The sequence below is a fragment of the Lepidochelys kempii genome, chromosome 1, assembly GCF_965140285.1.
Source record: "Lepidochelys kempii isolate rLepKem1 chromosome 1, rLepKem1.hap1, whole genome shotgun sequence".
NCBI lineage: Eukaryota > Metazoa > Chordata > Testudines > Cheloniidae > Lepidochelys > Lepidochelys kempii.
Window position 1 is genome coordinate 218,332,174 of NC_136380.1, and position 61,038 is coordinate 218,393,211.

Sequence of the window (61,038 nt, forward strand, 5' to 3'; positions counted from 1 at the left end):
GGGTGTGATGCTTTGAAAGGTCTTTGAAGAAGGACAGGGCAGGGTACCTGTGAAGTGTTCTTATTGCCAAACCCCAACCAACCACTTTTCTTCTTCATTAAGAGAAAACTGCCATGGAGAAGACTTGAAAGGCCCAGGGAACTTCTGAACTCAGCTCTGTGGGAAATGCACAGCTCAGTGGAACCTGCAAACGAGCTGTGATTAGCGGTTTGGCAGGTTGTTTGGGGAGGGGACACTAGTGGACTGGGAATGGTGGCCAGCAGCTAAAGGTGAGTCAGTCACCTTATGGTCTCTACCCAGCTTCTCTCCACAGCTGGAGACCCTCCCTGATCCTGGTATGACTCATTTAGCTGCTGTTTTGGAAACCCTCTCCAAATGGCAGCAGGCACGTCCCAAGGCTTGAACTCTCCCCAGCTCTCCCCCTTGTTCTACCCTCCCTGGTCTCTGTGCACTTCCTAAATAACCCATGTCTCTATTTCTGAAAACCTCGACTGGCCGTTCAAACACAAGATCCCCACATATGCTCTCCATGCTACTACCTCGCTGACTGCTTTATCCCACTAATCTGGCTTTTGCCCATGCTAGCTGAGCACCACGAATATGCTCCCCACACTTTTCACTTTCCTGTTATTGGACACCCACCGTGCTCCTCACTTCTCCTGCCTCCAGACCATCTGGCAAGGGGGGCATGTCAGAGAGGGGCACCTGGCTGCTAGTGCAGAGAATGGGGGAGAGGATTAAGGAAGATCAGGCATGCAGTTCAGGCAGAAACTGAAAAGCAGAGTGAGGGAGCTAAGAGGAGGGAGAGGGGAAGTCATGCTGAGGCACTTCTGGAGTGATAAGATAAGGGGGGTCTCTTGAGGAAAGAGTGGGGTGGTCTGAGACCAGTCTCAGACAAGCCCTGGAGCTCTACAGTTGCAGACAAGTGTATCCTGAGGGTTAACAAGCCCTGGAGGATCAAATCCCCCCAACACCTTCACATATTTAAGAGTGAGAGAAGAATGTGGTGTGCTAGGCTCCCTCCCCTGTTTCAGTTGCCAACTCTGGTATCTGGGAGTCCCCCAGACCAAATGTGCTAGGAATGATGTCTCCTGCTCACATAGCAGGGCTCTGATCTGATATCAAAGGAGCAAATCTCGATGCCCCAAGGTCAAATCATCAGAGCATTTTTCCCAGCCTCTCTCTCCTTCGAATGTCATGTTCAATTGGCAACAACAACAGCACAAAAGCCCATGTGATTCTGGGGTGCTGTATACACAGAGGAATCACAATTCCAGAGCTGTGTAATTCACAGATGCTACTAAAGTAGGAGGGTATTGTAAATACCAGGCAGCACAAAGAAATAATACAGAAAGGGATGCAGAAAGACAAGGGATGGGGCTGAAAATAACACCAGATTCAGCTGGGGAAAACAACAGCTAATACATCTGGGGGGAAGTAATCCCAAACACAGCTGCTCAATGGGAGGGAGACCTCTAGAAAGCAGTGATGGTGAAAGAGACCTAGAGCGTGGGCAGCAAAATAGATGTGTGTTTGCAAATGATAATTATAAATCTAATTAAAGAAACAGCAATAATACTAACCAATTTATTAGTCTCTAAGGTGCCACAAGTACTCCTTTTCTTTTTGCGAATACAGACTAACACGGCTGCTACTCTGAAACCAGCAATAATACTTTACACTTGTGTAGCTGTCATCAATAGATCTCAAAGCACATTACCAAAATAAACATAATTATCCCCATTTTACAGATTGAAGGCAATTGAGGCATAAAGAGGCTAAATGACTTGCCCAAGGTTATACAGTAAGTGCTGCAGCTACAGTTAGGAAAAAGTGTCAGGCTCCATAGGCAGAAGGAGGCCATCTCAGAGCGAAGGGGTGAGATTGTGCACAGCTGCGGTGAGGTCACACAAAGAGAACGGTGTTCAATTTTCTGGGCATTGCTTGAATAAAGGAGCTCAGAAAGGATCAACAAACACGATTAGAGGGCAGTTCTTCTCTGCCAAGGGACTGTAAAGACAGAATAATAGGATCCCGTGGTTATGGTCTTCCAGTGGCATTTGTATCTAGTGCTACCTTTACAGTTAAAGGGGGATTTTTCTTACCACCAGCCCTGCACAGCCAGCTTAGGCTCTGAGGGTTTGCCCACACTACAAAATCATGCGAGAACCCAGGAAGAGAGAATCAAGTTAGCTGATGCTGTGCTAACCACCAGTTTGTAATCAGCTCAGATCAAGGTAAATTGGGTTCAGCATCACTTTAGCTAATTTAGTTCTTCATAACCTTGTTCAAATGCAGTACAGTTTTGTAACATAGACAAGCCTGAGGCTGTGTCTATGCTAGGAGTGCTTCACCAATGTAGGAATACCAGTACACTACAGCCACAAAGTGCTCCTAGGCTGGAAGTAGCTATAGCTTAGTACTGGTATTGCAAAATCACCCCCACCTGTGAAACAAGCTATACCAGTAAAAGCACACATTTGCTGGTACACTAGTGGCTTTTGCTAGCACAGTTGGCTTGATCGGGGATCACACCCCTGACCAACAGGGCTGTACTGGCAAAGCGTAGACCTGGCCTGAAAGTCAAACTAGCCTCTTGCCTTCTCACATGTCATCACCAGTAATAAGGATTCTGCAGGGCAATCAATGGCTTCTGTGATACTTGTGAAACTCCAGTGTCCCCAATGGAAGTGAAGGGGTGTCACAGATTGGAACCTAGTAAACAATTCTGTTAATGGCCCACAGCTTCCTCTCTCTGAGCTGTGTTGGCTCTGTAGAGCAAAGAGGCAACAGAAAGCTGTCCAAAAACACACTTGTCACTAAAGCCAGTAGCTCTCGCGCTGAATCCACACAGGGAGCAGAGCTGCTAAATTTAGGGCCAGGTGTAGATAGTCACTTTTCAGTGTAGCACTGCACTTTGAGGGGATGGATTCAAGATCCATGAGAGAAAAAAAAAAAAAGAGCTAAATATCTGTAGCTGGGCCAAACCAAGACAGAGAAGGATGTGGGATATGATATTCACCTACAAAATACTCAATGGGAGGGAGAAACCTAGGAAGCCAGGATGCTGAAAGGCAAGAGTTGTGAGCAAATTAGATGTGTTTCGAGTGGCATATGGCTGCTTAATGCCAGTGCAGGTTTGGGTGGCATGCACACAGGCCAGTGCAGAGGAAGGGCTAAGCCTCCCTCCATCTAGCTCTGGTGTGAGTGCCTCTGGAATGTGATGTTCAGCTCCAAGCACCCCACTACTAAACAAACTGGAGAGAGTTCAGAGAAAAGCAACAAAACTGAACCATAGCCCAAAAGGGGATTATTTATGAGGAGAGATTAATTATGCTGACTTTGGCTAAGAGCCTGCTAACATGGACCATGCTAGGAGTACGCAAGGTTCTCAAGGTGGAGGAACAACAAGCTGAGGATTTCAAAAAGTATAACTTTATTTGAACAAAAATGAAGAAATATATGTTGTTTGTTGAAGAATAAGCATATCTGTGTGTGGATCTGCACTAGGGGTATATCAGCTGGGATCTCCACAGCAAACACAGCCCTGGAATTCTCCTCACCTGTAAACACAGGTCAGTCCCTGGGGGTCTTTATGGAGAACACCTCCCCTGGCAGTCACATCACTATTCACCACCCACTGCATCTTTTCAAAATAGGGAACAGCCTGGAGTTTTGCACAAGGGCCACACCCATGTAATGCACCCCTCTGACCTCCAGGTGCCACCCCAGCACACTGCTTCATACCCAGATTAAACAATCTTTAATGTCAGCTCATTTCCCCATTTAACATAGTAAATACAATGGCAGGGCCACCGCACCCACCATCTCTAGCGAGGCCAGGGCACTCTAAGCATGAGGGAATTACAGCGAGAGGATCCTCTCTGTTGTAGTCACCCAGCAGCACATGGCTTGGCATGGGCTACAAGGGGACACAATCTTGCCCTCCACGACCTCCCCTAGGACAGAGAAATCCTTGGACACAATTTGGGGGGAAAGGGGAGGAGAGAAGTGGGATTCACGCCATTCCCTAGTAACCCATGCAGTGTCAATGTCACGCCACTGTGTGCATTCTGAAACCCCTTAGCTGTTTGCACACAGCCTCCCCCTGGCATTTTCATCCCAGCCACTTCCTAGGCCTGAAGAGAAACTGAGGATGGGGAAAGGGAGTGGGAATAAAGGAGATCAGAAAAGGATGGAAGTGGGGGATCGAGAAGGCAGGGACTGGGCAAGAGAAGTGGGTTGGAGCTCAGGGATGGGGAGAGGAAATAGTGGTTGGTGGTGGGGCAACATGGAGAAGGGAAAGGGGAACCCCAAGGGCATGGGGTGAATGTAGGAGTTAGGCACTCCAGAGAAGTTGGGAGGGGTGTTCGGCAGGGTAGGGGGATTTCAGGATGAGAGGCTGGGGGAGGGAATTTGTGGAGCAGGTAGGAGTGAGAGAAGGGGAAGAAATGGGGGGAGGTCCAGGGGTGGAATGGGCAGGGACCGCACCACACTAGAGTGGTAGATGGGGAGCTGGGATGTGAATTCCCTCTTGCCCTCCATCCTGTTCCCAATGCTGTGAGGGAGCTGGGGGCCTGTAAGGAGCCACTGCTCTAGAATCATGGCTCCTTGTACTATGTGTATGTAAAGCCGCCCCAGGGAGGTGGCAGAGGGAGGTGTAAAGGAGTTATTGGGGGATGGTAAAAATGTGGAAACCTGCAGCGGGCAGTAGGAAGGGCTGTGACTGGGGGGATAGGACAGGAGTGAGGCTGCAGAGGCCATGTCTGCCAGGCTCTTCAAAATGGGCCCTCTTGGTCCATCTGTCCCACCCGCTAAAAGCAGCTGGTGAGGATGGTGTCAGCCTGGTGGAACTCGGCGTCCACCTCTTCAAAGGTGCAGCCCCTGGTCTCCGGCACTCGGAAGTAGGTGTAGAGAACGGCCATCAGCAGGAAGCCTCTGAAGAGCAGGAAGACATAGGGGCCTACCAGGTGCTAGGAAGGGAAGGGAGGAGAGCAGGTTAGCAAGGTACCACACATCCCCAGGCCCCTGGGACATGAAAGAACGGAACGGAGTAAGAGGGTGCTGTAGTCTACTTAACTCTCCATTGCTTTATTCTCTATGCCTTCTCCCTCTCTCGCTTTTTTCTCTCAGTGTCAGTACCTTTATTAGCACCGGGAGGGCAAGAGTTACAAGTGCTGCAAAAGTAGGCACAGTACATCAGGGGCCCTATAATCTTTGCAGGACCACTTTGCTGGCTCCTATGGAGAGTAGGGACAGGCATTCCAGGGTGGACCTGGCTCTATAAGCCTGGGGAGTGCACACCCAGCCCCAGCCCCAGCATACAACTCCAGGGGGAGGAAACTGTATGTAACCCATTCACTGTGGCTCTCTATTTCCCTCTAGTGGTGACTGGGCCTCAGGCTGAAGTGGATGAGCTGCCTATATAGCCTTCGCTCTTTTAGATCAAGCAGTAGAAGCTCAAGTATTATGATCTAGAGATCCAGGTTCAGTCCCTGCCGCTAGGGAGACCAGATGTCCCGATTTTATAGGGACAGTCCCGATTTGGGGGGCTTTTTCTTATATAGGCTCCTATTACCCCCCACCCCGTCCCAATTTTTTACACTTGCTACCTGGTCACCCTACCTGCTGCTGACACCCTACCCTGGGGCACTACATTACACACACATTAAAGCAGGTCACAAGTGCTTTAGAAATAAAGAGCAATGGGGCCTTCAGGCCAGTGACCCCTCTGACACAGAAGCCTATCAGGGTATGGCGTGTATGGCTGTTGGGTATGGCTGTGCTCAGTACTTGCTTCACTCACCAAGCAGGATCCACAGCCAGGGCTCAGTGGCTGCTGGGATCCACACCCCAGTTGCAAGGAGAAGGTGGCTGGCAGGACAGGGGCATGGCCTGTGCTATACCAGCCCATTCAGTAGTATCTCAGTTGGACTCGCCCCTTTCTCGTATAGTGGCCAGGCCCCTGAGCATCCCATGTCAGGTGACCATACCTCCCAGGGCACAGTGCTCCTGTGTCTGTGTCCCAGACTGGGATCAGTGCTTGGCCTGCAACAAGCCTGCCAGCAGGGGGACTGTGGCACTGTCTGGTTCCTCAGATCCATTCCTGCCTCCTTGCCCAGGCCTGGAGCTCAGCTGTGAGCCACATTCACAGGGCATGATTGGGTACAACATGCCCTACTTTGTTGCCAAGCACATTTGGGGCAGATCTTTCTCCCTGTGCACATTTATGGTTCCAAGGGAATGATGAGCCCCCCACCCCATACCTGTTTCTAGGGCCGGTTTCACAGTGGTAATGGTTGTATACAATAACAAACCTCTGGCCACTTAGAACTTGGTGGTTGTCACTGTTCTACTCCAGGACAGATCTCAAACACTCCTGTTCCAAAAGCCCAGTGTCTGAGCACATGGACTAAAGGAGAATCTCCATTAGCCAAGAGCAATATAGGGCCTGCTTGTCAATCGCCCTGAACCTTGTGCAGTCATTTATATCAGTGCAAAGTGGGTATAAAACGCTACCATTCTGTTCCCATTTCACATCCACATTGCACTGGGGTAAAGGACAACACAAGGGGCAAGGCAGTGGTAAGTCAGACCCAAAGCTTCTCCTTCCGTAAATTTTGATAGTTTTATTGGTATGAGCATGCATCTAAGCGCTGCCAAAGACAGTTAATACATCAGGTATCCTGTGTACGTGGCATCCTTTTCTGTGCTAATGTGATTTTATAGCATCCAGCTCTGATTCAGTGGCAGCTGGCCATATTGTGATCCTTTTCCTGCCCTCACATACTTTTTTTACAGTGCTTTCCTGCCTTCCTTCGGAGTGAAAAGTCCTGTCCTGCTTCTCATAGCTCAAGGAAGCAGCTTTCTGGCACTTGACATTTAAAGATGCAGGAAATGTCTCAGTTTCTCCCATCACAGTGACTGCAGCCAGTCTTCCTCAGGTTTCCCCTGGGTCTTACATCTCCCAGTCTCTAGCTCTAATTTGTAATGATTGGTTTTGGCTGCATTCTGAATTCCAATTAGCTAACATGAGGAAAAATCCTAGTGAAGACAAGGCAGATTGTAGTTTTCATGTGAGTCTGCAGGTTGAGTTAAAGACTACAGGGGAGCCTAAGGTTTACCTTGACTTGCTAATTAGTGTGCACACATTATAGACTGTCTTGTCTTCACTGGTAGAGCTGGTTGGGAGATGGAATTTCTGTCACGGGGGAAATTATAACATTTTGAAATTGGTTTTTGTTCCAAATTGGAAGAAGAAAGTTGAAATTTTAAAATTTGTTGCAGAATGGAAATTCTCAAAACTTTCAATTCAGAAACATCAAAAAGTTTCATTTTGATAATGTTGAATCATTTTGTTTCAACAACATCTAAGCATTATAATATTAACATTAATAATACACTGTAATATAAAAGTTGAAATGAAATTATAAATACTTTGTTGAAAGGAAATGTTTCGACATTATTAAAAAGAACATTTCAGCATTATCTAAATCAAACAAAAATTTCAAAATTACTTGTTTTGGCAGTTTCCCCTCCAAAATATTGCTGAAATCGAGAATTTCTGAGAATTGTTGTTTGCAGTGTTGTTGTAACTATGTTGGTCCCCTGGAGAAGAGCTCTGTGTAACTCAGAAGCTTCTCTTTCACCAGAAGAAGTTGGTTCAATAAAAAATATGACCTCACCCACCTTGTCTCTGTATTTTCCAACAAAACATTTTGATTTAGATGAAACCGAATTTTCCAGTGGAAATCTGTTCCAACCCCATTCCAACCCCTTCCCCAAAGTCCCCGCCCCAACTCTACCCCCTCCCTGCCCCTATTCTACTCCTTCCCCAAATCCCACCCCTGCCCCGCCTCTTCCTCGACTCCTCCCCTGAGCGCGCCGTGTTCCCACTCCTCGCCCTCCCTCCCCGAGCTTGTTACGCCACAAAACAGCGGTTTTGTGGGGCCAAGCACTGGGAGGTGGGCAGAGGAGCGTGGATGCAGTGCACTCAGGGGAGGGGGAGGAGGCAGAGGTAAGATGAGGTGAGGTAGGGGGTGGGGAGGTGAGCTTGGGTGCCAGTGGGTGCAGAGTACCCACTAATTTTTCCCTGTGGGTGCTCCAGCCCCAGAGCACCCGCAAAGTCAGCACCTATGCTGCATATACCAAGTTTGAGGACACTGCTTGAGTGCTTTGTGGTGAAAACATAGTTTGCTGTCTCTGGAGTTCTCACTGGAAACCGGCAAAGGTCACCCATCCTCATGGGCACCAGGTTTGTATAATTGTTGATGGTGTCCAGAATGGGTCCAAGTCCCACCCCACCAACACCTGCCTTGTAAGCCGATATATATTTTTAAAAATAATGTAAAAATGGACTGGAAAGAGTAAGCATTTAACAGTTTCCCTATATTGCCAGTGTGGAGGATGTGGCGGGACGAGGGCTCTGGCTGGGGGTGAGGGCTCTGGGGTGTGGCTGGAGATGAGGGGTTTGGGGTGTGGGAGGGGGCTCAGGGCTAAAGCAGCAGGGTTGGGGTGTGTGGGGATGAGGGCTCTGGCTGGAGGCTGCCTCAGCCACCCTGAAACCTGCATGGGGCATATCAAAAGCGTCTTTGAATCAAAAGACACTGCAGCTTTTCCCCGGAGCAGGTTGGGTCAGTGCAGTGCAGCTGCGGCTGCCCTGGGGCTCCTCCAGGCAGGTGGGGGACGGGGCTGCGGCCGGCTTGGGGCACCTCTGGCCGAGTGGGAGGGGGGGGGACGCTCGGAGCTTCTCTGGGCAGGGGAGCTTGTGGCCCCTGCCGAGGGAGTGGGGCAGGGGGCCCATTGATTGATCTTCCCTGGGGCCCAGAATTGCTGTCAGTGGGCCTGCTGCCGGCATCACACTAATCCCGCGCCACACTGCATGCACTGCCCAGCCCTGAGGCCCGGGGGTGGGCTGCCACCACGTCACACGTGTCTCCTCCCTCCGCAGACCGCAGCAAGAGCAGCCGCTGCCTCAGCCCGCCCCACTCCCTTGGAGTGGGAGCAGTGGAGCAGCGCGATGGGTGCAGCGTGAAAGGAGCCAGCCAGTGGCCGGCGAGGGAGCGCAGCACGGGGAGCGGCAGCCAGCCGCTGCCCAAGGCACAGGGACACTCCTGGGGAGGCGCACGGGGGCAGCGGGTGAGGGCAGGGGAGAGGCTCGGCCCCTAACACTGGTGGATCCGGGCCCTCATGCTCTGAATATTGGTGGAGCACGGGCACCACGGTCCCATATAACTCGCTGCCTATGCCCATCCTTTCCCATATCCCTTACCAGGAGTGTCTGATAGAACACGGCTACGATGAATTTATGAAACCAGTTCCAACTACTGGTGAGCCCCGTGGTGACAGGACACGCTGACTGGCTGAAGAGCTCTGCTGTGATGTACCAAGATACGGGACCAGGGTCAATCTCATAGAATGCCACCATGGTGAAAAGGGCCAAGATGAGAAAGTACTTTGTCCATGGCACTTCACCTTGCGTGCACACAGATGCAGAGAGATGGGAAGGACTGAAATACACCGGTGCCCTGCCCCACCGGGCAAACCACCATTGCCATTCATTATATTGCTTTACCCCTTGGATCTGAAGAGCTGAGGGTGTTATACAGACATTCATGGAGTTAGTCTCACAGCCTTCCCCAAGACAGACTTGTTCTCCCCATGTTATAGAAGGGGAAACTGAAGTGAAGTTCACTCAGCAAATTTGTGGCACAGCTGGTTCCCAGTCCCTGCTCTATTCAATAGACAACACTCCATCCTTTTTCCTGCTCTAAGTAGTAGCACATCCTGCCCTCAGCCTACTTCTGCTCTTAGCTCTACACACAGTGCCTCCAAGTCCTTTTCTCTGACCGTTATACGTCACCGCTTCCTTCTCCCTAGCCGAGCACTGGATGAACTGTCTTGTTCCCTTCTCTAACCCCTAAACATGCTCCCGGCCTGCCCCCTCTTCTACCAGACAAATACCTCCCATTTCCTTCTGCACTAACTGAATTTCCCCAGCACTTTCTTTTTGTGCCCTGCTCTGATCAGTAGCCATGTTCGTTCCTTAAGCCAGGCTCTAACAATTAGATGAGCACCACCCACTTCCTTCACTCTAGCCACTAGACATACTGTCTCATTGGCCTCAGCTCTAACCACCAAATGCCACATCTTTGCTGTATCCTGTATCCTTCTGCATCCTGCTGTAACCACTAGGTCAGAGCCCTATGGACCCGTCCTTTCACCTTGAGAGGACACTGCTTGCCCCCAGGTACCCAGGGGCTACCAGTCTCCTGATCTAGCCACTGGAACATGACGTCTCGGCCCTTCTGCACTGAAGTCCTGTGGTCTCTTGCCATGACTGCACTCCCACAATCCTTAGCAGCTGTATCTCATAATCATTTGTGGCCATTGAGGACTGTGGGATTGGGAGCCTGGCAAGAAGCCCTGGCTGGTTTTGGTGGGGGTGCTGAAGGGTGAGAGATGAGATGAGGATAACAGACAGGGCTGACCCCAATACCTCCTTCCTCCTCCCCACGTGTTCTCTGCTAATCTCCAGGGACGGGGCCCTTTCATGAGAGTGATGAGGCACCTGAGCACCATGCCACCTTTACAGCAGGCACCCTTCTGGCCAGAGCAAAGGCTAGGCAGGAAGTTGCAGAGTGGGGCAGCAGCAGCAGGAGGAGGAAGCAAGTTTCTCCTTCTGGCTTATACACCCCGTTGCCCTGTGCCCACCCCCTAGTCATGGAGACAGAGCAGGAGAAGAGTGAGAGCAGGATGCCTCTTACCCCAAAGCCAGCCTCTCACAGTCCCCCTTAAAGTCATGATCCCAAGACTGAGAGATGGGGCTGAAGAGCACACCGTCTCCCCGGTGCCCTCTCTAAGTAATAGCCACATTGCCCGACTGCCTCGCTGTAATCACAACCACGCATCTTTTCTGTAACAGTCTCTCCCACAATTCGCACTTCAGAGGCCAACGCCTCCCAGCTACCTCCTCTCACCACATACTTCCTTCTTGTCTCTCTTCTCTACCACGCACAACTTCCTCTTGTCTCCTGCTCTAACCGCTAGACACGCTGCAGGTCTGTCCTGTGACCTTGCCTGTCAGCTTTCTGCCCTGACCACTAGTCAGCACCCCTTCCCTGTCACCTGCGTTAACCACTACACTCAGTACCTGGCTATCTCTTGTGCCAGTCACTGCATTACACTGCCTCTCACACACTTAATGTATTCACTATACCACTATACAGCAGTCCTGACTGCCCCCTTCTGTCCATCAGACACTGCCTGCCAATTCCCGGCTGTACCCACTAAACACACTGCCAGCTGCCCAGTTCCATGCGCCAGTCAATAGAGTACATTGCTTTCCACTCCCCTGAGCCAGCCATTTTACCACCATCTCCACAGTCTTCAGCCTCCTCCATTTCCTTCCATCTTCCTTCAATTCCCTTCAGCCTTCACCCCCTTATTCCCCAGCTCCCTCCACATCAGCCCCCCTTCTACTCCCCCTCAGCTTTCAGTGACTGAAAAGAGTTGACACCGAGGAGGCAGAGAAATTGTTCAAGGATGGGTGAAGCAAAGGAAGCAAACAGGATGAAACTGAGCCAAGTGTGAAGATTTCAGACTGGATTATCAGGAAACATTTCCTGACAGTGAGGCGTTTGTGAGACTAGAGTCTCCCCAAGGGAAGAGGTGGAAGCCTCATTGCTTGGGATAGTTAAAAAAACTACCTTCCTGTACTTGCTCTACTCTTGAGACCGGTAGCTTTTAGACTGCTCTGCCCCTCAGAGTGGGATACTCTCCACTTCATCCACAGTCAAGCACGCCAGTGAGAGGGAGATAGCAGCATCGGTGGTTCCAGAGCACTTTTCACCCTGAAGTATCCTAGAGATCCACGGTTTGCAGCTCTAAAGACCAGTCACCCACCCACTGAAATGCAGCCACCAGGCAGACATGCTTGGAGACAGAGCATGTCAAGATTATGAGGCACAGCACCTCCACAGTACTTTGGGCCCCCAATACCCTGCTAGGTTTGGGGAGATGGACTATACTATAGGATATGAAGGGCAGCAGGACAGCATCCCCTACTGCTGTAGAGGGTGGGGAGGAGGGCACTGGGAGAGTGTGCATAGCTAGTATATAAAGGACAGCGCCTCTAGCAGCATCATACATCCCTGCTGCCATGTTAAGGTGCTAGGGGATGCAGCATGGCCTGGTTATTAAGGAAGGCTATTCCAGCAGCACAACCAACCACTACACTCCATGCTGGGAAACTGGCAGCTGGAGACTATGAAGAATGGAACCTCCAGCAAATTAGCTCCTCCTAACTCCATGCTGAGGTCCTGGGAATGGAGCAAGTCCAAGTAGGATAGGAAAGACACCACCTCCAGTAGTGTGGTAAACTCCTAACACCATGCTTTTATATGAAGAAAATGAAGAGCAACATCTCCCCAGTAGCCCAGCACCCTCAATACTATGCTGTGGTGATGGAAGGTGGAACATGGCTTCATTTGTTTAAACCCAGAAGAATGCAAGAGTACCGACTTAACCAACGTACCAATGGAAAGGGTGAGCAGCATATTGCATAAAGCCATAACAAACTGGCCAAACATGAGCAGGCTCCTCCAGCCTAGTCTCTCTACAAGGAGACCTGGAAAGGAAAGAGAAGAACCTTCATACAGTCCTGAGGTTCTTTCTGCTATTTTATTTTAGCCCTTGCACATTTGTACTAAGCATCTAACCCATGGGGTTCCAAACTTGTTACTGGCATGACCGCATTTTAATGAATTATATCCTCCCAGGACCCCAGACAGCATGGAGGATGCCATTTTGCTCTTCAAAATGGCATCCTCTATGCATCGTGACCTCGCATGCACCATGCATGCAAAGTAGGGTTGCCAATCCTGCAGGATTGTCCTGGGGTCTCCAGAAAGGAAAGATTAATCTTTAATTAAAGATTATGTCATGTGATGAGACCTCCAGGAATACGTCCAACCAAAATTGGCAACCCTAATCTAAAGTCATGCAGTGTGGAGCAAAATGGCGTTCTCCACACACTAGGGATCCCCACAACCCCATCTGCTGATGGCATGACCCTATTTAGGGTTGCCATGCTCAGTTTGGGAACCACTGATCTAACCCATAAACACCCATGCTCTCAATGATACATGTACCATGAACTTAGCAGGCACCAATGATGTGTTAAAGATGAACTCGGGAAATGGGTCACTCAGAACCAGGGTAAATTTCAGTGGAGAACCAAGAAAGATTCCATTTGCTCATCAGGCCTTGACCTTGCATTATAGATCAGCTATAGAAAGAGGTAAAAATGAGACAGGACATAATGGAGGACTATAAATAATGAATGGTAGAGAGAAGGTTATATGAGTGTTCCACTATACCCTTTCTCCTTAATGCAAGAAGAAGAGGGCACTAAAAGACAGCAGATTTCAAATGGATACAAGCAAATACTTTTGGATATTCATTATAATTAATCTGTGGTGCTTGCCTTACCGGGATATTATTGAAGAAAATACTTTTAAAAAATGCATAAAATATGTTGGTGTAAATGAGTGAAAATTACGAGTGGTGTCAACCCACATGCTTCAGGGCATGGACTGCTCACCAGCAGTGGGAAAGGAAGACACTTCGCACCCCCTGCCCAACTCCAATACTCTGATGTAGTGATGCAAAATTGTTACAGGGTTTTATTCCTTCTAATGAAGTACCCAACATTAGACCCATTGGTCTAGTCACTCTGGCAGGCAGAACTGTTGGAATAGATGGATGAGTAATATGGTTTGATATGGAAAGAGGGTGGATAACAGATCAGACAGGCTAACTGGTGTGTTTCCGAGTGGTAGGATGTAGAATACAGGACTAGAAGGAGGTGAGATACTAGACTAGATGAACCAGAGGATCTGAGATGGTAAGGCAGAATGTAGAATACTAGATGGGATAGGTGCAGTGTGGATCTGATACAGCAGGAGGCAGGATTTCAGACTAGCTAGTCTATTGGTCTGTTCCCATCTGGCAGGAGGTGGGATATCAAAATGAACAGACCACTGTTTTGTATCTATAGGGTGAGCAAGTCCTATGTTCTGATTGCCCCCTGTGCACTGGCTGGCATGTCTGCCAGGATAGACTGACTGCCTATCAGCCAAACAGCCAGAAAACAGAATTAAAGCCCCGTGTGAAGCCCACTTACAGAGAACATTGTGAAGAGGATGTTAATGGTCCCAATTCCCATGGTAGTGTGTGTGGGATGGGCAACACCAGCTAGCCAGAATATTTTTGTGGAATAGTTGATTACCTGGGAGAAAAAGACACAAAGTAACATGATGAGAAAATGCTCCTCCCCTTTTAAATCAGCTGTAGGGTCTGCCCCTCAAAGCTCATCCCGAATGCCAGCTAAACCACTCCTAGAGATTCCCCTGTATTTACATTCAGTCCCACACACTCACACTGTACAGAATCCTTAATCATTGTTCTCTCTCTTTGCCCCTGGAAGTTCTGCTCCTTCTGTGGCCACCTACAGCATTGAACCCTGACAGCTGGGTGCTGGCAGTAAGAATGAGAGCAATCAGGATGGGCTGCTTGTAGCTGGGGACAATGAATAGTCTCAGCATGGTGACATCCTCTGTTCCCTTAAGGTTGGCTGCTTCTTCCTTCATCTCCTCAATCTCTTCCAAGATGTCCTGGGTACCTCTGAGCCTCTGGAGTTCTGTAAGGCACCAGAGAACAGGAAGAACAACTAGACGGTATCCCTGGAATCCTCCCTGGTTCTGAGTGTGACACAGTTCCACAACTGATCTGCAGTGCCAAATGAGTTAATGAGACCTCTGAACCTTTCATGGATATCCTTTGAAACTCCCCTGGTTCCAGATGACCCATAAGAACACAACCATGGCCATTCAGGAACACACCGTTGTTCTGTCTAGTCCCACAAACTGTCTTTGACTGTGGCCCATGCCAGATGCTTCAGAAGAAGACAAAGCCCTCCCTCATTGTGCAATATTGTCCTCTGAGAAGGCATTTATTCCTGACTCTCCAGCAAGCTGGAAATCAGTTATGCCCTGATGTATGGGAATAGGTAACAGCTTGAAGAATAGGCTGTAAGGAACAACTGCATTACATCCCATCTCTCTGATGCCTGTGGATCGAGGTTTCACAGTCCTGCAGTTTTGGAGGTTCAGTGGGCATTTTGTGCCTTACCTCTGGCAGCCAGTTCATCTTCGTGGCAATTGATGAGACAGTAATGGGGGCTCTCAGGGCAAAAAGGGAGGGTGAGGTACTGGAGGATGGCTGGTAGGGCAGACAAGGACAGCATGACTGGCCAACATTGGCTAGTGCCCAACGCATTCTCTAGGCTCACGATCTGAAACCAAGAGACAGAGAGAAACTTTCCAGAGAACATTATCTCATGCCCAGTAGGGGGAGGCAGTAGCCGTCTCTGTCCCACCAACATTACCCTGTGTCATAAACCCTGAGACTGAGGGACCCAAACCCAGCACCTTTCTGGACCAAGAGGTGAGAGTCATGCTGCTAGGTGTGCCAGGCCTTTGTACCAGCAGTGCTGTGTTTCAGATGCATAGGTCTGCAAAGGCATTCAGTGTGTCCTATAGAGGGATATATCCAGTTGTGAGCTGGAGCCAGTTCGCACCGGTTTGCGCGAACCGGTTGTTAAATTTAGAAGTCGGTTTAGAACCGGTTGTTAAAGCGGTGGGCAAACTGCGGCCCGAGGGACCGTCCTGTCCATCCCGGCTGGGGAGGCTCCCCTGTGAATTTTTACTCACCCGGCAGCACTCCGAGCCTTCAGCGGCACTTTGGCAGCAGGTCCTTCAGTGCCGCTGAAGACTCGGAGCGACTGAAGGACGTGCTGCCGAAGTGCCGCCGAAGGCTCGGAGTGACTGAAGGAACCAGTTCTTCAGCTTCTGGCAGCTGATCGCTGGATATATCCTTCCTCATGCTCCCTCCCTGCTCCCCACCTCATGTTCTGATGGGCTCAGGCCTATGAGTCATAAGCCCTCACATTGCTGGAGCTAACAGAAATGCCATTATTTCTCTTTTAGCTCAGCTAGTCAGGGGCCTGGGCTCTGTTGCAGAAGGATCTGAGTTTTGCTGTGAAATTCTAGGTGGAAATTATAATTGTAATCCTTGCCCAGGGCCAGCTCTTTACCTGCCCAATGAAGATGCCCGCTGTCTGAGACAGCTGGTTCATGGTGGAGAAGGCCCCATGGAGCCTGGTTGGGGATATCTCCTGGATATAAAGGGGAATCAGGGTCATGTTGAGTCCACAGAAGAGTCCAGTGAGGAAGCACCCCACAATCAGTGCCTCCAGGGAGCCTGCAATCTTGGAGATGCCCATGAACGCCACGGCCATGAGAGAGAGGGAGTTAGTAGTCAGGATGGAATTGCATCTGAGAGAGCAAAGAGATAGCAGGGTGGGTTATGGAGGAAGGGAATACATTAAAGTCTGGCACAAAGACACTGGCTCTGACCCTGAACATGCCCAGCCTTCTCCCTGACCCAGGCCCTGAAAATATACAGCTCCTCTCTGACATGGCCCCTGTAAATACTTGCAGGGCCGGCTCTAAGTTTTTTGCTGCCCCAAGCTCCTAGAGCACAACTGCCCAAGCCAAAAGAAAAGAAAAGAAAAGAAAAGAAAAGAAAAGAAAAGAAAAGAAAAGAAAAGAAAAGAAAAGAAAAGGATGGCCGGAACACTGCCCCTGGAAATGTGCCACCCCGAGCACGTGCTTGCTTTGCTGGTGCCTAGAGCCGGTCCTGGATACTTGGTACCATTCTGGTACTTGCTCTGGGAATACCCTGTTCCTCTCTAGTATTGACTCTGCACTTTCTCTGCCCTTGCGTGGTGATTAAACACAGTCCCACTGCATGTACCTTCCATAATGATCAGCCACTATGCCCACAGTGAGTGCTGAGACAGTGGCCCCCCAAAGCCAATGTGCTGACGGTGAAGGACCAAAGCATGGTGAGTGCATGGAGAGACATTGGATCCTTGAACCGCTCCTTCCAGGTCTGGTTGAAGAACTCCTCTATCACCTGTGTAGGAGAGAAATATTTCATGCCAACTTCTTCTCAGCAGTCGTCCCTTCACCTACATTATGCCCAATCTGCATTCCGCTTTGCTGGTGACACCACTCACTTCCTCATTGATCAGTTTAGCGATAACATCTCAGGCAGGACTCGATCTGCCACCTGCCATTGTCATCACTGCACGCAGCTCACATCCCCCTCTGCTCAGCCTTCCTTCCATTCCTGTCAGTCCCCATTTCCTCCAACCTCCAGCCTCTTCCCCTTCATCTCAGGACAACCCCATATTTCTTACCAATCTTTTCCCTCTCTCTTCATCCTCCTTCTTCCTGTTCCCTCCACCTTTATCCCTCCTTCCTTTCAGCCCCTTTTCCCCTCCAACTCCATCCTCCTCTCTCAGTCACCTTCCTTTCTCCTCAGACTTTATCAATGTCTTCAATTTTCCATCAGCCTTAATTCTCTTCTCCTCATCCTTCATCCCATCCCTCCTTCACTCAATCTTCATCACTCCTCCTCAGCTTTCCCCAGTCCCCTCTCAGCGATCATCTCGTCATACCTTCTTACTCCTCACCATCTCCACAGTCTTCAGCCTCCTCCATTTCCTTCCATCTTCCTTCAATTCCCTTCAGCCTTCACCCCCTCATTCCCCAGCTTCCTCCACATCAGCCCCCTTTTTACTCCCCCTCAGCTTTCAGTGACTGAAAAGTGTTGACACCAAGGAGGCAGAGAAATTGTTCAGGGATGGGTGAAGCAAAGGAAGCAAACAGGATGAAACTGAGCCAAGTGTGAAGATTTCAGACTGGATCATCAGGAAACATTTCCTGACAGTGAGGCGTTTGTGAGACTAGAGTCTCCCCAAGGGAAGAGGTGGAAGCCCCATTGCTTGGGATAGTTAAAACAAGGACTGGACAAAGCCCTGGAGAACAACTGTAGGGAACCACCTTGTCCTGGTTGGTGGGGGTGGGCTGGACTGTTCTAGATAACACTGTTAAGATAAATTAATACTGTGCTTTTTAAAGCTGCTGGCCTAAGTTCACCGTCAGTGTAGAAAATATCATGTAATGAAGAGGAAGGATTGTCCAAGAATTAGGACACTAAGCTGGGATTTTAAAGACCTATGTTCATGTCCCTAGTTTTCCTCTGTGACCTTGGTCAAGTCCCTTCGTCTCCCTTTGCCTCAGGCCACCATTTGTAAAATGGAGATAATAGCACTACCCTGCCTCACAGGGGGGTGGTGAGGATAAAGACATTAAAGACTGTGAGGCGCTCAGATAAATATGGTAATGGGGGCCAGAGAAGTACTACAGAGAGAATGTCCTGTTAAATGAGAAGTTCTGTGGAGGCGCTCTGCTCAGAGCAGACCTACGTCCTTTCCTGCAATGGTGAACATTAAATAACTGTTTTATTATAATGCAAGAAATTGAGTGAACTCTCTCCTGCTTTTCAGAGTGTGCTAGCACCCATCTTTCACAAGGTGGGCCTGAGATGAGGCCTAATGTATGGTTTTCCTATCGTTTAGTTGCAGGAGTCAGTCCCTCTATGCTCCTCAGCACTGCGCGTCCCATTCTCCAAGCTCCACGCCACATTTCCTTCTCCTGGTCATTTACCATCTGTGGGGCATTGATGTTTCCTGTGTGGTAACCAATTTGCAATGATCCCAGCACTGAGGCCATCACTGAATGCACCAGGGTCTGTGTGACTGTTTGCTAAACAAGAAAATAGTTGTACAACGTGGTAAGTAAACAGGAACTCAGCATTTCAGTCATGTGTCTACCAGACACTAGGGGGAAAGCATGGGTTTTAAAATATACCACTTAACACATCTCAGTGTCCTGTAGTGTAGATAGTGAACACACAGGGTCAGCCATGACCAGCTTTTAAAGGTGTTAAGCTCTGTCTACACTAGATACTAACATGTTTATAACAAGTACTTAATTCAAATGTGTTTTTAAAACACAATTTCTTTTTCTAGTCTAGACAATGCCAGACATCCCCCATCTCTAAGCTCTGCTACCTCAAAGCCTCACCCTCTGCAGGGTGCTTCCGCCCTTCTCATAACACCTGCCTCTGAGGGCAGGGACAGATTAAAGCATAGGCATTACAGGCCTGTGTCTAGCGTCCCAGCTCTTCGAGTCAGAATTTCAGCTGTTTTGTTTCTAGTCCTGTTGGTTGTGAACCAAAACCTTGAAAATGTGACCTAAGTGTTATCAATGCAGTGACGCCTGCCTGATTCAGGAGAGCCTGAACCGATACTCAGAGAGGTTTGAGCTGCTCCAGGCATCTCAATTGGGTGTTAAGTCTGAAACCAGCTATGGGTGGGGGCCCTACTCACTCATTCTACCCCAGTAGAGGATGCTATAATGGGGAGCCCTCTCTGCTGCCTCCCCATCACAGCTCTGCTGGGGTATTGTCAACAACGATCCCCACACAGTACCTTCTCTTTGTGTGGGTGGGATTGAGCCCTCTCGCCTCACAGGATGGACTGCAGAAGCCCACCTGAAAACAGGGAGTGGTGGCAGTCCAGAACATGGCTCTCATTTGGGTAGCTCCTGCCACTAATACCCCAAGCAGCATGGGGCCTTGAGGGCCTCACTGAAGGGTATGCCTACTATGGCCTAGAATTGCCTAAATCTAGCCCTGCCTGGGACTCTGCCCCCTCACACCTCTACTCCCCCCAAAAATGCTGTTAATTTCCTGTGATATCCCCAGTCTCCAGAAGATGGAAAGGAGGGCATTTAGCCCCTGTACAATCCAGTTTCACATTCAGTCTCACTGAACTACTTTTCTTGTCTGATGTAAGGATCCCTATACCACACAGTAAATCTGCATCGTATCTACCTTGTTCCAACCCATACAATGATGCCGGCACCCTAGGTCCTGGCTGATGTGTGAGGCAATGGGGTTGTGTGTGACCCTGTCAATCCCTGGCGGGGAATTTCTCTCTGGATATTTTCCCCTTAAAAGGATTCTTCGGTGGTCAGCTCACTCAGCCACCACCTGGGGCCTCCTGGGAGAGAAAGCAGGTCCCGGTTTTCTGGGCAACATGGGATTTATTTGTGTGTGGTATCATCACTTTGTGTGTGGTATCACCATCAGCCAGCAGGTGGGATTGGCCTCAAGGCTGGCCCTATGTTCTCATGACTCTGCCATCACCTGCCCTATGACATCACAAAAGGCTCTGACCGTCTCAAGGTTCCACAACACAGGAGACTGGGGAGGATGTTCATCCTTTATTCCTCTCTCCCAGGTAACACCATGTAATGCTTCCCTGGTTTTGTTCATCCCAAAGACTGTGCACTCTACCAGCACTGACCTGCAACCAGCTCTGGTGGAAGGCAGCAAGCAGCCAGAGCTCACCATGCTGCACAACAGGGAATGAAGGATAGTCTAGCTGTAAAAGGCATCCCCACTGCTAATCCCTGCTCTTACAACATATTATGAGAGACACTTAATATTCAAGGGTATGAGCTCAGTTTTTAAGGTTGCATCTGAGAAACTTGCACGCAGCATGGAACGCAAATGATCCATCTCAGAAGAGGGCCAAGACAACTCTGCTGGGATTTCAACTGGGCTTTCTGCCCAGTGAATGCTCCTTAGCTGATTCTTGGACCCCTAAACCATCTCCTCGCTAAGTACATGCCCGCAGCCGCAAAAACAAACATCAGCTGGAAAACCACAGCACTCCAAAACATAAGTTTTTAGAAGGCCCAGTCTGGAGAGAAATTGGTGTTACCTTGGGCCTGTTGAGGTAGGAAAGGATTTACCTGGTTCTCAGCTGCTCCAGGCGGTTCTTGTTGTGCAGTCTATCTGCTGCAGGTGTGAGGGTGTTGCATCATCTCACATCTGCTCTTCACATTCAGCAGAGGGACTGGTGGGGCAAGCGTGGCATTCTACACCAACTCACGTATGTCAGAAATGCCATAGCTGCCCCAGGAATAAGGATAAATAGTGACTTCTCCATTCAATGGGGTTTCCTCCTTGCCACCCTAAAGCCCATCCCTTGCTCCCTCTGTACACCTTACAAGTGAGTGAGACTCAGGGCATGTCGACACCACAGCCCTAAGCCGACCTACGTTAGGCCATCACTGCAGTGATGCATGTCAACACTACCCTCCTTCTTTCAGTGGTGTGTGTCCTCACCAGGAGTGCTTCCACTGACTGAAGAGGGGCAGGGTGGGGGGCTGCCAGCCAGTGCTCTTAGCTCCACGCAGCTCCCCACCAGGAGCCCAGCTGCCCCCTGTGCTTCTTGCCTCTCCGCTCCCAGCTGAGAGCAGGGGCCAGCCACCCAGGCTTCTCAGCTCCCTAAGCTTGGAGCCTCTGGGCAGCAGCCCGACTTGGAGTGTGGGGAGCCGGGGGGCAGCTGGGTTCTAGCTACCCGGCTTTCATGGAGCCATGAAATTGACAAGACAGCCAACAGCTGATGTAAGGGACGTAGTGTCTACACAGATACTGGGTCACCCTAACTACACTGACATAAGTGCTATGCCTCTCGTGGAGGTGGAGTTATGATGTCGGTGTAGTAGGGCACTTACATCGGTGGGACAAGGCTGTAGTGTGTACACTGACATAATTAAGTCAACGTAAGCTGCCTTCCATTGACCTAATCAGTGGAAACTAGGCCTCAGACGGGAAGACTCTCTAGAAGATACCTGCAGAGGGACAGGACAGACCAGCGCAGGGAAACCCCCTTTTTAACATCTTCCTACAGACAAATGTAGAGAGGTGAATTTCTAGAGGACATACACACAGGGGCTGAGAGAAGCATTACCATTGGCCAGTCAGCATCACAGTGAAGTAGAAAGCCCAGCACTGAAATAGCAGGGGGGCTCCAGGGCAGGACTGAGGGGCATTGGCTGAAGACCAGGACTGGGATAGCAGGGGGGCTGCAGGGCAGAATCGAGGGGCATTGGCAGAGCTGGGTCTGTTCCAAGGACTGGTGCTATTACTGGTTTGGAATGAGGGGAGGTAACAAACCCAGAAGCAGATATGTAATATTTACATCCACAGTTTTTATTTTAGAAACATGTAACACAATCACAAATTAATAATAAGTATATAAAACCCATCGGCAATACTCATACTGCAGACATAGAGAAAGAGAGAGAGAAAGAGACAGACTAAGATAGAGTGAGAGTCCAAGGCATCATACAAACACCCTGATGTGCTGTTTGCAATGCTCTAGTGCCCAGCTGGAGGGGAATTTCCTTTCCTTACATACAGACATACAACCGGAAAGCTGTACCTTCCACAAATATTAAGGGATCAGAGTTATAAGGAGAATCAAAGGAATGAAATCTGTATAATTTAGACAAATGATGAAAGAGGGGAGTATAACCGTCTACAAACTCTGAAAGATGTAAATAGCAAGGAGGAAGAGGGAGTCCGAGGAAGGTGGGTGTGGGTGGAAGACCGAGGAGTAAGTTGATGAAATTGAGCGAGGAGGGAAATGTTCTTGTTAAATCACAGGAAATATTTCCCAGCAGCAAAATTTACCGGACTTTACAATTATTGTCCACAAGGGAAGGGGTGAAGGCTCCATCACTTGAGTCATTTAAAACTCAGACTAGAGCAAACCCTGGAGAATACACGGTAAGGAACCCCGGGCACGGTTCTTGGGGGGCAATAACCAAGATGTGCCCTCAGATGATTTGGGGAGTATTGTTGTATTTTTGTTTTCTTTAGCCAGCTATGTGATGATGAGGTCAGGCATACTAACTTCCCTGCTGCGTGTTGTATGAAGTCCAGCCATGTAATTCTAGCTTTGGTGTAAATGGACCCAGGGTCTTAATTCAGATCCAGAGTTTGTTTCAATCCAAAAATGCAGAGGTGCTCAGTGCTGGAGTCTGAGTTTGGACTTCCTACACAGATGTTGATGGAGTGTCAATGGGCCTAACCACACTGGACTTTCCTTCTTTCTCCCTACTGAGTATTCCAGTCAGTGAAACAGAGCTCTCAACCCTCCGATTCAAATGTACTATATGCACTAAGCCTTGCCCTGCTAAGCTAAAGGAACTTTTCAGTCCTCTGGCAACTAAGAGACAAGAGGAGGGACCATTATTAACTGAATGTGTCTGACATATCCCATCTAGTAGAGGGCAGTAGTGTACACACACAGAGACACACACACAGACACACAATACATTACAGTATTCCCTGGAGCCTCCAGAATGGACAGCCCAGCCCCTGTAGCAAAAATTTACCCTATAGCCATGGACTAAACATCTTTCTGTCTGGCTATCAGGTTTCAGGAGCTTTGGTCTCTATTCCTTCATTTCTACCTTTACAGAGTCCTTTGTGTCTTGGATAACTAGTCCTGTATCCAGAAGGTTCATGCTACGTGCCTTTGTCTAAAGTTTAACTATAGGAACAATTGATAAGAATATACAGTTTTGGAATTTTTTTTTTATACACACATCTCTTTAAATTACAATCTGTCTCTTTCAGACTTCCTTTACTGTTAGAAAAGAGGAACAGAGAAGCCAAATTTCAAGAAAAGAGGGTTGGATGAGTCAGCGTCTGGCCTGAAATAATCACCCAGCCTCCACAAGAACTAATAGTGACTGAAAATAGTGTCAAATAACAATGCCCTTTTGCTGTAATACTGCAATTTTCAAGTAATCCACGTGACCATTATTTAACATAGCCACCAAAAAGTCCTGAAGAATATAAGAACGTTGGTGGACACAAGAATGTACACAAATACTATCACATGCTTATTCTCTCTAGTACTCAATTTTTTAAAATTTGTGGCTGGAGGACAGATATGTCCTTTAATGGAGCCATGCATAATCAGCTCCATTTCATGTACAACCAGAGTGTAATTTTTCTCTTTAGTACCATATTTCTGCTTTACAGTTTTATTGCACCTCAAACCTACAGTATCATCTCTTAAAAATAACTATTTATCATAAACATCTTCTGCTTCATTATCTGTACATATTTTTACATATAAAAAAAATAAATATTTACAACTAAACTGACACACAAATAAATAAACCAATGTAAAACTGAGCTTTCAGACTAGCTGTACAAAAAAGAAAAGGGAAAAAGAACCCTCTCTGGTAACTTGGTCCGCTTCTCCTGAGGCACCCACCAGACAGCAAATATGACATAATGGCTTTTTGCATTTGGGTAATTACATTAAATTCCAGCATAATACTGCATACTCACGGTGGAGCAGAATTAAAAGTGGGAAGAGATGGCACTGTGGAGTTGTTTGGTTGCTTTAGCTCACTATACAAAAATAATAGTAAGTTTAAAAAACATAAGAGGTTGCTATGCACAAAAATACCTTAATACCTAGGAGCAGTTAAAGGTGAGAGCAAAAATATTGCCCATATGTTCTCCTCCTCAAGTGCATAACAGGTGGAGATGAGGTTATTTTTGCTCCTGATGCCCTCCTGTGTTGAAAGCAGATGAGACCTTCCCACTTCAGACCATCTTAACCCTGGCAGGGCTTGGCGGAAATGTGGAAGGGAGCGGTGCGAGGGGAAGAATAAAATAGCAGCAATTTTTAAATTGTCCTAGATTTTCTCCTGACGTATATCTCTGCCCAATCCTTGAAAGACTCTCTGCTTATTTCTTTAACAATGAAAAAGGGTCAAGAAGGGGTACGTTAAATATTTGAGGTAACATCATTAGCAGACTCTATGCCCTTCAGTTCCACCATGGGGCTTTTCTCCACTGCTGCAACGGTGCCACTTCCTTCCACTTGTCCTTCAAAGCCCCTGGAAATGTCTTCAAAAGTCCTGCCCCTGGTCTCAGGGACTTTGAAGAAGGTGAAGACAAAGAAGATGACCAGGAAAACAATGAAGATGATGAAGACATAGGGACCACACAATTTCTACAGGGGGGAAAGAAGGGAAAGGTTATAATTTGAAAAGTGCATAGGCCTAAAATCAAGGTACAGTCATTATCTCCTAAACTCATCCGATGCATCCGATGAAGTGAGCTGTAGCTCACGAAAGCTTATGCTCAAATAAATTGGTTAGTCTCTAAGGTGCCACAAGTACTCCTTTTCTTTTTGCGAATACAGACTAACACGGCTGTTACTCTGAAACCTCCTAAACTCAGAATCACAACACCCTCCCCAAAATATGGACTTATTTACTTTTAACGTAGTATTTTTAAAGGAACACCCCAGGCCATTTAAGGGATTTTTAAAGCTTGATTCTGAACTTTGAATGCTATCATGACTCACAAATATTGTGGCTCTCAAAGGGGGCTATGTTGATTGGCTATGTTGACTAAGTGTCCAGCTATTTGTGGATTATAAACATTAAGTGAAAGCAAAGGAATGGGGATGTTGTTTAAACTACAACACTCTCTTAACAGTAGCTAACAATCAGATCAACACAGTACTTTCCAAATTGTGTCCTTACCTCTGCATAGGGGAAGAGCATTCCCACCAAGAAATTGGAGGTCCAGTTGGAGCAACCAGCCACTGCCACAGCTGCAGGACGGGGACCTTGACTGAAGAGTTCAGCCACAATGAACCAGGGAATAGGACCGGGGCCAATTTCAAAAAAGGCCACAAAGCCAAAGATGGCAACAATGCTGATATAGCTAATCCAGCTCAAGACATCCTGCAAGGGAGAGAAACATGAATAGCTGTAATTTGACAAGCAAACATGGGATAACGGAACACGTGCTCCAACATCTCTATGTCCTTAATCATGGTATATAGTTCCTGCTGTATGGGAATGTATATTCCCCCTAATCCCAGCTGTACCCCCACTATAGATTCTCCTTTCTTTATACTCAAGAGTCCCCTGTCTCCATACTCATCCCAATCCCTCCAAAGATGCCCTTTCCTTTACCTTTGGGTCCTTTACCTCAGTTTCCCTCTGTGTCCCTAATGACATCTCAACTCTACAAGAATAGGCAGTTTGCTGTCAACTCACCTTAAGTGTCAAAGCTATGGTCATGAGAACGGCACAGAGAGCCATGCCACCCAAGCCGACCAAATGAAGGGTCCTGCGCCCTGCACGCTCCACCAGGAACAGCTGCAAAAGTGGCAGGAGAGAAAAACATTAGATTAGAAAGCAACAGCCAAAGGGGCTGGCTCCACATCCTGACAAGCTCTGCACCCCCATCCCCAAGGGGTTTATCTGCCATTTACCTCCACCTCTCCAGTGCTCATGTGGTCAGTGGCAGCTTAAATGGATGGGGATATAGGATGCTATGTCTCTCCCTACCCCTTCACCCAGCGTTTTTCTATCTCTTTCCCCACTCTTTCCTCCCCCTCTTCTTCCTCTGACTTTTACCCTTGTCCACATCTCTTCTACACCATTCTATCTCACCCTTCTCTCCCTCTTTCTTTCTTCTAGTATGCTCACATTCCCTCCTTCTGCCATGCTCTCCTCTCCTGCTCTTTCACACTTCCCTTTGTGCCTCCCCTCTCCCTTCTGCAAATCTCAGCCACAGTTTGGCTGAAGAGAAAAAAACTGGCTCCAGGATAACTATTGTCCCCAAAATCTCCCTCCATGCAGATCCACACCAGCCATCATCTCACCAACCGCTCTCCGCAGCGCTACTTACCGATACGACAGTGAAGACCGTGTTAACCACACCAGCACCAATGGTTGCATAGACAGGCTGCTTGACACCAGCTTTTTCGAAAATCCCCGTGGAGTAATAGAACACCTGGGAGTAGAAGAAGCAATTGGATATGGTTACTAGTTCCTGCACCTGAAGGGATGCCCCTTATTTTCATGCCTGTCTCTCCATGTGTCCAATAAGAGCTCAGTCAAAAAAGTATATACTTCAATCCATGATCATGCAAGGACCATTCATTGTCATACACAGGTATAACAATTTTCCATGAAAAAAAAAACCCACTATAGGGAAGTGCCCCTTTAAAATAATCTTTGTTCCCTCTTGTTCATATAGTTATCCATGAAATGGAAGTGGTCATCCTAGTTCCTAGCTACACATCTCCTTTGATGTGCTGAGCAGCCCCTTTCTAGAGCTGGGCTATAAAACACAATCGGATCCTGATGAGTTCCTGAGGTCACGGAAGGTTTTATGGATCTCCCTTGACTCCAAGTGACCTGCTTCCAGGGGTGAGCTATACCTGATGAGCTCATAACGTAGCTGAATATTTCAGGGAGCTCTTTTTGGCAGGGAGTATCACAAAAATTGATCTCAACTGAAGACAGGAAGTGAAGCCCAGGAGCCCAGATTCTCTTGCTATTGTGACTGGCTGACTCTCACTGAAGTCAATGGGAGACACTCATACACAGCAGCAAGAGAATTGAGCCCAAGAAGTGAAACAGGAAGCTGACTTACAGCATTGATGCCCGAGAGCTGCTGGGAGAGCTGGAGTACGATGGCAATGATGATGGCCTGGCGGTAATTCGGCGAGCGGAAGAGCTCCGGCACTGTTGCTTTCCTCTCCTGGGACATCTTGGTGCTCTCCTCTTTCATCTCTTGGATGTCTTGGGCCACATCCTGTGTACCACGGAGCTTCTGGAGAACTACAGGGAGGAACCACACATAGAATACATGAGATGTCATCAATTTACATGCCCCAGCCAACAAGAGGCTTGAGTTCCACTCTCAGCCCTAGTCTCCAACTCTCCAAGGGGGGATCAAATGCTGTGGACCCCCTAGAAGTTAATATTCTGCCTGGCTATGTGGGACAGATTAAGGCTCTATTCCTGGTCCTGGCCTCCTATTTAACCTGGAGCTAAATGTGTTAGGAGCACAGTAGATGTTAGGCCTAGTGATCTGTGCCTCTGAGCCGGAAACCTACATTTGATTCCTGCTCCTGTTCACACACTCACCTTGGGGCTACTTAGGAGCACAGCAGAGGCTGAGTCCAGTGATACCATGAGGAAGACCTCTTTTCCTAGTCTCAATCACTTTATTTTCCAAAGATTGGGAGGGGCTAAACCTGTTGTCCTAGGCCCTATCATTCTATACTATGGCCATGTAAATTCTGGACTTCTTACTCTCACCAAGAATGTGCTGGGAGCACCCTGATGGGCAAGCCTGATAGGCAAGCCTGATGCCTCATAGGGACCAGGTAAGAAGGTAGGACAAGAAGTAATGGGCTTATTCTGCAGCAAGGGAGATACAGGTTAAATATTAGGAAAATCTTTCTAACTAAAAGGGTAGTTAAGCCCTGGAATATGCTTCCGGGGAGGTTGTAGAATCCCCATCACTGGAGATTTTTAAGAACAGGTTGGGCTAACACCTGTCAGGGATGGTCTAGGTATATTTGGTCCTGCCGCAGCTCAGAGGGGTGGACTTGACAACGTCTCTAGGTTCCTTCCTCTCTTACATTTCTATGATTCTATGATTTTGCATTGCCATGCAGCAGACCCCAGATCAGTTACAGTTCTCTCACACATCCTGGAGCTCGTGCAGGCTGGGGGTACTGCGGAGGCAGGTCTGGTGACCTCTGGGGATCAGCTGTCTACACTATCGTGCAGGAGATCCAGGTTCTCATATCACTCCTCATCATCCATTCCCCTAAGTTCAGTTCAGGCTAGGAGGACTGTGGTGACTGGGCTGACCAGTAGCTGTCCTGTGGTGCCATTTAGAAGTGTCCACGCACCTGCTTGCGCTTTGTCTTCCTCCATCTTGTTGATCAGCAGGAAACGGGGACTCTCAGGGCAGAAGGGCAGAGCAGCACACTGCAGGATGGCTGGGATAATAGTGAACCCCAAAAGCAGTGGCCAGAGACTCTCACTCCCCATGATCTCCTTCAAGCCGAAAATCTAATCCAGCGAACAAGAAGAGAAAGAAATATTACGAGATATTCCCCTGTGTTGAAAATTAAGTCTTTACCCTTTCTCCTCCTCAAGAATTACACAGTAGTGTGGTCAGTTAGCTATTCAACCTACCCATTCCTCCCCATGGTGACTATAGAATGGTCCATGAGGTCTCATTCCCCTCTAATGATACCCGTGAAGCAGCCTGTTAGCCCCATAAAACCTTCAGTGCCCTCCCCAACAGCCATTGAGAAAGTCAGGATCAGGCCTACCTGTGCCACCAAGATGCCCACAACGATGCCCAGCTGGTTGAGGGTGCCAAAGGCACCACGCAGGGCGGTGGGTGAGATCTCGCTAATGTACATGGGAACAAAGCCAGTGCTGAGGCCACAAAAGAGGCCAATGATAAAGCGGCCAAGGATCAGCATTTCTATTGCTTTTGCCGTCTTGGAAAAGCCCATCAGGGTGCCACCCACGAAGGCCAGGATGTTCACCAGTAGCATGGAGTTCCGCCTGCCAAGGAGAGAGACATTAGCATAGGCCAGGGGTTATTGATTTGCAACGATAGGGAGAAAATTGCAGAAGTTATATGCCCAGCCAGATCCCCCTTCCCCGGGCCACGCTTCCCCACTCAGCCACTCCCTTTGTCTGCTTCTTTTCTTCTCTCTCTACCACTGTCTTGCCCTTCCAGGAATCGGTCCCTTCTCCCCAACCTACCCTCCTTCTCTGGTCCATTGGTCCAATTTTTTGGAGAGAAATAATTTCTCCTAATCCTTCCAATATCCCATAATTCAGAGACAAATTCCATGGTGGCTTAGACCCCCTTCCTAACGTACCTTCCAAATCGGTTGACAAAAAGTCCAACAGAGAAGGAGCCGATCATCCCTCCCACGGAGAAGATGGCGACGGAGAGGGACCACAGCGAGGTCAGAAGCTCGGAGGAGGTTGGGGTCCCTCTCCGCAACTCTAATGTTTGATTGAAGAATGCTTGAATAATCTGCATGGGAGAAAACACACCCCAGAAATGGGAGGAGAGAGGGGTTACAATAAAATATAATGTACTGTGGGAGAGGCGGAGCTCTGTATGATATCAGGGCGTTCTTTTGTCACAAAGTCAGGGTGGTGGGGAGAGATCTCAGACATTTGGAAGTAGAGAAGCTAAAGTGGGTCAGGACAGCTGAAGAGGAACCCAAAGTTTCAGAAGGAGAGACGCTCAGAGAAGAGCAGTAGGACATGATTAAGAGGATGGAGAGACTGATTTACTTAGTATGATGAGATTGGGCAAGAGATGATTAAGGAGATAAGGCTAACTCTCTGTAAGTAGCGGAAGGATGTAGACAGCAAGGAGGGTGTCTTTGGTGACAGTAGGTCTGAGTGAGGAGAAATAGCAGCAATGGGACTAAAATGAGCAAAGGGAAATGTTCTCTCACAAATGAGAACATTTCTGGTATCAGGATACATTCCCCAGCGGCGAGGGGTATGTGAGACTGTGAAATAGCTTCCCCAAGAGACTGAATAAAATCCTGAAGCACTCCAGGGAACTATCCTGCATTGTCTTCTAGGATGGATGAGATGATAGGCAAAAGAACTTTTCCTATTGCTAAGTTTTCGGATAGATATCCTGTCTGATTACAAAGTGTTGCAGGGCCCGAGTTTCACATTATGTGCCCCCAGCAGGTGGCAGCAAGGCGCTAGTTTGACTGCACACCCCCATCTCTGGTTATGACATCTGTATTCCGGGAGACAGGGTGGATGTGGCAGATGTGACTCACTTTTTTGCATGAGGTTTAGCTCATCTGGTTTACAAGAAAAAAAAACCGCCTACATTTTTCATTTCTTTTTTTTTTTCTTGGTGGTGTAATTTGCAAATTACTTGGTTGGAATTTCCCCAGACAGTCACATCCCCCACCAAGCCCCCACTTTGAGCTTAATATGAAACTAGATTAGATAGATAGATAGATAGATAGATAGATAGATAGATAGATAGATAGATAGATAGATAGATAGATAGATAGATAGGAGAAAAGCCTGAGAGAGGAAGCCCAAAATCAACAGGGAAACCATAATCCCATGCAGCCCTCTCTCAGCTCTTTGCTGTCCCCTCCAACCCCTGAAAGGGCTTTTCTGTGACTCAGAACAGCCCCCACTCCTGTCAGTATGCTTCATCCCAGTCTATAAGGGAGGGTGAGAAGGTTTCTGTGGTTTGAACGATAACAGACTGGCAGCAGGGACACATCGTTTTGGTGAGGATATTCCCCAAAGTAAATTATTTTAAAGGGGTGGAATCTGGATAGAAAACTAGATTGGCAGGAGGGTTATAGAGTCTCCCCAAACTCTCCATATGCCCAGTCCCTCCCCTTTCCTGATTCTAATGTCTCCTCTATGCCAATGTTCCAGTTTGGTTTTCCCCTCCTTTCCCCTTTACTGCACAATGGAGGCAGAAACTCCACTCCAACCTCCCTCTGCATCCCCAAAATGAAGGAAGCAACTTCATTCCCATATTCCTGTGTATTTTGGAAGATAGGGATACCCCTCTTTCGTGCTTTCGCTCTACCTACATCCAAAACATGCAGGGACAAGGCTTCCAACTGCCCCAAACAAGATGGCGTCCCTTCATAATTCTCCCTCTGGATGTCCAGATGAGACAGAGATGCCATCCACACTCCCACTGTACCTCATAAATGGGAGGACCCCATCACTCCCTACCTGCCTGAAATGGCAAACTGACCCCTCTCCTTTTATCCCTCCTGTACATGAAGTGGGACAATGACCCTCTTTACTCCATCTCTCCTCACCAAAACGTAAAGGTGACCCTCTTCCTCCTCTTCCCCTGCACTAAAAGGGATGGTCCTCTCTCTTCCTTTGCCCTTCAAATAGGAGAGACAAACCATTCACCCACTAGCTCCTCAATGACCTTCCCTCTCTCCCTGCCTCTAAGATGATCCTCAGCACCATCTTTTGAGGCAGAATGAGCTCTATGGAAGAGATGAGACCACCCGGCTATGTCAAAACCCAGAGGGCTCTTTCTCTCTCACCTTCTCAGGTGCATTGATGACACCCGTGTTGTACCCAAACTGGAGCGATCCGATGGCAGCAGTGGAAACGGCACAGAGAAGGGGACAAGTAATTTTCTGAAGAGAGAGAGGGAAAAATCAGTCATTTAATTAATTTTTTCACTTTTTCCACACAAATTGTTTTTCTGTTTAACACAACAATCTCAGCTAAGAGCTCCTCAGAAGCCAGGTCTAGTGCTCCCTATGGGTCGCTTGGGAGAGTAGGGTTCCATCCCCAGTCTCAATCTTTCATTATCCTGGGCCAACATGGGCCAGGAATATTGAATATAATGCTAATCATGGGAGCACATGTATACTCAGCCCTGTCATGTGACAGGGCACCCATGTGTGTTACATCCTGATTGCATGGGGTCAGAAATAAAATAAAATTGGTTAGGAACCTGCCAATGTAACAGCAAACTATCCACACAAAGGTCATATGGCACAGACATTTCAAGAACCAGACCTACTGAAGGAACAGAAAACACCTCAACAAATCCAAGCAGGACACTCGTGCTGCATGTTTTGAGGATACCCAGAATGCCACTGAGAATGGTCCTGTGCTGGCCGATAGAACACATGCTCACCCAGTCAGTGACAATGGAAAACAGGTGCAGCAAACGTGAAGTGGTGGAGCCACATCAGCAACTCAACAAGCCATTGCAGGAGGAACTGTTCTGAGAACAAGAAGTTCAGAGACCCACTGAGGTTCACTGACAGTTATTGACAGATATTGAATTAGAGGCAGGATGGTTATCTCACCTGTCAGAGGTTCCAGTTATACACCCTGCTCCCCAGTTACACACCCTCTATTTGCATTTCTTAATTGGCTGTACTAGCTAGTGGCTGTTATTTTTTGGTTTATATGCTTCATTTAGAAGTAGATTCTGACCCCTGGCATGTTTTGTAAACATCTCCCATGCAATGTGACTGGGGCCACTAAATAAATATAAGTCTCAGTACTCCTAGGATTAATACCTTTATTACAGTGGAAGCCAGATCTAGTGCCCTGAGGGATTAGCTCTCTGCACTGCCATGCAGGAGACCTGGATTTCTTTCCCCATACTGGGATTTTACTCCCTGAACCAAAGGCTGATGGTATTAAAACTCTTCATGGCAGGGTAGAAGGCAGTACTCCCAACTCTTGTGATTTTTTTTTGCAAGGCTCTCAATATTTCATGTATTTCTTAAAGCCCCAGCTCCTGGAGTCAAGTGATTATATCAGACTCTCAGTTTTCATTAAAGTAAAAAGTATGTTTCTAGCCCTGGCTGCCAACCAAAGCTGGAAAATATGATCCATGTGAATTCTAAGGCTCAGAAACCAAAAACCAAATAAAAAGTGTGCAACATTTTTCATAGTTTTAAAATCTCACAATTTTGGGATGCTGACTGATAATTTTTGAATGCTTTGAGTTGGCAACACTTCAGAAGTTCCATCCTTAATACCCTATCCTGGTTTCTCATTCACTAGGGACTGGGAACTCTTCCAAAGGTGTTAACAATGTGTATTCCCAGCCCTAGCTTTCACTCTCTAAGGCCAGTGAGGACTGGGAATAATGTGGAGACCAGTGTAGTACTTCCATTCCCAATTTCTGATACTCTCGCCTGGGGCCAGCAGAGACTGGGAGTGCTACAAGGTCAGACCTGATTCCCTCTGCGCTGTCATGTAGAAGACTCAGATTTAGCTTTGCTCTCTCATTCCCTTGGGGTCAATGAGCTCTGAAAAGGCCTAGATTAGTGCCACCTAGAAGCTTGTTGGATGCAGAGGCTAGCACCCAAATATCTCACAGATATTGATGGATTTATCCTCACAACACTGCTATGAGGTAGGAATTATTATTCCCTCCATGTTGAAGATGAGGAACTGAGGTACAGAGAGAATAAGTGCCCCGGGTCACAGTGCATCTGGGAACAAAACTCAGATCTTCCGTTTTTCAGTTCAGTGCCTTAAGCAAAAGAGCATCCTGCATTGCCATGGCTTACTCAATGTCCAGGCCAAGTCTCCAGCTCCACAGGACCCATCTGGGCATGATATAACATAGGCATACTTTGCTTACATAGTATACACACACATACTATAGATGGTATAGTTCATATATATTCCACACCACGTTTCATGCCTCCTGCCTTTTCTAATCTATTTCTTTGTATTACACAGCCAGTCTCACACTCAAGTATACATGACATGGTCTCACCCCTTCCAACCCTGCAGTGAAAGGACTATGATCTAATGTATATTCTCTCCAGCCAGCAGCATATCCATGGAGCTCAGAAATACCAGGGTGGGATCTACACAAACCACAGTGACAGAGTTGAGGCTTAGACGCTGGCGGGGAATTCAAAACACCACCCATACCCCTCCCTCTCACAATGGGTGACAATGGTATCTGACTGCATGTATATTATCGGGGGAGACATTTCCCACCAGTTTTCTCTCTTTTCATTGGCTGGAAACCCAGAATAGTAGCACTCATTGACCTCAACTGGGGCAGCTTCTTTACTCTCCTCTAAATGACCTTGACTGGGATGCTTGTTCAGAGTTCCCTCCCTCATGCCCTCACACTTTCCTCTTGTCCCAGAAAAAGGGAAAGAAAGGCTTGGTTTTATAAACTGATGGCTACTTGAATACCCCTATGAGAGCAGTAACCCCCAGGTATCCTTCAATGAGCACCAGCATCAGTCAGTTATTTGATGCCACTCTCCCTCCCTCACTGTCTCTTCCCCAGCTACCATTGCCTGCTTTTTATCCTTGATGCTCTCAAACACACACAATTAATTAGTTCACAGATTAATGCACACAACACACATGGACGCCCATCAACAATGCTGCCCACAAAGGCTCTCTAGCTCAGTGTCATGAGAGGGAGTGAACCTGCCATGTTCTCTCGGTTGAAATCGGAAGGTTACTCATTATTTCTTTAAAAATAGCCTTCAAAAACCTTTAAGAGAAATTGTCCTTTTCTCATCACGAACACATTGTCATCTTGGTCAACCTAAAGACAAATGGCTCTCATTCGGCCAGCACAATAGATCTCATGCCAAATAAAACATGACAAGGAAAGCAATATTTTGAAAAACTACAACCACAAAAATGTACCCAAATGCCATGACTTGCAACAACCCTACATAACCATCTTCCCCTCCCCCTACCGTGCATCCCCTATGGCTGCCACTTTCTCAGAGTCATCCTTAAATAATCATAGTAAAGGCTCGCCCTCATGCACATTCAGTGTTTGATTATAGACCTTTCATCTGCTCAAAAGGCACACAAATAAAATAGTAAAAGAGATAGTAATAATAATCAAACACCATGATGTTATCTGTAAAGACACCTCCTGCGAAGGGATGCCCAACAATTCAAAACATCTTCAACAAGCCAGGCCGAGGGTTTCACAAGTCAGACAAATTGGGTAGCGCTAACCCAGAATGTATAAATGCTGGATGAACAGACGCAACCATGTTCAAACCAAGGCACGCACTGAACAACAAAACCACTCATAAGCCGGCTAAAAATATAAAGGCAAGGAGAAAAAGATCTGCTGTAGTTACCTTTTTGCTCTCCATGGTCCTTGGTAAATGTCAAGGAATGTCAAGACACTGCACACCCACTGCCCCCTTCTTAATGAAGTCGTTGACGATCTCTCAAATGTCGTGTATTTGCTTCCCACGTAATTGAATATCTGGAACCGTCTCTGTAATTTTTTGCTCTGTGCAATTTGCAATATCTCTCTGCTGAGGAGCTGCCTTAGAGCAATCTATTTATGGTTTCTGCTAGGAGGTGCGGATATTAGGGAGGGACTGAGCCAGACAAGACCCCGCCCAGCTCCCGTAATAAGCAAAAAAAAAAAAAACAAACTTGTGACCCTGCCTAATTTTGTGACTTCAATGTTTCATCACTGGAAATTTAGATAAGGCATTTTCCTTCTCTCCTTAAAAGGCATTTGTGTGTGGGAGTCTGAGCAGAGCCCTCTTTATGTTTCACAGATACTACAAACCCTGAAAACATCACTCAGGAGGGCAGCTAATGGGATTTCTCATCCGTTCCAGTTGTGATTGCTCATATTATTTAACTCCAGACAGCATTTTGGAAAGAACCTGATTATGGAGATGAGTATTTAGCAGGCTATTGTTGCCATGCAATTATATAGCAATAAAATAATAATGATTTGTGTTAAAGTCTCCAGATATAATTAATTTGTACTGTGTTCAGAGATGGCAGATAGATAGATAGATAGATAGATAGATAGATAGATAGATAGATAGATAGATAGATAGATAGATAGATAGATAAAATGAATATAAGAGAGAGATGCTCAGTAACTGTGGCCCTATGGCCCCTCCCCCATCGAGACATGTGGAAGGGAAACACAGACCCCAAAGCTACATGGAATTTGGAGAGTGGTCTTTTTGACACAACACCCCATTCTCCATCTGAAGCCAGAGACCCTGTGGGCAGAGGTTGAGGCCTGATTCTGCTGTATAAACTGGGGATCTGCAATAGGAATGCCATTGCCCTAGTGCTCATGGCTCTGCTGCTGCTCCATAGCAGTGAGCGAGTGCCTTGGGGAGCATCTCATGGCAGCCGGGCTTTGCAGGCAGAGGCCAGCTCCAGGGGGTGTCACCAGCTGGTGTTGGGCTCCTTAGGGGGACAGGCAAGAGTGTGTCAGGAGCGCAGCTCGGAGCTGTGCCACCCACCCTGCCAGCCAGCACCCTGGCTCCCCCAGCATGGAGAGTCAGGTGCCTGAGTGGCCCGGGTGGCTCCCACCAGCTTCCAATCCATTGGCTTCTGGCAGGAGGTGACAGCTTTCAAACTGTAAGGTGTGTCCTAAAACCTCTGTGCTTAATGTACGGTTGCCAAGCATCCAGTTTTTGACCAGAACACCCAGTCAAAAACGGACCCTGGCAGCTCCAGTCAGCACTGCTGATAGGATCATTTAAAGTCTGGTCGGTGGCACAGCAGAGTTCAGGCAGACTTCTTGCCTGCCCTGGCTCTGCACAGCTCCCAGAAGCGGCTGGCATATCCCTGTGACCCCTAGGTGCAGGAACGGTCAGGGAAGCTCTGTGCACTGCCCCCCGCCTCTGGCATCAGCTCTGCAGCTCCCATTGGCTGGGAACCATGGCCAATGGGAGCTGCAGGGGCAACACCTGTGGGCACGGACAGCGCACATTGCACAGAGCCACCTGGCCATGCCTCTGCCTAGGGGGCGGACATGGCAGCCACTTCTGGGAGCAGCGCAGAGCCAGGGCAGGCAGGAAGCCTGCCTTAGCCCGGCTGCACCACTGACCAGGAGTTGCCTCAGGTAAGAGCCGCCTCACCAGAGCCCAAACCCTCTGCCCCCAGTCGGAACCCCCTCCCGCACCCTAACTCCCTCCCAGACCCCGCATCTACACCCAACCCCTTGCCCCATCCCTGAGCCCCCTCCCACATCCGAAGCCCCTTGACCCCAGGCCCACCCCAGAGACCACATCCCCAGCCGGAGCCCTCACCTTCTCCTGCACTCCAACCTCCTGCCCCAGCCCAGTGAAAGTGGGTGAGGGTGGGGAAGAGTGAGCAACTGAGGGAGGAGGGCTGGAGTCAGTGGGGGCAGGGCCTCAGAGAAGAGGCAGAACAGGGGAGGGGCCTCGGGGAAGGGGTGGGGCAAAGGTGTTTGGTTTTGTGCAATTAGAAAGTTAGTAACCCTAGCATAATGGAAGACAGAAATCTGGGGGAGGGGGCGTGTGCCCCCAAACATTGCCTCTGGGGGAGCAAATATGCTTGCTCACCCGGGGCACTAAAATGGCTAGTTACAATTCTGGCCCTTCCAGCCATGCAGAGAGGCTTTCCCTCCATGCTCCTTGCAACCCCTCCATAAACCAAGCTATAACAAAATAGCTGCTATGCTCTCATTGGAAAGAGATGGAGACATAGGTTTTCAATCTCAGCCAGAATAAAATATGTTCAACATCTTTATTAATGATCTAGACAATGGGATAGATTGCACCCTCAGCAAGTTCATAGATGACACTAAGATGGGTGGAGAGGTAGATATGCTGGAGGGTAGGGATAGGGTCCAGAGTTATCTAGACAAATTACAGGTTTCAGAGTAACAGCCGTGTTAGTCTGTATTCGCAAAAAGAAAAGGAGTACTCGTGGCACCTTATAGACTAACCAATTTATTTGAGCATAAGCTTTCATGAGCTACAGCTCACTTCATTGGATGCATACTGTGGAAAGTGTAGAAGATCTTTTTATACACACAAAGCATGAAAAAATACCTCCCTCCACCCCACTCTCCTGCTGATATTAGCTTATCTAAAGTGATCACTCTCCTTACAATGTGTATGATAATCAAGTTGGGCCATTTCCAGCACAAATCCAGGTTTTCTCTGCCCCCCGCCCAAACCCACTCTCCTGTTGGTAATAGCTTATCGAAAGTGACCACTCTCCTTACAATGAGTATGATAATCAAGGTGGGCCATTTCCAGCACAAATCCAGGGTTTAACAAGAACGTCAGGGGGGTGGGGGGAGTCTGCTGACTTCTACATAGAGTGCTTCCGCAACATGCACGGGCTGAAATTGTGGAAAAGCAGCATCACTTGCCCCATAACCTCAGCCGTGCAGAACACAATGCCATCCACAGCCTCAGAAACAACTCTGACATCATAATCAAAAAGGCTGACAAAGGAGGTGCTGTTATCATCATGAATAGGTCGGAATATGAACAAGAGGCTGCTTGGCAGCTCTCCAACACCACTTTCTACAAGCCATTACCCTCTGATCCCACTGAGAGTTACCAAAAGAAACTACAGCATTTGCTCAAGAAACTCCCTGAAAAAGCACAAGAACAAATCCGCACAGACACACCCCTGGAACTCCGACCTGGGGTATTCTGTCTGCTACCCAAGATCCATAAACCTGGAAATCCTGGGCGCCACATCATCTCAGGCATTCGCACCCTGACAGCAGGACTGTCTGGCTATGTAGACTCCCTCCTCAGGCCCTATGCTACCAGAACTCCCAGCTATCTTCGAGACACCACTGACTTCCTGAGGAAACTACAATCCATCGGTGATCTTCCTGAAAACACCATCCTGGCCACTATGGATGTAGAAGCCCTCTACACCAACATTCCACACAAAGATGGACTACAAACCGTGAGGAACAGTATCCCCGATAACGTCACGGCAAACCTGGTGGCTGAACTTTGTGACTTTGTCCTCACCCATAACTATTTCGAATTTGGGGACAATGTATACCTTCAAATCAGCGGCACTCCTATGGGTACCCGCATGGCCCCACAGTATACCAACATTTTTATGGCTGACTTAGAACAACGCTTCCTCAGCTCTCGTCCCCTAACGCCCCTACTCTACTTGCGCTATATTGATGACATCTTCATCGTCTGGACCCATGGAAAAGAAGCCCTTGAGGAATTCCACCATGATTTCAACAATTTCCATCCCACCATCAACCTCAGCCTGGTCCAGTCCACACAAGAGATCCACTTCCTGGACACTACAGTGCTAATAAACAATGGTCACATAAACACCACCCTATACCGGAAACCTACTGACCGCTATTCCTACCTACATGCCTCCAGCTTTCACCCTGACCACACCACAGGATCCATTGTCTACAGCCAAGCTCTACGATACAAACGCATTTGCTCCAACCCCTCAGACAGAGACAAACACCTACAAGATCTCTATCAAGCATTCTTACAACTACAGTACCCACCCGCGGAAATGAAGAAACAGATTGATAGAGCCAGAAGAGTTCCCAGAAGTCACCTACTATAGGACAGGCCGTCACCTTCAGCCCCCAACTAAAACCCCTCCAATGCATTATTAAGGATCTACAACCTATCCTGAAGGATGACCCAACACTCTCACAGATCTTGGGAGACAGGCCAGTCCTTGCCTACAGACAGCCCCCCAACCTGAAGCAAATACTCACCAGCAACCACACACCACACAACAGAACCACTAACCCAGGAACCTATCCTTGCAACAAAACCCGTTGCCAACTGTGCCCACATATCTATTCAGGGGACACCATCACAGGGCCTAATAACATCAGCCACACTATCAGAGGCTCGTTCACCTGTACATCTACCAATGTGATATATGCCATCATGTGCCAGCAATGCCCCTCTGCCATGTACATTGGTCAAACTGGACAGTCTCTACGTAAAAGAATAAATGGACACAAATCAGATGTCAAGAATTATAACATTCATAAACCAGTCAGAGAACACTTCAATCTCTCTGGTCACGCGATTACAGACATGAAAGTTGAGATATTACAACAAAAAATCTTCAAATCCAGACTCCAGCGAGAGACTGCTCAATTGGAATTCATTTGCAAATTGGATACAATTAACTTAGGCTTGAATAGAGACTGGGAGTGGCTAAGTCATTATGCAAGGTAACCTATTTCCCCTTGTTTTTTCCTACCTCCCCACCGCCCCCCTCAGACATTCTTGTTAAACCCTGGATTTGTGCTGGAAATGGCCCACCTTGATTATCATACACATTGTAAGGAGAGTGATCTCTTTAGATAAGCTATTACCAGCAGGAGAGGGGGGAGGTATTTTTTCATGCTTTGTGTGTATAAAGACAGGTTTCAGAGTAACAGCCGTGTTAGTCTGTATTCGCAAAAAGAAAAGGAGTACTTGTGGCACCTTAGAGACTAACCAATTTATTTGAGCATGAGCTTTCGTGAGCTACAGCTCACTGCATCGGATGCATGCCGTGGAAACTGCAGCAGACTTTATTTATACACAGAGAATATGAAAAAATACCTCCTCCCACCCCACTGTCCTGCTGGTAATAGCTTATCTAAAGTGATCATCAGGTGGGCCATTTCCAGCACAAATCCAGGTTTTCTCACCCTCCACCCCCCCACACAAATTCACTCTCCTGCTGGTGATAGCCCATCCAAAGTGACAACTCTTTACACAATGTGCATGATAATAAAGTTGGGCCATTTCCTGCACAAATCCAGGTTCTCTCACCCCCTCACCCCCCTCCCAAAAACCACACACACAAACTCACTATCCTGCAGGTAATAGCTCATCCAAAGTGACCATTCTCCCTACAATGTGCATAATTAAGGTGGGCCATTTCCAGCACAAATCCAGGTTTTCTCACATCCCCCCCACCCCCATACACACACAAACTCACTCTCCTGCTGGTAATAGCTCATCCAAACTGACCACTCTCCAAGTTTAACTTGGATTTAAACTGACCGCTCTGGACAGCACTCTCAACTCAGATGCACTGGCCAGGTAGACAGGAAAAGAACCGCGAACTTTTGAATCTCATTTCCTGTTTGGCCAGCGTGGCAAGCTGCAGGTGACCATACAGAGCTCATCAGCACAGGTGACCATGATGGAGTCCCAGAATCGCAAAAGAGCTCCAGCATGGACCGAACGGGAGGTACGGGATCTGATCGCTGTTTGGGGAGAGGAATCCGTGCTATCAGAACTCCGTTCCAGTTTTCGAAATGCCAAAACCTTTGTGAAAATCTCCCAGGGCATGAAGGACAGAGGCCATAACAGGGACCCGAAGCAGTGCCGCGTGAAACTGAAGGAGCTGAGGCAAGCCTACCAGAAAACCAGAGAGGCGAACAGCCGCTCTGGGTCAGAGCCCCAAACAAGCCGCTTCTATGATGAGCTGCATGCCATTTTAGGGGGTTCAGCCACCACTACCCCAGCCGTGTTGTTTGACTCCTTCAATGGAGATGGAGGCAATACGGAAGCAGGTTTTGGGGACGAAGAAGATGAGGAGGAGGAGGAGGTTGTAGATAGCTCACAGCAAGCAAGCGGAGAAACCGGTTTTCCCGACAGCCAGGAACTGTTTCTCACCCTAGACCTGGAGCCAGTACCCCCCGAACCCACCCAAGGCTGCCTCCTGGACCCAGCAGGGGGAGAAGGGACCTCTGGTGAGTGTACCTTTTAAAATACTATACATGGTTTAAAAGCAAGCATGTGAAAGGATTACTTTGCCCTGGCATTTGCGGTTCTCCTAGATGTAGTCCTAAAGCCTTTGCAAAAGGTTTCTGGGGAGGGCAGCCTTATTGCGTCCTTCATGGTAGGACACTTTACCACTCCAGGCCAGTAACACGTACTTGGGAATCATTGTAGAACAAAGCATTGCAGTGTATGTTTGCTGGCATTCAAACAACATCCGTTCTTTATCTCTCTGTGTTATCCTCAGGAGAGTGAGATATAATTCATGGTCACCTGGTTGAAATAGAGTGCTTTTCTTCAGGGGACACTCAGAGGAGCCCATTCCTGCTGGGCTGTTTGCCTGTGGCTAAACAGAAATGTTCCCCGCTGTTAGCCACAGGGAGGGGGGAAGGTTGAGGGGGTAGTCACACTGTGGGAGGAGGCAAAATGCGACCTTGTAACGAAAGCACATGTGCTATGTATGTAATGTTAACAGCAAGGTTTACCCTGAAAGAGTGTAGCCACTGTTTTATAAAATGTGTCTTTTTAAATACCGCTGTCCCTTTTTTTTTCTCCACCAGCTGCATGTGTTTCAATGATCACAGGATCTTCTCCTTCCCAGAGGCTAGTGAAGCTTAGAAAGAAAAAAAAACGCACTCGCGATGAAATGTTCTCCGAGCTCATGCTGTCCTCCCACACTGACAGAGCACAGACGAATGCGTGGAGGCAAATAATGTCAGAGTGCAGGAAAGCACAAAATGACCGGGAGGAGAGGTGGCGGGCTGAAGAGAGTAAGTGGCGGGCTGAAGAGAGTAAGTGGCAGGCTGAAGAGAGGACTGAAGCTCAAATGTGGCGGCAGCGTGATGAGAGGAGGCAGGATTCAATGCTGAGGCTGCTGCAGGACCAAACCAGTATGCTCCAGTGTATGGTTGAGCTGCAGCAAAGGCAGCTGGAGCACAGACTGCCACTGCAGCCCCTCTGTAACCAACCGCCCTCCTCCCCAAGTTCCATAGCCTCCACACCCAGACGCCCAAGAACGCAGTGGGGGGGCCTCCGGCCAACCAGCCACTCCACCACAGAGGATTGCCCCAAAAAAAGAAGGCTGTCATTCAATAAATTTTAAAGTTGTAAACTTTTAAAGTGCTGTGCTTAAAGTTCTGTGTGGCATTTTCCTTCCCTCCTCCACCACCCCTCCTGCGCTACGTTGGTAGTCATCCCCCTATTTGTGTGATGACTGAATAAAGAATGCATGAATGTGAAGCAACAATGACTTTATTGCCTCTGCAAGCGGTGATTGAATGGAGGAGGGGCGGGTGGTTAGCTTACAGGGAAGTAGAGTGAACCAAGGGGCGGGGGGTTTCATCAAGGAGAAACAAACAGAACTTTCACACCGTAGCCTGGCCAGTCAAGAAACTGGTTTTCAAAGCTTCTCTGATGCGTACCGCGCCCTCCTGTGCTCTTCTAACCGCCCTGGTGTCTGGCTGCGCGTAACCAGCAGCCAGGCGATTTGCCTCAACCTCCCACCCCGCCATAAACGTCTCCCCCTTACTCTCACAGATATTGTGGAGCACACAGCAAGCAGTAATAACAGTGGGAATATTGGTTTTGCTGAGGTCTAAGCGAGTCAGTAAACTGCACCAGCGCGCCTTTAATCATCCAAATGCACATTCTACCAGCATTCTGCACTTGCTCAACCTGTAGTTGAACAGCTCCTGACTACTGTCCAGGCTGCCTGTGTACGGCTTCATGAGCCATGGCATTAAGGGGTAGGCTGGGTCCCCAAAGATACATATAGGCATTTCAACATCCGCAACAGTTATTTTCTGGTCTGGGAATAAAGTCCCTTCCTGCAGCTTTTGAAACAGACCAGAGTTCCTGAAGATGCGAGCATCATGCACCTTTCCCGGCCATCCCACGTTGATGTTGGTGAAACGTCCCTTGTGATCCAGAGCTTGCAGCACTATCGAAAAGTACCCCTTGCGGTTTATGTACTCGGCGGCTTGGTGCTCCGGTGCCAAGATAGGGATATGGGTTCCGTCTATAGCCCCACCAGAGTTAGGGAATCCCATTGCAGCAAAGTCATCCACTATGACCTGTACATTTCCCAGGGTCACTACCCTTGATATCAGCAGATCTTTGATTGCGTGGGCTACTTGCATCACAGCAGCCCCCACAGTAGATTTGCCCACTCCAAATTGATTCCCAACTGACCGGTAGCTGTCTGGCGTTGCAAGCTTCCACAGGGCTATCGCCACTCACTTCTCAACTGTGAGGGCTGCTCTCATCTTGGTATTCATGCGCCTCAGGGCAGGGGAAAGCAAGTCACAAAGTTCCATGAAAGTGCCCTTACGCATGCGAAAGTTTCGCAGCCACTGGGAATCGTCCCAGACCTGCAACACTATGCGGTCCCACCAGTCTGTGCTTGTTTCCCGAGCCCAGAATCGGCGTTCCACAGCATGAACCTGCCCCATTAGCACCATGATGCATGCATTGTCAGGGCCCATGCTTTCAGAGAAATCTGTGTCCATGTCCTGATCACTCACGTGACCGCGCTGACGTCGCCTCCTTGCCCGGTATCACTTTGCCAGGTTCTGGTGCTGCATATACTGCTGGATAATGCGTGTGGTGTTTAATGTGCTCCTAATTGCCAAAGTGAGCTGAGCGGCCTCCATGCTTGCCTTGGTATGGCGTCCGCACAGAAAAAAGGCGCGGAACGATTGTCTGCCGTTGCTCTGACAGAGGGAGGGGCGACTGACGACACGGCTTACAGGGTTGGCTTCAGGGAGCTAAAATCAACAAAGGGGGTGTCTTTACATCAAGGAGTATTTCAGGCAGGACTTCACGGAGGATTCCAATAAGAAATGGTGCACCTAAGTTATCGTTCTTATTGGAACAAGGAGGTTAGTCTGACCTCTGATTGATACATGGCTAGATTTACCTCGCTGCACCTTCTCTGTGAGTGACTGCAGTGTGACCTAGAGGAATGAGTCCCCTAGACAGGGGAGGAGGCAAATGAGTACAAAACAAATCTGGTCTATTTCTTGTTTTGATCCACTCCATCTATCTTTTACATCTTTGGCTGGCAGCAGACGGTGCAGAAGGACTGCATGCCATCCACATGTCATGGCTGCTCGGCAGAAGATGGTACAGTACGACTGCTAGCAGTCCGTATCGCCTGCCCACTCACCATAAGACGGTTCAATAGGACTGACTGCAGGACTAAAGAGAATGACCTGGTCAAGTCACTCCAAATTTAGTCCCTGCGCCCATGTCTGCCCAGGCGCTCCCAGCCGACGTGGCCAGGAGCACCTCAGACATGACGATGACGGCTACCAGTCATACTGTACCGTCTTCTGCCACAAGGCAAGGGGTTGCTGCTACTGTGTAGCAATGCCGTACCGCGTCTGCCAGCACCCAGGAGACATAGGGTGACGGTTACCTGAGTGGGCTCCATGCTTGCAGTGGTATGGCGTCTGCACAGGTAACTCAGGAAAAAAGGTGCGAAACGATTGTCTGCCCTTGCTTTCACGGAGGGAGGGAGGGAACGGGGGCCTGACGATATGTACCCAGAACCACCCACGACAATGTTTTAGCCCCATCAGGCATTGGGATCTCAACCCAGAATTCCAATGGGCAGCGGAGACTGCGGGAACTGTGGGATAGCTACCCACAGTGCAACGCTCCGGAAGTCGACCCTAGCCTCGGTACTGTGGAAGCACTCCACCGAGTTAATGCACTTAATGCACTTAGAGCATTTTCTGTGGGGACACACACACTCGAATATATAAAACCGATTTCTAAAAAACCGACTTCTATAAATTCGACCTTATTCCGTAGTGTAGACATACCCTAAGGTGCCACAAGTACTCCTTTTCTTTAGACAAATTAGAGGATTGGGCCAAAAGAAATCTGATGAGGTTCAACTAGGACAAGTGCAGAGTCCTGCACTTAGGATGGAAGAATCCCATGAACCGCTACAGGCTGGGGACTGACTGGCTAAGCAGCAGTTCTGCAGAAAAGGACCTGGGGATTACAGTGGACAAGAAGCTGGATATGAGTCAGCAGTGTGCCCTTGTTGCCAAGAAGGCTAACGGCATATTGGGCTGCATTAGTAGGAGCATTGCCAGCAGATTGAGGGAAGTGATTATTCCCCTCTATTCGGCACCTGTGAAGCCACATCTGGATTATTGCATCCAGTTTTGGGTCCCCCACTACAGAAAGGATGTGGACAAATTGGAAAGAGCCCAGCGGAGGGCAATGAAAATGATCAGGGGGCTGGGGCACATGACTTACGAGGAGAGGCTAAGGGAACTGGGCTTGTTTAGTCGGCAGAAGAGAAGAGCAACGGGGGATTTGGTACCAGCCTTTAACTACCTGAAGAGGGGTTCCAAAGAGGATGGAGCTCGGCTGTTCTCAGTGGTGGCAGATGATAGAACAAGGAGTAATGGTCTCAAGTTGCAGTGGGGGAGGTCTAGGTTGGATATTAGGAAACAGTATTTCACTAGGAGGGTGGTGAAGCACTGGTATGGGTTACCTAGGGAGGTGGTGGAATTTCCATCCTCAGAGGTTTTTAAGGCCCGGCTTGACAAAGCCCTGGCTGGGATGATTTAGTTGGTGTTGGTCCTGCTTTGAGCAGGGGGTTGGACTAGATGACCTCCTGAGGTCTCTTCCAACCCTAATATTCTATGATTCTATGTAACAAAAACACTGAAAAACAATAAAGTTCACTATCTAGTTCAGAACCTTCAGATGTTTCGATTTGAGAATGTAGCAAAGGTTCAGAGTTGGGGAGGGAGAACAGTAGCCCATGGCTTATTTCCTCATTCCCAGAAAGGTTGTTTAATGGCTTTCTATTGCTTTTTCCTATCTGATTTTAAATGATTCAATTTTAATTCCATTTAAGTAACTCTCTTGCCATGGTCACTAGCACAAGTGTTGATGTAATTAATGCATCAAAGTCTCTGTGGATGAAACACAGGTCCACAATGCAAAGTTTGGATCAGAATTTGAACTTTCCCTTAGTTTTGTGTGTTCAAATCTGGGGTTTGCTTGCGGCCCATCTCTAGTGTGATGGATTTAGAATGTGGTTGTTACGCGTTGGATCACAGAAACCCCCTTGGGGCTGCCAAGACTACTTCTTCCCCTGCCTTCCCTGCCAGTTTGGGACTCCAGAACCCTACCTGGTTGTGCCAGACATGCTTCCCCCTTTCCCTCAGGTTGGGCTTCCTTCCAGCTACAGAGTCCTTGGGGTCTGTTCCCACCGCAGCGGTCACCAGGACCCCAACTTCCACCTTCGGGACACATGTCTGTGTGCACCCCAGGGCAGGCCCTGTCCCCTGCTGACCTGCAACTTCCTTGCAGTCAGCAGCTGGGGTGGCCTTCCTGCTACAAGGAGGAACATTCCCCTCCCCCGGGCAGATGATTATGGGGCAGGAACTAAAGGGAGCGGGAAAGAATCCCCTAATTATCCTTCATGTGGGAACAAATGATACGGCTAGATTCTCGTTGGAAAGTATTAAGGGAGACTATGCTAGGCTGGGGAGGACGCTTAAGGAAATTGAGGCTCAGGTGATCTTTAGTGGGATTCTGCCTGTTCCTAGAGAAGGGCAACAAAGGTGGGACAAGATTATGACTATCAATAGATGGCTTAGGCAGTGGTGCTATAAGGAGGGCTTTGGGATGTATGGCCATTGGGAGGCATTCATGGATAGAGGACAGTTCTCTCGGGATGGACTTCATCTGAGTAGGGAAGGAAATAGACTTCTAGGATGGAGGCTGGCACAACTGATTAAGAGAGCTTTAAACAAGGAATTTGGGGGAGATGGTTGGGAGATGTCCAGGTAATCTCCACGCCAGAATTTAGCATAGAGTGGAAAGAAAATGAAGTAAGAGTGGATACAGCTGTAGGTAGGAGGAAGGGCAGTGTAGATACAAGTCTAATAGGTTATACTGGTAGTAAAATAACCATGCCTAATAGGGTACAGAATGTGAGTGAGGCCAAACAGCAAAAATTAAGATGTTTGTACACTAATGCAAGGAGCCTAGGTAACAAAATGGAGGAACTAGAGTTACTGGTGCAGGAAGTGAAACCAGATATTATAGGTATAACAGAGACCTGGTGGAATAGTAGTCATGACTGGGCTACAGGTATTGAAGGGTATGTGCTGTTTAGGAAAGACCGAAATAAAGGTAAAGGTGGTGGAGTAGCACTGTATATCAATGATGAGATAGAATGTAAAGAAATAAGAAGCGATGAAATGGATATGACTGAGTCTGTCTGGGTAACAATTAAATTGGGGAAGAAAACTATTAGAGCCTCCCCTGGGATAGTGCTTGGGGTGTGCTATAGACCGCCGGGATCTAATTTGGATATGGATAGAGCCCTTTTTAATGTTTTTAATAAAGTAAATACTAATGGAAACTGTGTGATCATGGGAGACTTTAACTTCCCAGATATAGACTGGAGGACGAGTGCTAGTAATAATAATAGGGCTCAGATTTTCCTAGATGCGATAGCTGATGGATTCCTTCAGCAAGTAGTTGCTGAACCGACTAGAGGGGATGCCATTTTAGATTTGGTCTTGGTGAGTAATGAGGACCTCATAGAGGAAATGGTTGTAGGGGATAATCTTGGCTCAAGTGATCATGAGCTAATTCAGTTCAAACTGAATGGAAGGATTAACAAAAATAAATCTGCAACTAGGGTTTTTGATTTCAAAAGGGCTGACTTTCAAAAATTAAGGAAATTAGTTAGGGAAGTGGATTGGACTGAAGAATTTATGGGTTTAAAGGTAGAGGAGGCCTGGGATTATTTTAAATTAAAGCTGCAGAAGCTATCGGAAGCCTGCATCCCAAGAAAGGGGAAAAAATTCATAGGCAGGAGTTGTAGACCAAGCTGGATGAGCAAGCACCTTAGAGAGGTAATTAAGAAAAAGCAGAAAGCATATAGGGAGTGGAAGAAGGGAGGGATCAGTAAGGAAAGCTACCTTATTGAGGTCAGAATATGTAGGGATAAAGTGAGACAGGCTAAAAGTCAAGTAGAGTTGGACCTTGCAAAGGGAATTAAAACCAATAGTAAAAGGTTCTATAGTCATATAAATAGGAAGAAAACAAAGAAAGAAGAAGTGGGACCGCTAAAAACTGAGGATGGAGTGGAGGTCAAGGATAATCTAGGCATGGCCCAATATCTAAACAAATACTTTGCCTCAGTCTTTAATAAGACTAAAGAGGATCTTAGGGATAATGGTAGCATGATAAATGGGAATGAGGATATGGAGGTAGACATCACCATATCTGAGGTAGAAGCGAAACTCAAACAGCTTAATGGGACTAAATCGGGGAGCCCAGATAATCTTCATCCAAGAATATTAAAAGAATTGGCACAAGAAATTGCAAGCCCATTAGCAAGAATTTTTAATGAATCTGTAAACTTAGGGGTTGTACCGTATGATTGGAGAATTGCTAACATAGTTCCTATTTTTAAGAAAGGGAAAAAAAGTGATCCAAGTAATTATAGGCCTGTTAGTTTGACATCTGTAGTATGCAAGGTCTTGGAAAAAATTTTGAAGGAGAAGGTAGTTAAGGACATTGAAGTCAATGGTAAATGGGACAAAATACAACATGGTTTTACAAAAGGTAGATCGTGCCAAACCAACCTGATCTCCTTCTTTGAGAGAGTAACAGATTTTTTAGATAAAGGAAATGCAGTGGATCTAATTTACTTAGATTTTAGTAAGGCATTTGATACTGTGCCACATGGGGAATTATTAGTTAAATTGGATAAGATGGGCATCAATAGGAAAATTGAAAGGTGGATAGGGAATTGGTTAAAGGGGAGACTACAACGGGTCCTACTGAAAGGTGAACTGTCAAGTTGGAGGGAGGTTACCAGTGGAGTTCCTCAAGGATCAGTTTTGGGACCAATCTTATTTAATCTTTTTATTACTGACCTGGGCACAAAAAGTGGGAGTGTGCTAATAAAGTTTGCAGATGATACAAAGCTGGGAGGTATTGCTAATTTAGAGAAGGACAGGGATACCCTACAGGAGGATCTGGATGACCTTGTAAACCTGAGTAATAGGAATAGGATGAAATTTAATAGTGAGAAGTGTAAGGTCATGCATTTAGGGATTAATAACAAGAATTTTAGTTATAAGCTAGGGACACATCAACTAGAAGTAACGGAGGAGGAAAAGGACCTTGGAGTATTGGTTGATCATAGGATGACTATGAGCTGCCAATGTGATATGGCTGTGAAAAAAGCTAATGTTGTCTTGGGATGCATCAGGAGAGGTATTTCCAGTAGGGATAAGGAGGTTTTAGTACCGTTATATAAGGCACTGGTGAGACCTCACCTGGAATACTGTGTGCAGTTCTGGTCTCCCATGTTTAAGAAGGATGAATTCAAACTGGAACAGGTACAGAGAAGGGCTACTAGGATGATCCGAGGAATGGAAAACTTGTCTTATGAAAGGAGACTTAGGGAGCTTGGCTTGTTTAGCCTAACTAAAAGAAGGTTGAGGGGAGATATGATTGCTCTCTATAAATATATCAGAGGGATAAATACCAGAGAGGGAGAGGAATTATTTAAACTCAGTACCAATGTGGACACAAGAACAAATGGATATAAACTGGCCACTAGGAAATTTAGATTAGAAATTAGACGAAGGTTTCTAACCATCAGAGGAGTGAAGTTTTGGAATAGCCTTCCGAGGGAAGTAGTGGGGGCAAAAGATCTATCTTGCTTTAAGATTAAACTCGATAAGTTTATGGAGGAGATGGTATGATGGGATAACATGGTTTTGGTAATTAAATATTCATGGTAAATAAGCCCAATGGCCTGTGATGGGTTTTTAGATGGGGTAAGATCCAAGTTACCCGGGAAAGAATTTTCTGTAGTATCTGGCTGATGAATCTTGCCCATATGCTCAGGGTTTAGCTGATCGCCATATTTGGGGTCGGGAAGGAATTTTCCTCCAGGGCAGATTGGAAGGCCCTGGAGGTTTTTCGCCTTCCTCTGTAGCATGGGGCACGGGTCACTTGCTGGAGGATTCTCTGCTCCTTGAGGTCTTCAAACTACAATTTGAGGACTTCAATAGCACAGATATAGGTGTGAGGTCTTTTTTAGGAGTGGTGGGTGAAATTCTGTGGCCTGCATTGTGCAGGAGGTCAGACTAGATGATCATAATGGTCCCTTCTGGCCTAAATATCTATGAATCTATGAATCTATGACTTCGTCCAGCCCTTCCCTCTGGAACTTGCCTTGACCCCCGGGGCTACAGGAACTGGTTACAACCATCCCTGCCCCCAAAGCTGCATTCTTTACTGCTACAGAGGAGTTTAAGAGACACCTTTCTAGTCCCCCAGCCGTCCATGCGACGTCACCCCCACCCCCCACCCCCACCCCCCCGTCTCCGGGGCTGTTAGCACAAGATTCCTTCTCACTGCTAACCAACCCTGGGACAGATTCTGCCACATTAAAGAAATCATTCCCCAGTAGAAATGGTGCAAAATTGTGTGCCACTGTTGCAACAGTCAGTTCAGCCTGCAAATCACTAGTTTGTATATGTACTTTAGCTAAAGGTGCAAGGGCTTTGTAACCTCCCACCAGTTCTAATTCTGCCATTTTCCCTGGCAACAAATCCTCCTCATGGATCCTGACCACAGAAATCTCAGCACCCGTATCTCTCAATCCAACAAGTACTTTTCCATTAAGTTTAACAGCATGCATATGCTCACTGCTTGGTTGTGTGGAAGCAACCGTTACAAATCCTGTGTGGAAAGAGACAGCAGCCGGGCTCTGAGAAGCAGCAGCTTCATGTGTTACCTGTGATCCTTTTGCCTGTTCTCTCTTAGCAAAGGGCAATTATTCCTCAGGTGCACAGTGGACTTACAATGAGAGCACCTCTGGGGCTCCTCTGCATGTACAGGAGATTTGGGACCGGTAATAGGGGAACAGGGAGGTGAACACCCAGCCTCCTTTTTCCCAGGAGTAAAACGGTGATTTTGCTTTCCCCCAACCCTGCACTCCTCTGCCAGTGGTTTATGTTTAATTGTAGCTTTTGCTTGCCTACAAGAGTCTGCAAACCCAGCTAATTCATCCACTGCATTCACCTTTTTGCCCCACAAATACTGTTTTACATCATCACTGCACATATTCAGGAATTATTCCTGAGTTAACCAAATCACACATTCCTTCAAAGCTTGTAATGCCTTTCCCCCTCACCCACGTATCTACCAAATCTCTCATTTCATTTACATAAGCCACATTACTCAGTCCAGATCCCCTCTTAAGACTTCTGAATTTAACCCTGTAGGTTTCAGGTGTAACCTGAAACTGTTTCAAAACCAGTTCCTTAAATTTACCATAGTTTGAAGCATCATCAATAGGCATCTTATTGAATATGTCCAGAGCTCTGCCAGTCAATTTTGCTATCAATGTGGTCATCTTTTGATCTTCAGGGATTGCATGGAGGGTGCACAGTCTCTCAAAGGTGATGAAATATTCAGCAATATCATTGGATTCATCATATTGTGGACATAGTCTCTCCCATATGTGGATTTTTGGGGAAGTGGAGCCAGCAGCTGGAGGGTTTTGTCTCTTCAACACCATAACAGCCAGTTCATGCTTCTGGGACTCAATCTGGCCCTGTATTTCTCTGTCTCTTAACTCCAGGTCTCTTTTGTGAGCAGCCTCCTTTCTGGCTGCCTCTGCCTCCATAGCTCTCTTGTAGGCAGCCTCCTCCCTGGCTGTTTCTGTATTAAATTCCATTTGTTTTAATTCCATCAGTCTTTTATGTTCATTTTCTTTCTCAGCCATTTGCAACCTGTGCAATTCTAGCTTTTTTTGATCCTTACTCTCACTCATGTTGCTGATTTTCCTGCCTCTATTCTCTTCCCCAAAATAAGCAAACAGAAAATAACAAATCAGTAACCACTTTGTTCTCCAGCCACCACATCTAAAACTCACTTAAAATCACTACCAGTATCTCAAAACAATCAGCTGTGCACAGATCCTGCTCGACTATGCCACTGTGATGGGTTGGATCACAGAAACCCCCTTGGGGGCTGCCAACTGATGTGCCAAGACTACTTCTTCCCCTGACTTCCCTGCTAATTTGGGACTCCAGAACCCTGCCTGGTTGTGCCAGACATGCTTGCCAGCTACAAACACAGACCCAGGTCTGAATCACGTCCCACAAACTTCAGGCTTAAATGAAAGCAGCTTAAGAAGTGTTCTTGTCTCTAATACTCAGATGCCCAGCTCACAATGAGGTCCAAACCCCAAATAAATCCATTTTACCCTGTATAAAGCTAATACAGGGTAAACTCATAAATTGTTTGCCCTCTCTAACACTGATAGAGAGATATGCATAGCTGTTTGCCCCCCCGCCCCAGGTATTAATACATACTCTGGGTTAATTAATAAATAAAAAGTGATTTTATTAAATACAAAAAGTAGGATTTAAGTGGTTCCAAGTAATAACAGACAGAACAAAGTGAATTACCAAGCAAAATAAAATAAAACACGCAAGCCTATCACTAATACAGTAAGAAGCTGAATACAGATAAAACCTCACCCTCAGAGATGTTCCAGTAGGCTTCTTTTACAGATTATTCTCCTTCTAGTCTGGGTCCAGCAATCACTCACACCCCCCGTAGTCACTGTCCTTTGTCCCAGTTTCTTACAGGTATCCTTTTGGAGTGGAGAGGCTAACTCTTGACCCAGCTGAAGACCGAATGGAGAGATCTCCCAGGGGCTTAAATAGACTTTCTCTTGTGGGTGGAGACCCCCTCCTCTCTCCTATGCAAAGTCCAGCTCCAAGATGGAGTTTTGGAGTAACATGGGCAAGTCAGATGTCCATGCATGACTGAGTTCCTTACCAGCCAGGCCACATTCCTGGGAAAGCTCAGATGTGGATTGGCATCTCCAAGTTCTTTGTTGGCTTAAGTGTTTCTTCCATGCTGCATTTCATTTTTTACAAGCAGCAGCCATTGCCCACATGCTATCTTGAATGTCTCCAGGAAGACTTCTTATGTGGATTGGAGTCTTCCAAGATCCATTGTTCGTTTAGTGTTTCTTGATTGGGCACGTAATTTTCACATTCTTTTTTCAAGAAGCTGACCAAATGCTTTACTAAGGCTACTTAAAATCAAGCAAGTACACAGCTAATATTCATAACTTTGAGTACAAAAATGACACATGCATACAAATAGGATGAATATATTCAGTAGATCATAACCTTTACAGAGATGTGTTACATGGCATATGTAGCATAAAACATATTCCAGTTATGTCATATATACATTCATAAGCCTATTCCCATAAAGCCTTATGGCGTGCAACGTCACAGTGGTTATAGTCAAAAAAGTGGTTCTCTGTGGGGGAGGCTCAAAAATTTATCCTCACACACAATTTCCAGCTCACACTGATATAGTGTACAAGACTCAATCCTTTTCTCCTAACTCACCAGCATCGCAAAGCTCACCTTGGATTTGAAAACCTCTGCCATGAGCACTCGGAATAATTAGAGAGGGGCCACAACCAAACACTCTATAGTTTGGAGGTGCTCTACAGAACTCCAAATTTCACAGCTAACCCCTATCTCCATATTGGGCTGATCACAATCCTAGCATCTCCATATCCTCATGTTCCCCCATACCCTGCCTCCCTCCTCCCACCCACCCCCATGTAAGTGTTGGGAAATTCACAATCTAAACCTAGATTTAGATAGAAAATCTGCAGCTTCAAACCCAGCTCTACCAGTAAAAATATTTCTGCCATAGGAACTTAGCTTGTAAGTCCATCAGTGATACATGAGGCAGAATCCATTCTGGCTTGCAAATCCCATACCTTAATGGGCTCTGCAGGGCAAACAGGAATAATAATTAGACATAAGCCTAAAATACAAAGTGGGAATCCAAACACCCCCAAAGACATATGGAAAATAGACTCACCATTTTGATTAGAGGGTTGGGGCAAAATTATGATCCAGATCGAAATACCTCCACAAGTCAGACGTGTTTGTACCTGCAGTTTGGGTATGAGCCTATGTGACATCACTACACTGGCAAGAATTTTTTATGCCTATAAGCCCTGGTCTACACTAGGACTTTAAGTCGAATTTAGCAGCGTTAAATCGATGTAAACCTGCACCCGTCCACACGATGAAGCCTTTTATTTCGACTTAAAGGGCTCTTAAAATCAATTTCCTTACTCCACCCCTGACAAGTGGATTAGCGCTTAAATCGGCCTTGCCGGGTCGAATTTGGGGTACTGTGGACACAATTCGACGGTATTGGCCTCCGGGAGCTATCCCAGAGTGCTCCATTGTGACTGCTCTGGACAGCACTCTCAACTCAGATACACGGTTGTTTGCCGTTGCTCTGACGCAGGGAGGGGCGACTGACAACACGGCTTACAGGGTTGGCTTACAGGGAGTTAAAATCAACAAAGGGGGTGGCTTTACATCAAGGAGTATTTCAGGCAGGACTTCATGGAGGGTTCCAATAAGAAATGGTGCACCTAAGTTATTGTTCTTATTGGAACAAGGAGGTTAGTCTGGCTTCTGATTGATACATGGCTAAATTTACCTTGCTGCACCTTCTCTGTGAGTGACTGCAGTGTGACCTAGAGGAATGAGTCCCCTAGACGGGGGGCGGGGGTTTGCAAATGAGTACAAAACAAATCTGGTCTATTTCTTGTTTTGATCCACTCCATCTATCTTTTACATCTTTGGCTGGCAGCAGACGGTGCAGAAGGACTGCATGCCATCCACATCTCATGGCTGCTCGGCAGAAGATGGTACAATAGGACTGCTAGCCATCCTCATCTCTTGCCTGCCCGGCAGTGGATGATGCAATAGGACTGCTAGCAATCTGTATCACCTGCCTGCTCACCATAAAATGGTTCAATAGGACTGACTGCAGGACTAAAGAGAATGACCTGATCAAGTCACTCCAAATTTAGTCCCTGCGCCCATGTCTGCCCAGGTGCTCCTGATCGACCTCACACAGGCAACCAGGAGCACCTCGGACATGATGATGACGGCTACCAGTCCTATTGCACCGTCTGCTGCCACAAGGCAATGGGTTGCTGCTGCTGTGTAGCAATGCAGTACTGCGTCTGCCAGCACCCAGGAGACATACGGTGACAGTGAGCTGAGGGGGCTCCATGCTTGCCGTGGTATGGCATCTGCACAGGTAACTCAGGAAAAAAGGCGCGAAACGATTGTCTGCCCTTGCTTTCACGGAGGGAGGGAGGGAACGGGTGCCTGACGATATATACTCAGAACCGCCCGCGACAATGTTTTAGCCCCATCAGGCATTGGGATCTCAACCCAGAATTCCAATGGGCAGCGGAGACTGCGGGAACTGTGGGATAGCTACCCACAGTGCAACACTCCGGAAGTCGACTCTAGCCTCGGTACTGTGGAAGCACTCCGCCGAGTTAATGCACTTACAGCATTTTCTGTGGGGACACACACTCGAACATATAAAACCGATTTCTAAAAAACCGACTTCTATAAATTCGACCTAATTTCGTAGTGTAGACATACCCTAAGACACGTGGGGTTAGGGTTAGGGTTATAGATACAGGGAATAAGAATGTTAAAGGCACTTTTCTATGTCTGCACTACTACACATTGTGGGCAATAGATCTACCTGTCAATCTATTCTCATCACTCTGTTATCTAAGCCCCTTGCATATATTATACATCCGTTTCTGCATTACTGTCACACTTCCAATTCGGTAGGTGCTACCCCATATGATGAAGCTGTCTCTGCAATCTCCCTCCTTCCCCACCTCCATGTTACTCTGAAAATCTCTTCCTCCCTCAGCTCATTTCCTGGAATTTGAGTAAAACCTTTCTCATGTTTCTGTTTTGCCTGAAGAAAAAAATTCTTCAGTGAGATGGGCAGGGACAAATGAGACAGTTATGTGGCGTATTTGTTTCAGGCTATGATTTTGTGCCTTAATTTTGTTCAGGTCAACGACAGAGTATTATGAGAGAAAGAGAATGTGTGCAGGGGTCTGTGCTTTCCCTGAAAAATATAGTAACTTCCATTGTTGAGGGAGGACACGGAAAGAGTGGAAAAGGGGAGAAAGGATAATGGAAAGACACAACATGAGGAGCGGGGAAAGATCCTGGTACCCAGGCAACATGGTGATTAGAGACAGAGAGAGTGACAGAGCAGAGAAGCAGAAGAGAAAGGGAAGAGAGAATAATAGAGAGATAAAAGGAAGAAAGAACAAAGGAAGGGAAGGACAGAGAAAGTGGAAGAAAGAAAGATAAGGAAAAAACAAAAATAGGAGAGTGAGAAGGAGGCAGCTGAGGAAAAGGAGAAACAAAGGAGGAGGGGGGTGGAAGTGGAGAGGAGTGGAGGAGTGATAATAGAGGAGAGAAAGACATGCAGAGAACGAGGATGGAAGTGAAAGAAGAATGAGAGCAAAAAGGATGCAGACAGAGTGAAAGAGCTCCTCAGCTTACAGATGAAGTGAGTCAGCAGGATCCCTAAACCCAAAGAGCATTAGCACTGCACTGACACTGCATGATGAAGGAAGGGAGCACCCAGTAACATGTCAACAAGCATGAGGTCTGCAGAAGCAGTGCGCAGGACTGGCCAGGAAACCACAATCAAAGTGAGGCCTTTCTCAGAATGATGATGCTGGCCATTTTCTGAATGCCACTCCCTGCTACAAGAGAGACGTGACATTGCCCAGAAGGTCATCTGAGGTCCTTCCTCTACCCCCTCAATTCTTCAGGCTTCTTCTTCTTTGATTGCCCTAATTGGAAAAAGCTCCTTCTCAACATCTAGGGCACAAGCCTAATTTTTCCTGATTGATGTTGTCAGGGCAACCAGGCCTAGTAGCAAAAAGAGAAGGGGAGACCTGAAAGCAGCAACCATGTATTACAGGCTGATATCTCTCCCTCTGTGTGTTGTCCCTTTTCAAACCCTCTCTCTCCCTCCTTGTCTCCCACCCTCCCCATTTATTTGCCTCCAGCAATCCATCTATCTAATCTATCTATCTATCACTTATAAAAAGTACTGCAGCATACTCCAGGATTGGTCCACACCACTCCATCTCCCAACAGCAATGCTGTAATGTTTGGGTGTAATTACTGGAGAATACTGTAATGTTATTTATATGAGGGACCCCTCTCTCTGGTATAGGTGTGGGGTTTTTGCTCTATTTCTGCTACAGCCTCTCTCTGCTTCTTTCCATATCCTTTTCTATTTGTCCCTGCCTCTTTCTTTCCCTCTTTTAATTTAAAGCGATAAGTGAAGCCCCTGTGAGTTGAAGGTGCTGATCACCAGGGCAGTAACCAGGGCGAGGCGAGCAGGGCAGCCCCCCCAGGGCACAAAGCCTCAGGGGTGGACAGAGGGGGCCAGAGGTGACGCCAGGTGGGGCTGGCCCAAGCGGCCTGGCATCACTGCTTACCCAATGTCCCGTTTTCAATTTAGGGAAATATGGTCACCCTAAAAAACGACAGGAAAAAAAAAAGGTAGTCAGCACAAATATGCTTGCTTGCCCCAGCATGCCTAAAATGCCTAGTTACGGGTCTGCTGATCAGGCTATGTTCCAGTTGGTGTCAGGCTGTGAAAGGCATATGAGGGGCACAGAGGGGCTGATGGAAAGGGAGAGCTGCAGATAATGCATCTGAGGAAGGGGAAATCGGCAGTGGAAAAGGTGGCATGAGAGGATATCACAGAGATGAACGTGATAGGTTATGACAGGCGTAGGCAATAGGTAAATCATGGCAGGGTTTGCACTCCATAATTCAGTCCTCAGGATAGGAGTAGCAGGGGGACTGCTGGAAAGGATTGAGGGGCCTTGTCAAAGCTGTGTGTGGAATCTATGTCTGGAATAGCAGGGGAGCTGCAAGGCACAAGGGAGGGGCATTGGGAGAGCTGTTTGTGGTGTGGGTTTATGCTTACACATCAGTTGCTTCTTCTCTCCTTGGACATTGGATGGTAACAACCTGGCAAATTATGTTCATTTAAAAAAGCCATGGAGCCAAAGAGAGAATGAGCAGTGCTAGGGGATAACTTTTAATAAGGGACTGTTTCTCCAGGTTTCTGATCCAGACTGGGGCTTCACTGAAATGCAAAGATACCAATTCCAGGGCTTCCTGCCTGGTTGGTTTGGGGTTCCAATAGGGGAGCTGTGGGGAGGAGAACAGAGAAGAGGCCCAGGAGTCCAGGTCCATAAGAACTGAATTCTCCTCTGACTGCCCTGAAGGTGGGGCACTCCAGCACAAGGCAGGGTGCCACTGGGGAACGTGCAATATGTGACTTCTCTCTCCTCTACAAGTTAGTCAGAAATTCACTAGAAAAATATATTATTGGGAAGGAAAACACATGAGCCTGTGGTTTCCTGTGTGGTTTTCTGTGTGTTTCTGTTAAAAGGCACTGAAGAAGCTCTGTCTCGTATGTGCAGGGGGCATGGGGCCAGCAAGACACAGGATGGTGGCAAGCGAGCTGGAAATTGCTCTCACACATATAAAGACATATACCCACTCAGACAAACTTACACCTACACACTCACACAGGCATGCCTATGCAGATATGCCTATTGAGATTAGGGTGACCAGACAGCAAGTGTGAAAAATCGGGATGGGGTGTGGGGGGGTAATAGAAACCTATATAAGAAAGACCTAAAAACCAGGACTGTCCCTATAAAATCGGGACATCTGGTCACCCTAATTAACATGTTCCACTCCCAGCTGCTTGGCCTGGATCCCATTGGCTTTTGCAGCAGCTGCATGGAGAGGAGAGGAGATGGGGTTGGGGGGGGGGGCAGAAGAGTGGGAGGAGTCCCATTAAGCCTACGTGATTACAGCAGCAAAAGTAATTGGAAAAAAAAAGCCTCCATCTGCCCCCCTCCCCCAGCCCTGCTCCCCTTACTATGAAGTCTAAAATTAGCTGCAGATGAGCGGATGACATCCAGAAATGGCAGGATTTCAGCTGCCCCCCTCTTCCCGTCAAGAGGTCCTGGCTCACTGCAGGTTAATAACAGCGAAGCCACTTTGAAACGTTAGAGTTTGTGACGCCCTCCCTCTGACTCCTTCCAGTAACCTCTCCCGCCCCTGGCCCTCAACAGCAGAAGGCTCCAGGGACACCCCTAGTATTATTATAGGAAGAATCAACACTGATCTGAAGGAGGCCCTCTGTGCAGCACCCTGCCCCCCCCCACCCCCCTCCACCAATGCTACCGTGAAGTGTCATCACTAAGTACTCCCCAGAGACCGAAGAAAAAGGACCCCAGGTTAATGCCACCTCTGAAGGACAGCTCCTCGAAGCACCCAACCCCCACCAGGATTGGCCCGTGGTGCCAGCACCCACCAGAGATGGGGCAGGAAGGAGCTCAGGATATTGTCTCCTTTTCAGAGGGCCCCTCTGGCACTTCTGCAGCTCCATCCTTCCCAGCCCTGTGGTGTCACCGTCAGGCATTCCGTGAGAGAGAGGGTGCAAAAGGGAGCTTGGGTAAACGTCTCCCCCAGTGCTCTGCCCCTCTAATGCTGCTGCACTCCTCGTCCTCCTGCCAAAATGCTGGCCTCTGGCATCAGCAGTGGGGTCCACCAACCCCTTCGGAGAGCGGACAGAAGGAAACTCCCCCAAAGGGATGGCCTCTCTAGCAGCGCAGCAACTCGTCCCCTCATCCTTCAGTGGGGATAAGCTCCAAACTATTGGGTGCAGAGATTCAGTTCCATTATATTCTGATGCAAGAGGTGAAGCCACGACCACAAGAATTTGGGATCACCTCATGCACCCCGGGCCAGGCATTGGCCTGTGGCAGGCTCACGACCTTTTTCTGTGTGAGGGAGCAGTTTGGATGGGGCGGGCCCTGGAAGCACAACATTTTTTGTCTCCATCTTTGGACTCCTGTGTGTCAGTGTGAGAGTGCAAGGGGGGCAAGGCAGGAGGGTGTGTACGTGCAGAGCATCAAGTGAGCTGTAGCTCACGAAAGCTTATGCTCTAATAAATTTGTTAGTCTCTAAGGTGCCATAAGTACGCCTTTTCTTTTTGCGGATACAGACTAACACGGCTGCTACTCTGAAACCTGTCTAAGCCCTCTGAGTATTTCCTCTCAGATAACAGAAATTCCTCCACCCTGCAGAAATTTGTCTCCCTCTCTTCTTTATGGAGAGAACCACACACTTTACCGTGTTTGTTTACTTTCTCTCTCTCGCTTCTCATCCATATTGCTTTTTTTTCTGCACATAGAAGTACATCTCTCTAGCTCTCCACCTAGCTCTCTCATTCCCCCCCCCCCCCCGCTTCCCCCTGGCACGGAT

The 61,038-nt window shown here is 47.6% G+C and overlaps 2 protein-coding genes across 2 annotated transcripts; one reads left to right on the forward strand and one right to left on the reverse strand.

The window, feature by feature from the left end:
* Window positions 1-22,020: 22,020 nt before the first annotated feature.
* SLC2A3 (solute carrier family 2 member 3) lies at window positions 22,021-35,563 on the reverse strand. Its single transcript, XM_073313736.1, has 10 exons — window positions 35,354-35,563; window positions 31,787-31,882; window positions 29,588-29,748; window positions 29,024-29,264; window positions 28,595-28,757; window positions 27,322-27,509; window positions 26,572-26,676; window positions 25,935-26,036; window positions 25,413-25,616; window positions 22,021-24,874 (listed from the first exon to the last, which is right to left on the reverse strand). Exons 1-10 carry the CDS (start codon window positions 35,366-35,368, stop codon window positions 24,647-24,649), a joined length of 1,503 nt encoding a protein of 500 aa, XP_073169837.1. The 5' UTR covers window positions 35,369-35,563; the 3' UTR covers window positions 22,021-24,646.
* Window positions 35,564-41,163: 5,600 nt separating this feature from the next.
* Window positions 41,164-42,860, forward strand: LOC140907566 (uncharacterized). The gene is made up of 2 exons (XM_073333837.2): window positions 41,164-41,730; window positions 42,319-42,860. The coding sequence occupies exons 1-2, from the start codon at window positions 41,175-41,177 to the stop codon at window positions 42,858-42,860; spliced, it is 1,098 nt and encodes a 365-aa protein (XP_073189938.1). The 5' UTR covers window positions 41,164-41,174.
* Window positions 42,861-61,038: the final 18,178 nt, after the last annotated feature.

Excerpts from the sequence above, each read along its gene's own strand:
- LOC140907566 (XM_073333837.2), top strand. The coding sequence starts at position 41,175 with ATGATGGAGTCCCAGAATCGCAAAAGAGCTCCAGCATGGACCGAACGG. Across the intron at positions 41,731-42,318 it reads AGGGGGAGAAGGGACCTCTG|CTGCATGTGTTTCAATGATC; the intron begins GTGAGTGTACCT and ends TTTCTCCACCAG.
- SLC2A3 (XM_073313736.1), bottom strand. Across the intron at positions 26,677-27,321 it reads AGCTCTCGGGCATCAATGCT|GTGTTCTATTACTCCACGGG; the intron begins GTAAGTCAGCTT and ends TTCTACTCCCAG. Across the intron at positions 24,875-25,412 it reads TGCTCTTCCCCTATGCAGAG|AAATTGTGTGGTCCCTATGT; the intron begins GTAAGGACACAA and ends TCCCCCCTGTAG.